Below are 70,820 nucleotides of genomic sequence, written 5' to 3'. Positions count from 1 at the left end.
ACTAATCGTGCCCCCCAGAGGGTTTGGGACTTCAGTTACATGTTGAAGACAGACAAAACATTTGGCGCTCGGGCAATTCATTGGGTGTCTCTTGATATCATCCCCACAGGGATTTGGTTGATAAGAAAGTATAGCAGCTGTATCCTCAGATCATTTCAGATGGTGACCAAGTGTTTTTGGATTGTACCTCTTAGTAAGCCACCAAGAACAGCTGAGGTGCTAGCCAAGCATAAAGGGAATCTAAAATGGGATAGTAGGTGAATGTGATGCGGTATCAATTGCAGCATTGACAGCATTGACAGCTGCTGGCAAGAGCTGTCAATTTGTCCCAATGATCCTACTCTTGTAAGTTCCTCTAGGCAACAAGACCAACCATAATGCGGTGTTCACTTATATTAAAAAGCAAGTGCATCTGAGCGATATAAGTGGCAGATTATAATGAAGACAGTGGTATATTTCTCAGATTGTTTTGTCAGGGCTAAGTCATTCACTGCCCCAGCTACCGGAAGTGTTGGCTGCTAATAGCTCATGCTGCCATCCTCTGGGACTTCCCTTGGGCCAAAGGAAAGTGCCACACCTAAGATTATAGCCAATTCCCAGCAGCCCTTCCAATGACTGGTTCATGTGAGGGGTACAAAGACCCAACCGTTGCATCAATTTAAGACACTCTTGAAGAGCCACCCCAGCTCCAGAGCTCCCCATGGAATCAAATATACTCTGTTTTTAACTTACTATAATGCAATCACTTACTCATCCCAATCCTGGTTCTCTCCTTTAGAGATGCTCCTCAATAAAGTCCATCAAGCGAAAACCTCCCTCAGACCTAAACTCACACTATCAGGTAATGAACCTCATTCTGATGAGGATCTGGCAGAGACAACGGGGAGCGTGATATGAATTGTGATGGAAGGCTGCCAGACCAGGCAAAGAAGCGGGTACAGAGGCAGCTACATTTTTAATTAATTGTTAATTTTTTCCCACATATCCCATGGCCCGCCCTTCCTCCCTCTATATTATGTTAAAAAACAAAACAAACTGGTATACTAAAAGTTTCAGGTTTCTAGTGTGAGTATGGTCAAATTGATATTACCCTAAAATAACACAGCTGATGGGCTTCCTTTGTGTCTTATATGAGAACATGAACTTACCACTGCATGAAGGACCAGAGTTGATGTCAAGAAGCTGAAGGGGAGTAGACAGCGTTGAGTGTTGTCTCTTCTTCCAGATCCACTCTTTTCCACCTTGCTCTGTGACTAGAGAGGTTAACCTGTATAGACTACTTTAATAGGCCCATTGGGGCCTATTACGTTGGTCAGCGGGAAGCCCAGGTAGAAGGTTAGAGGGATGGAGCAGAGCGAGGTCATGTGCTGTCCATATCCCTGCAGGAGAACTGGCATCTGGAAGCTACTCTTGACCTTTTCTCAGCCTTTGTAGAGCAGTTCTCTGTCTACCAGGTTGTCAGATTTCAATAATGGGCCCTTCACCTCACCTCTTCCTTGCTCTTCTTCCAGTCACCAAATACACAGTATCCCTTTTTGGTTTTCCTGCTCCCTAGTCCCATGAACATGGATTCTTCTGATTTAGTATATGTCATTGCACTGAGAGTATTATGGGAAGTTCTTACCATCCCCCAGAAGACCCCAGTCAGGGTCTGCCAGATTGCTGACCTCATGCCAACGCTCCTACTTCCTTCCTCCACTGTACTCACACTGGTCTTGCTGTAGTTACTGCCCCAGCACTGCTCTGCATCAGGCTCTCTCCACTGCCTGGACTGATACTCCCCACAGAGCCACGTGGATCACTCTCACAGTTCACTTGGGTCTCTGCTCAAATGTTTTCTGCTCTGAGAGGCTTTCCCATTGCTAAATAAATGAATGTTTCCAATTCCCACATTTCTTACCACATTTTACAGGGGATTATTTTTCTCAATAGCACTTGCTATATGACCAACTCTCTTTATTAATTTGTTTGACTAATCGTTTCCATCCCAAACCACTAGGATGTAAACACCGTGAAGGCAGACTGTTTGACTCATCACTGTAGATCTTTCGCTGCAAATTGCCTGCTACGGAAGCAGTGCTCTAAAGCATGGGGATTAAGAATAGTCACTCTGGAGAGAGACTAGACTCCCAGTTACCCCAGGCAAGTACAAACGTTTTGTGCCAATATTTCTTCATCTGTAAAATGGGAACAATGAGAGTGCCTATTTGATAGACTAGTATTGAGAGTTTAGTAAGTTAAACTATGTAAAGCATTTATGAGACTTCCTGGTATATAGGAACATATTTCATTTTTTATCATGAATTGCATAAATTTATTGTAGGATTATACCAAACAAAATTAGATACAAAGGAGTAAATATTGCATGATTCTATTTGTATGAATATCAAGGACAGGCAAAGAGCAATCTGTGATAGGCCCTGACTGGTGTGGCTCGGCCGGGCATCATCCCACAAAGCAAAAGGTCTCCTGTTCGATCCCCAGTCAGGGCACATGCCTGAGTTATGGGTTTGGTCCCTCTTCAGGATGTGCAGCTGAAGGGGCAGCTGATCAATGTTTCCCTCTCACATTGGTGTTTCTCTTCCTGTCTCCCTTCCCCTCTCTCTGGAAATAAATAAAGTCTTTGTTTTAAAGTAATCTGTGATAGGGAAAAATATGAGAACAGTGGTTCCAGCTAAGCTCAGGTTGTAGGGGAAGAAGTGAGGCAGGAGCAAGTTGTGGGGGAGAGGAGAATGTTCTATATTTTGAAAAGAGTGTAGCTTACATAAGTATATGCATCAAAATATGTTGAACTACACACTTAATATCTGTACATTGAATTGTATGTAACTTATACCTCAATTTAAAATAGATTCATTTTGATAAGGAAGCCAGAGACCAAAAACCATTTATTATATGATTCTGTTACATAATATTCTAGAAAATGCTAAAACTTCAGGGAAAGATAACAAATCAGTGGTTTCCTGGGGTGAGGAGTAAGAGAGGAGGGTGTCTACTATACAAAGTGACAGCACAAAGGAACCTGAGGTGAAGGAACTGTTTATCACGATTGTATTGAGGTTCATGTGTGTATCATATGCAATCATGACTGTTGATGGATATACAACCCTATGCGTTTGTCAAAACCTACAGAATTGTACACCACAAGGAGTGGATATTGGTGTAGGTTAAAAAATCCACCAGGCAGTAGAGGGAATGCAAAATGGAACACAGACTATACCAAATTAACCTAACTGTTTACAAATGAAGAACATAATCACATCCTACTGGTTTGGGATGGAGACTTGGAACCCAAATTTACTTTAGAAAACTGTATTTTGACAAGATGCTATAAGGCTATCTGCCAAAAGAACTGTCCAGAAATCCTGTACTCTAGTTCAAAAATGTGTTTCTCATAATGAAAGGGTTAACAATTATGAAACTACATGTATAATGGGATTCAGCAACTTAGTAAATATAATGTAGATAATGAGAGCCAGTTTTTCACTGTCAAAGAAAAATATTACAACTAGGCAAGAAAGAGGGCTAGAATGAGCACTGTAGTGCTGGATTGGAATCAGAGGTATTGGTATGAATTTAGGCTTTTTGATAGATGGATTAAGGGATAGATAGGCAGACAGGAAGAGATGTGTGTGTATGAATAGGATAATATACATTTATATTTTTTGCAAGGCTGGCCAACTCTGATGGCCTAGTAGTAATGAGAATACCTATCGTTCATCCAGATCTTGGTTTCTGATAAGATACCATTCTAAAAAAACAACAAAACAAAACCAGGGCTCTTTGGAGAAAGAAAAGATTTCAGGTCTGGGACAGTTATAACTACAGTGTGAACCTGAAATATCTTTGTAGGATCTTCTAATGGAAAATAAATATTTAGAAAAAAATAAGCTCAAAAACCAGCCTAAAATTTTTCTTTAGGTTCTTGAATAACCACTAAGCCGTGCATTTTCAGGGGAAAACTCTAGGAAGCTTAGAAAAGATCACACATACCAGGAGTTGGAGCTTAGGTTTTACACTCCCCTAGAGTGAAATAGCCTTGATAAAACAAAACCAAAGCTGGGTTTCAATCATAGCCCTAGAAATGTCACAACCTAAGAGTATCATGCAGTAAGAGTAAGGACCGCACCGTACAAAACTGAAATAGAGCTTTCCTTATAGAGTAAAACCTAGCCTTGCTGGTTCAAGGTGATCCATTTGTACCATAACTGCCTGCCATGTAACAAAACCTAACCTTTAGACTAAAGCAGCGATTTTCAACCAGGGCGCCGCAAGAATTTTTAAAACATGCAATACCTATTTAGTCAGGGGCACTGACCTCCTTTCCCTTAGATTGTCAAATAAAAAAATGACAACAACCAACACAGTAACAATAGCCATCCAGTACGAATGATTCAAATGTATACTTATTTTTTGTCTGATCTGCAAAAACTATAATTCCTAGTTGCACTGCAGAATTTTATGCGTGCCATGAGATGAAAAGGTTGAAAACCGCAGGGGTAAAGTAGCATAGTTAAGAGTCTCTACAGAGTGTTATTCACAAGATCCGGGACACGAGAAAAGATTGCTGGTGATGCAAAGCCACAGGGAAGTGTTACGGATGTGAAAGTCAACAAAAGCAGAACCAGAGGAAATCCAGGTATTGGACTTTAGCAGACAAGAGCTTCAGAATAACTGAATAATATGTTACGGAAAATGAAGAAAACATATTGTAGAAAATGGACAAACTGGAAATCTTCACAGCAACCAAAGAAAAAAGATACATTGATTTTTAAAGAAGATGAATAACTTTTCAAAAAAAAAACAAAAACTATGGATAAAGAAGACACCGAATGACATGCCAACCTAAAATTCTATGACCTAAGAAAAATAGTTGTCAAAAAGAAAAACAACGATGTTTTCCAGTGGGTTTTGTTTGTTTTTTTTTAAGCTGAAAGAATTAACCAACAGAACTGCAATTCAGGAAACACTAAACAGAGTTCTTCAGGCTGAAGAAAAATGGTTCCATTTAGAGACATACAATTTAGGAATGAAGAACAGCAGGAAGCAAAATGCCAGTCAATATAAATAAAAATTGACTATATAGAACAGCTCTGTACAGTCGTATAGCTTTTATGTAAGTCTAAACTTTTTCCAAATAAAATGGGTTTTAAAATATGTAACTTATCCCCTAAAACTATAGATGATGGAAGTCACTACAAGGGCTTCCCAGTCACCCCCGAAGGGTACAGGTTCTGGGAGGCCCAGCAAGTTCTGCTCACACCCTGCATCCCAGAGCAGACCTGGCAGAAGCCCTAGCAAAGGAACGCCAGCCTCCTCCAATGCTATAGGCAACAGGGCCTCAGTAACTGTCATCACCGAACACAAATGATGGAGTCTGAGCAAGCAAGACCGCCATCCTCCTAAAACTAAAAATCGTGGGAATTAGAGTGTCAACAGTAAAAATAAAGTTTAAAAAATAAATAAAATTAAAAATGAAAAGAAAATAAAAATGATGAAAAATGATGCAAGCAACCCGCAGTCACTTCTGCTTACAGAAATGACGACAGCCACGCAAGTGACTCCCTCAGCTGCCCCTCAGCACTAGAGAATAAGGAGCCCCAGCCCAGGGACCCACCTAGTGCAAGGGCAGATGCAGAAAGGGGTGCTTTAATCCCCCCAACACTAATAAAAAAGGGGCTCCATAGAGATCACGATACTCCCTCTGACTAGCGATAAGTGGGACCCCATGCACCTGGCCACCCCTCGTCTTCCCCCCAAATCTGAGACAATAGGACTGCCCGCTAGAAACCTGGCCCTGTCACCACGCCACTTGAAAAATGGGAACCCCAGGCAGGCAGCAGCCCTCCAGTTCCTCAGCGCCAGAGACAACAGGAACCCCAGTCTCATGCCCCCACTTACTCCCAACATGAGGGCTCCATCATACAATGGAAGCTTCAGCCAGTGATCCCTCATATTCCTCCAACATCGGAGACCATGAATGCGCCAAAAGCAATTTACAAACCTCTATGTGCTAAAGGAAGAAGCCCAGCAAACACTACCACATTCTCACCCAGCGCAATTCTCAGCGCAATTCCCATGACTAGCTGAGAGTATCCTGGTGAATCCAAGTGACCCTTGTGGACCCCAGTGGTCCTGGTAGACCCCTGGAAAGGGTCCTTGTGATTCTGGTAGATTCAAGCTTCCCTGAAGAACGCTGGTGTTCCTTGCAGATTTTGGTGTCCCTGGAGGGTCCAAGGGTCCTTGGTATAACCTGGTATCATTGGTGATTCCTGATGTTCCTGGTGTACCTGTGTATCCTGGTGGATCTGACGTCTCTGGAGGACACAGGTGTCCCTGGTTGATACCAGTGTCCCAAGTAGATCCCAAGATCATCACAACCTGGTTCCCCTGGAGGGCCCCAGTGTCCCTGGAGGATGCAAGTGTCTTTGGAATATCCCAGTTTTACTAAAGAACCATCGTGTTCGTGGTAGGTGTTGATGTCCCTGGTGGATGCCTGTATCTCTAGTGAATCCCGGGTCCATAGAGGACCCTGGTGTCCCTGGTGCCTCAGTGTGTCTGGTGGAACCATTCGTCCCTGATAGATCCAAATTTCCCTGGTGGATTCTGATTTTCATGGTATATTTAAATGTCCCTGGAGAATACCAGTGTCACTAGTAGATCCAGATGTTTTGGGCAGCCTGGTGGCCTTGGAAGACCCGTGTCCCTAAATAATACAGGTGTCCCTAGAGTTCCCCCAGTGTTCCTGGAGGATTACCGTGTCTCTTGGGGATCCTAGAGTGCCTGTTGGATACCAAGATCTGTGGGGGATCCAAGTATCCCTGGTGGCTCCCATTGTTCCTGGTGAATACAGGTCCCAGGAGAACCCCAGTGTCCCTGGTGAATCCAGGTGTCCCTGGTGGATCACCTGTAGGGTCATGTGTCCTTTGTGCATCAAACTGTTCCTGGTGGACCCCAGTGTCTGCTTGACACTGTTATATCTGGTATATTCAATTGCGTTCAGAGGAGCCCAGCGTCCCTGGTGGATTCTGGTGTTTCTGGTGGATTCCAGTGTCCCTAGAGGAGCACAGTGAGTTGTTAGACCCTCTTGTCCCTGGTATAACCAAGTGTCCCTGGAGGACCAGAGTGATTCTGGTGAATCCTAGATTCTCTCGGGGACTGCAGTATCCAGCGTGGCCCTTGGTGTACCTGGTGGATCCAGGTGTCCCATGTGAACTTTGGTTTCCCTTGTGGACCCTGGTGTCCCTGGTGGATCCAAGTATCCCCAGAAGACACTACTGTCCCTAATGGACCCGTGTCTTTGGTGACTCAAACTGTCCTTGGAAGACTCAGTATCCCTCGCAGCATGGTGGCCCTGGATGATCCCAATGTCCCCGAAGGATCTGCTTCTGGAGGTACCCAGTGTCCCTGGTGAAACCCAATGTCCCTTGTGAATTATTGTGCCCCCTATTTATCTCAGTTTCTCTAGAAAACACAGATGTCCCTGGTGGATCCAAGTGTTACTTGAGGTCCCCAGTGTCCCTGTAGCCCCTTAATGTCCCCAGAGAAATGTGGGTTCCCTGGTACATTTTGGTATCTCTGGTGAACGACAGTGTACTTTGAGGAACCCTGCGTCCCTTCTGCATTCCAGTATTTCTGGTGCATCTAAGTGTCCCTTGTGGACCCCCGTGTCCCAAGGGAACCCAAGTGGCCTCATCACTTTGAACCTGGAGGACCCTGTGTCCCTAGAGGATCCGTGTATGCCTGGAGGATCTCAATTTCCCTAAAGGACCCCTGGGCTCCCAATGGAGTCTGGCATCCCTTGAAAATTGAAAATGGTATCTGTGGCAGCATTAATTTTTCCTTGTGGATCCCAGTGTCTGGTATATCCAGGTGTTCTGGGAGGACACTGTGGTGTTCCTGTGTTGGGTGCATAAATGTTCACAGAGGTTATAGCCTCTTGCCAGTAAGCAGTGTTCCAGTTCCACGCTATGCAGGTTTAGATTTTGCTTTGTTGGGGGAGGTCTCAACACAGAAAAGACAGTGCCTGTCTGGCGGCTTTGTGAGAAGATGGCTCAGCACAAGTATAATGGTAACTGTCCCTCCAGCCCTCACCCTGAATCCACACAGTCTGCTTCTCCCTATGTCTCTGGCACCCCCCGAGCTGCTGTCCTTGCACTGGAGCCCAGCATAAGTGCTCAAGAATGTGTCTTGTGGGGACTCTTTAAAAGGACACCTGGGTTTCCAGCAACCTTCTGCCTCACCTGGATGAAGGGAATTGCTGCTGATCTTCACAGCTAGATGTTGTGGAAGTTCTTCTTCCTGGAACTGGTGCTCCAGGCTGGTGAGCAGTGTGGAGCGGGAGCCCCTAGCTTCTCAGAGGGAACTACGCAGCTGAGATACCCAATTCTCAACTGCCGCACGTGGTGGTGGGGCCAACCCACTTTGCATCTCTCTTCCTCCTCCGTCTTGACTGGGTGGTTCTCTGTATCCTTAGTTATATATAGGTCTTCTGTTCAGCTAGTCTTTAGATGGTTCTCCAGGTTGAGTGTTTTATAATTTAGCTGTAATTTTGACATAGTCATGGAAGAAGATGACCACAGCACTTACCTACTCTGCCATCTTAATGGGAACTCCTACTCCTGATTAGTGATATTGAGCATCTTTTCATGAGTCCGTTAGCCATCTGTAAGTCCTCTTTGGAGAAATGCCCATTCACATATTCTGCACATTTTTAAATCGGATTTAAATCGGAACTCTAGGTGTTTTTTGATGTTGAACTGCATGAGTTCTTTATGTTTTTTATATTAAACCCTTATAGGATATACATTTGCAAATATATTCTCCCGTTTAATAGACTTTTTGTTTTGTTGATGGTTTCCTTTGAGGTGCAAAGTCTTTGTAGTTTGATATAATCTTTTTTGTTTATTTTTGCTTTCTTGTCTTTGCCCAGGAAGACATATCCAAAAAATAAATATTGCTAAGACCAATGTCAAAAGGTTCATTGCCTCTGCTTTCTTCTAGAAGTTTTATAATCTCACATCTTACATTTAAATCTTTAATCCATTTTTAGTTTGTATTTTGTATATAACAAAATGGCCTAGTTTCACTTTTTTTGCATGTATTTACACAACAGGGTTTTTCCAACCCATTATTAAAAAAACTTTCTTTACCCTATTGGATTTTCCCACCTCCTCTCTCATAGATTAATTGACCATATAGGCGTGGAAGTTTTTTTCTCTGCTTTTTATTCTGTTCCATTGATGTACTTGTCTGTTTTTATTCCAGTAGAATGCTGTTTTGATTACTATAGCTGTGTAATATAATTTAATAGCAGGTAGTATGATAGCCCCATCTTTGTTCTTTCTGAAGATTACTTTGGCTATTCAGGGGCTTTTGCCATTCATATCAACTTTTGGATTATTTGTTCTAGTTCTATGAAAAAAGGTCATTGGTATTTTGATAGGGATTGCATTGAATCTATAGACTGCTTTGGGGATTTTAATTACGTTAATCCCTTCTATCCATAAGCATAGTATATTCTTTCATTATCTGTGTCTTCTTCAATTTCTATCCTCAAAATCTTATAATTTTCTAAGTACATGTATGTTACCTCATTGATTAAATTTATTTTAGTGATTTTATTCTTTTGATGCACTTGTAAATGGAATTATTTTATTTTTTCTGATTATTTGTATATTAAAATGCAACTCATTTCTGAATATTAATTTTGTGTTCTATTACTTTAATGAATTTATTTATCAGTTATACTAGTTTTTTGGTGGACTCTTCAGGGTTATCTAAATATATTATGATACCATCTGCAAATAAGTTTTATTCTTCCCACTCCAATTTGGACGCCTTTTCTTTTTCTCATGATTGCTGTGGCTTAGACTTCCATTATTAAGTTGAATAAAAATGGTAAAAGTGGGTATCCTTGTAATGATTCCTTGGGGGGTAAAAAAAGCTTTCAAATTTTCTATGATGGTAGCTGTCCATTTGTCAATGACCTTTATTCTGTTGATTTTTCCTCTATTCCCACTTTGCTGAGAGGTTTTTTTAAATCATAAATCAATGTTAGATTTTGTCAAATGACTCTTCTACATCTATTGATATATTACTTTTATCCTTCATTTTGCTTATGTGGTTTATCATGTTAATTGATTTGCAGATATTGAACCAACCTTGCATTCAAAGAAAAATCACACTTAATCATGGTGTATTATCTTTTCAATGTATTGCTGAATTTGGTTTGATGATATTTACTAAGGATTTTTGCATCTATGTTCATCAAGGATATTGGCCTATAAATTTTTTTTTCTTTTGTATTGTCTTTGTCTGGTTTTGGTGTCCTAACCATAGTCTTAACCCTAACCTTAGGCTTAAACTTATATCTAACATCAACCCTAATTCTAACCCTTACCCTAAAGCTAGCCTAAACCTAACTAACCCTAAAACTAATTGTCCTTAATCATAAACCTAACCCTAAACCTAACAGTAAGTTTAACCTTATACCAAACCTCAACCCTAAAACTAACCCTAACCCTAATCCTCAACCTAACCCAATACCCTATTGCCCTGGCCGGACAGGTCAGGTAGTTAGAGTGTTGTCCTGATAAGCCAAGGTTGTGGGTTCAACCCCTGGTCAGGGCATACATGTTGTTGGGTTGGCTGAAAAGTTCATTTAGTTTCTTTTGTAAAATAAGATGCATTTCTCATTTTCACCAATAACTTTATTGATTTGGATATTTTGAGTATGTTGGCTATCTCCCACATGGTATAATGTTGATTGTTCTCAATGTCTTGATTTGATTGCTACCAACTTCAACTGGTCTACCCAATCGTGGAGCATCAGCTAGAGAGAAATCTTCAGCACAAAGCTTTGGAAGCCACTTTTGACATGCTCGATCAGTCACAGTGCCTTCTCCATACACTGCACAACTCTTTTTGCATTTCCATTGCATTTTTATCTTTCTTTGAAATAAAGCATTATATGCCAAAAAATGTTGCATATTTTCTCCCATCTTCAATATTAAAATGGCTACACAAAAATTCACCAATTTTTGATGTTTTGTTAAAAATGCATGCTGATATACAGCTGTTACAATAAAATCTAACAAAATTATTTTGAATGAAATTAAAGTCAATTAAGCACTACTAGAGCCATTTTACAGAAAACAACCAAACTAACTTTTTGGCTAACCCAATACAAGAAGCAACCAATGTATGCATAAATAAGTGGAACAACAAATCCATTTTTTCTCTCCCCCCCACCCCCCCTTTCTAAAATCAATAAATTAAAAAGAAAAAACAAAACTGTGTCCAAACAAAAACTAGCATGCGATTATGCCCACCATCACTATTCATGACTAGAAACTTGAATCAGTGTCCTTCAGTAAATGAGTGCATGAGCCAAATGGAGTGCACCCGTGTGAAAGGAAGCAGAACATGCTGCCACCCCAAAATATGCCTCTTTATCATTAGGATTATTTTGAACTGATTTTCCTTTTCAAAGTGGGAGCACCAGAATCTGTTGCTCTTTTGTGAGGTAAATTTGTTTACAAGGGAAATCTCCATGTGTAAGGGTGCCTCCCTCTTTACCAGGAGGATGGCAATCTCAAGACCTACCATTGGAGAAGGACTTGACCTAAATCTGCAGACAACCATACCTTTATTTACTGTTTGCTGGACAATCTGCCTTAAGTGGCTTCCTCTCTCCCCCAACATCTTTTGTTTTTAGCTCAAGATGGTATCTAAGGTGATGACTTGGACTATTTCAGGGAGTTACTCAGTTTTCCTGGGTATCTCTCATCTATCTCTATGGGAGATACATATGTTATTAAATGTGTTTTTCTCCTGTTAATCTGTCTTTATTACAGGGAAGCCTCAACCAAAAACCTAGAAGAATAGAGGAAGATTATTTTCTTCCCTACACAAGCAATGGAACACAACTGAACAATAGAAAGGAATGAATCATCAACCTGTGGGAGAAAAACAGGTTCTGCCAAAGTAACCTCATAGGGAAATCTGATTACAAATTCCTAACTATGAAGATCATAGTGGGCAGTTATGCCTCAGGCATAAAACTTTTTTATTTTTTTATTAATTTTTAATCCTCACCTGAGGATATGTTTATTAACTTTAGAGAGAAAGGGAAAAATATCAGTTTGGGAGAGAAATATCAATCAGTTGCCTTCAGTGTATGACCCAACTGGGGATCAAAGCAGCAACCTAGGTATGTGCCCAGGAATTGAACCCGCGACCTTTTGATGTACCGGACAACGCTCCGGCCAACTGAGCCACCCAGCCAGGGCACAAGTTTTTTAGTAAAAATTTGTATCTTTGGCTTAAGCAAGCCCTGTCCCTCGTTTTTGTGCATCCGGGTTAACACACCTTTGAAATACACAAAATTGCCCTCAACTGCATGTACTCTTGTTAACTTTCCTGTAATTCAACCCCTGCCTTGCTTTCTCCCACCTTCACTTCATCTTCCGTACATTCCCTCTGAATTCCAAATGCCTGAGAAGCTGCAAAACTGTTGTTCTCAGGTGCATGTGAGGTCTTAAAGTAAACAAACCCTTACAAAGACATGGATGAATCTTACCTGTAGAGAGTTAAGTAAGAGAATCTTGTATGAAGAGGCTACACACTGTGTGACCTCACTTATGTGACATTCTAGAAAAGGCAAAACTACAGAGATGGTAAATCATGGTGTGGGGGGGTTTGAAGTGTTCCGTACGATACTTTTGTGCCTTTTTGAAAACCCACCGTTTTTTACAGCTCAAAGAGTAAATCATAATCTATTCATATTAAGTTATTTAGGATGTGGGAGTGGCAGAATAGAATACAGAACATGTCAAAGAATGTGACTCTATTAGAAATGTGTAAAAAAAAAAAACTCACTGTAGGTGGTGGGGGCAAAAGTTACTGACCTGTGTAACTGAAAATGAAGAGTCTGTGGACTAAATCAAAATGTGCCGCACATTAACAGCGGGCTCTATTTGATACAGTTATCTCCCTTGAGGGTAGTTTACTGCTCTGAAACCACTCTATATATAATGTGGAATGGAGGAATGAATTAAATAAACGGCAGGTGGTGGGAGCCAGGTTTCTCATTTGTTGGAGTGAGAAGTTACCGATGAGCAAGGGGAGCAGGTTACAGTGTCCACGTGATAGAAAATCAGGCTGCAGACAACAGTATAAATTCATCTTTAGCTTAATATGGACACAGATGATTCCACATAGAAATCTTTATGATTAGGTGTGTATACATAGGCTGGAATACACACATACATTTCCCTGCATGGTCAGCTGAGCACATTTACCTCCCACACGATGTTAGGTTTTCAATACCATTCTGTACTAAAAGGAACCAGAGCCCTTTGAAGAAATGGCTGATTAAAGACTTGGCTATTACTTTCATTAGTCTTGTTGACTTCACCAACTACTCCAACAGCTGAGCTCAGTTGAGCTTCCAACAAGGGAGGGTCTCTCCCTTTGCTGCCCCCAGAATGGCCGGAAGAACAGAGGTGCTGATAACATTTGTCGAGCAAATGCCCTATTTTACTAAAAATCCACAAATACATTACATTTTACAAAACTGCGTATATCCCGATCTCTTGGTCCCTTCCCTAAAGCAACAAACGAAAGGGTACTGAGGGAGCTCTATGCATAACGGAGGGTCTCCCATCCAAACATTAGGGCTACCCTGGCCAATCCCAGACCCCTTGTCCAGTGCACAGGAGGTTGGTTTAATAGAAACCCCTCTGTGAACCAGCCGGCGGCACCTGGAGCCTGTCCAGAGCCCTCATCGCCACCCCAGGTGAGGGCCCTGCCAGCACTGCGACCTGCAGACCCACACGCAGCCTGAGTCCCAGCTGCGGGCACAGATGGGCCCTGCCTGGGCGGCTTCCAGCCTCAGGAGTTGGAGACTGGGTACCCATAGTGGTTGCGGTCAGCCTCACCCAGGGTCAGCGTCAGGGACAGGTTGGGCTTCCGTTCCAGCTCCTCCTCTTCCAGGCAGCGCTGCGGGGGCCGGGTTTTGAAGAAGTCAGAGATATAGCGAACCTGCGTGAGGAAAGGAGGCAAAAGCTGGCTGGGCAGGAGTAGGGGTGGGACCCGGGTGGGGGTGGGGGTGGGGAATGGGAACCCTGGGAAAAGTGGGGTGAGGGTGGTAGAACCCAAGAGGGGATGGGTATTGTGGTAGGGGGCAATGAGAAAAGCAGAACCTGGGATGGGCGGACTGGGCTTTTCGGGGGAAAACAGGAGAGGACTAGGGACCAGGAAAGGGAAGAAAGGGTAAGAGTCCCAGGGCAGAAAGTTGGGGCCCAGGAGCTCACGGTGAGGCCGGCCACCAGTGCTCCCTGCAGGAGGCCCACGAGGACATCACTCCAGTGGTGCTTGTGGTCAGATACGCGGGTGTAGCCCACATAGAGGGCGAAGGCCACCAGGAAGAACTGCACCGTGGGCCGCAGCAGCCGGGCCCACTTCCAGCAGAGCCGCGCCTGCACATAGAGCTGGGGGCCGGGGGGCGGCCATGAGCCCAGGGGCCTGCCAGGCTCACCCCACGGCCAGTGCACAGAGGCAGCTCCAAGGCTGACAGTACGGAACCAGAACACCTCAGGCCTCCAGTTTTCATGAACAAACCACTTGGCCTGACCAGTCACCTCCTCTACCCACCCTGCTTTACAGAAGCAGACACTGAGGCCCGGCAGAGGGGCCACGGTTTCACACCAAGCAAGGAACAGAAGAACCAACTCACCGCCAAGAACATCATGCAGTACATCCCAAAGGAGGAGTGTCCAGAGTAGAAAGACAATCTAGGAAAGGAGAGGCGGCCAGCTTCAGGAGGGCTGTGCGGAGGACAGAGCCCAAGAGCCCGTGCTCCGAGACCAGACAGCTCACTCGGCCTCTCTTCCTTCCACAGCCCCCGGTCCCCTGTCCCCTTCCGCTGAGCTCACGCAATCCGCGGCAGAATTTTACATGGAAACATGGCTGGCATCAGACATAATGAGAGTCCCAAAAGAGAGGGCAGAGAGAAGGGGACAGAGAGAACATTTGAAGAAATAAGGGCTGAAAAGTCTCCAAAGATGATGAAAAACTTTAACCTACACATCAAAGAAGCAAAATATCTGCCAACATTTTGCATAAGAAATTACCTATTTAACAGTAAAGAAGGCAGTAATGGAGAAATTTTAAAACAGAGCAAAACAAAAATACGTACAATATGTGGATAACAAATTATAGAAGTCTTTCCTTATCAGTAATTACATTACTGTGACTGTATTAAATTCTCCAAAAGGCAGAGAGTAGAGAATGTATTCTTAAAATACCTAGTTATATGATGTACATAATGGACTCACAATAGATTCAAAGACACAAATAGGTTGACAGTACAAGAATGAAAAAAATTTCCATGCAAACAGTAATCAAAAGTCAGCCAGAATGGCTATGCTAGACTACTATCAGGCACAACAGACATTGAGACAAAAAAATGTTAGGGGAAAGAAAGGACATTACACCGTGATAAAAGGGTCAATCAATCAAGAAGATACAACAATGACAAAAATACACGCACCTAACAACAGAGCCCCAAAATACATGAAGCAAAAATTAACAGAAGCTACAATATGGGAGACCTAGAAAACATTAAAGAAGCCAGGCAAGAAAGGCCACAGAGTATATGATTCCATGTATATAATGTCCCAAATAGGTAAACCCAGAGACAGAAAATAGGGGAGTGGTTACCAACTGACCTATTATGGGGGAGGGGAGAGAGCTAATGGACATGGAGTTTCTTTTTTGTGTGATGAACATCTTCTGGAATAAGATAGTAGAGATGACTGCACAACATTGTGAATGTACTAAAAATTAATAAAGTGTACACATTAAAATGGTTGAATTAGTGAATTTATGCTATGTGAATTCTATTTCAAGTTTTTAAAAAGAAAAATAAGGAGGTCAATTAAGTGACAAGTTTCTCAGCAGAGGTGGGAGGACAGAGCGAAAGCACAAGAGTGGGGCCTGAAAACTAGGGGAGGCGGGCCGCCCCTCTGAACACCGACGGCTCCGCTCCGGGGCCGGACACCCCAGCCCCGCCTTGCCTCCCTGTCTGCAGGACCCAAGGCCACAGGCGCCTCCCTGCCGACCCCCACCCTGTCTCTCTGCCCATTGAAGCACCTCCTTACTCTCCTCCATCTGGCAAGTCGCCCTTCGATATCCAGCTTCTGAGGGCCCCCCTCTCCCCCCAGGAGTGGGAGTGTCCGTGGCTTGGGCTCCCCCAGCATCACCCAGAGCGATGCTACTCCGGCACCCACCTGGACTCCGTGACGTTGGCAGGGCTTCCCCTGCACAGCTTCTCCACCTGTACATAGACGGAGCAGTTGACACGGCTCCAGTCGGGGTCACACACTGCCAGGAAGTTGGGCCGCAGCCGACCGATCATGTACTTGGCCAGATCTGTCAGGGACTGGCTCACTGCAGCCCCAAACAAGAATGTCCCCAGCACCTTGTAGACAGCAGCCACGTAGTTGTTGAAGTCGGAGCGGGAATAGAGGCGGTCTGTGTACACCAAGTAGGCCTCCCCAGCCGAGACCTGCAAAGGGGTCAGCCCGGAAGCTTCAGGGTGAGACTGGAGCAGCAGCGGTGGGGTCCCCGCCAGGCACTGGCTTGGTCCTTCCCACTGAAAGGGGTTTAGGATTTCTGGCTTCCCTGAGGCCACTGGGGAAACAGGGAACTCCAAAGGGGGACCTCTTCCCCACAAATACCACCCAGGGCAGATGCTTGACGGTCCAGCCCTACAGGCCCCTCCTGCCTTACAAGGATGACGGTGGTGGTGATGGTGACCGCGGCCATGAGCCCGTGAGTGATCGTGTCCGGACGGTATGGGTACCGGATGGAGTCATCAGCACAGTAGAACCCTCGCTTGTACGGGGCATTCACGAGCGACAGGATGATGAAAGGCAGAGAGGCTGGGAGTAGGGGAGAGGAGCCATGTAGCCACAGGTTTCTTCCCATGCCGTAGCGACCAGCCTCCTCCTGGAGCTTGCATGCCTGCCTCAGTCTCCCTCAACACGCACCACTAAAACCGTCTCTCGGCTCCCCGTCATCCTCAGATGTCCCCCCCAGGCCCAGTGTCTAACCCCCACCCCGTATCTCCTACCCTCTTCCCTCACTCACTCCCCTCCCCCCTCCTTTCTGTTCCTTGAATAAAGCAAGACAGCACCCGCTCCAGGACCCGGCCTCAGCTTTCAGCAGGGATTGTGGAGCAGGCCACAGAGAAGGTGGCTCGGAGGTGAGGGAGTTCAGGGGAGATCTGGGGAAGAGTGCCGTGTTCTCTCTGCCCAAAACGTTTTTAACTCCCTCCAGCCTCAACTTTACTGCCCCCTCCTAACTGTCCCGCCCAAGTAATCTCTCTCCTAGAATGAAATTTCAGTTCTTCCTGCTCTTGTCCCTGCGTAATCATTGACACTTGATTGAATCCCCTCCTCCACCCATCTGTGAGCCCCTGATGGGGAGACCATGGTGCTCAAGGCTGAGTCCCCTGGAGCTTAGGCAGGCATTTAATAAGCATCTGTTAAAAGAGAGGGTTTCCTGTTTTTCCCAGCTGAGATGTTTGCATTCTCATTTGTCCCTGAGCCGGCCACACAGTGACCAAGACAGACCAGACCTGGGAGCTCAGTCTGAAGAAGACACATTCAGAAACCACAGTCATGACCAAGTTATGAAAGGTTAAGTTACCTGGGCACTGAGGCCCTGCTCAACCAAAACCCCTCCCCCCTTCCCACAGAGGACTCCCTGCTCTACGGGGAGGTGCACAGAGCCAAACTCCACCAGAGTGTCCTTTGCTCTCCCCCCCGCAGGCAGGTGACAAGAGGAAAAGGGTGTGGCTCTTCTGTGGCCTGGATTCCAGAGAAGGGGGACAGCAGGGCTAACTCCTCCCCAACAGGCCAAATTCAAGGGCCCCAGGGACCCTGCAGTGATGGTGTCGCGCACCTTTGATGCTGAATCTGGGTAAAGACTCAGTGAAGAAAACAGAGGTTGACCTCAGGCAGCCAAGAGGGGTTACAAATAAAGAATAAGGAAATGACGACTGTAATCAGGGGAGGTGGCTGCACCTTTCACCAGGGATTGTAGAGTAGGCCACAGAGAAGGTGGCTTGGAGATGAGGAAGTTCAGGGAGCTCCGGGGAAGAGTGCCAGGCACAGGGAACAGCCAGTGCAAAGGTCTGGAGGTGGGACCAGCCTGGGGAGTCGGAGCACCGACAAGGACTGGGTTGCGGGTAGGGGGATGGAGGACGATGCGAGAATGTGAGTCTTGCTGAGAGTGAGACAGGAGGCCTACAGGGTCTCTGAAGCAGAGGAATGGAGCCCATTTTTACAGGATCCCCCTGGTGCCATGAGTGGGGGCAAGGGTGGAGGCAGACAGGCCTAAAAGGAGGCTCCCAAAGCTGTGTGTGTGTGAGTGGGGGTCTTGGGTAGAAGATGCTGGGAAGTCAAGTCACACGGGATTCCTGGAAGGGGAAGTCAGGCTCCCAACTCCTGTCCCCTCCCCCTTCCACTGGAGACTCAGGCACCCCAATCGGAGCCCTGGCTTTCCTGGGATTTGGGAAGGAGAGCTCCGTGCACTAAAATCAGGGCCTCCCTCCACTTGGCCTCCCTGACCTCATGTCATCCCTCAAGGTCCTTGTCACCATTTAAAACTGAACTGTTTGTGTTGAATCTTCTAGAACGAGGAGCAGAATCTGCTGGAGCCACCAACCCCTGGCACACAGCCAGCCAGCCAGCTGCAACACGCAACTTAATCTCAACTCTGCCTCCCGCATGACCTCTCTGGGATGGAACTGGGGGTCATAAAAGCTTGTCCCTCACAGGCTGTTTGGAGAAAAAGGTTCAATTATTGGTGTTGCTTAGCGCCTAGCACACAGTAAGTGCCACACAAATATTTAAATAAATAATAACACAGGCACTCAGAATCTGGTGCCCAGGGGTCTTCTTCCTGCCACCCAGCCCATCCCAAAAGGGGTCTCATCTGGGACATGGGAGTGGGGCCTGGCCTCTGCCATCCATCAGGCCTGAACACTCCATGCCTCGGTCTCAGTCCCCTCCTCCGTGCTGGCCTGAAGGGCAAGAACCAGACTGAGGGGCAGGGGGAATTTTTGCCGCAGGGGCCCCTCCCCCCGCTGGGGGTAGAATTCCGAGGCCATTGCCCTCACAGCCACAGAGCAAACACTCAGCCATTGTTCCTGGGACCCTGGGAGAGGGGAGGGGAGGGGATGGGAGGGGCCTCGGGCTGCCCCCTCCACCAACCTGGCCCTAAAAGCCACCCAACAGGTTTGGCCAGGCCGCGGTTCACCCGCAGCCCGGGGCCCAGCTTTCTGTCTATGTTTATCCGCTTGCGCGGGTTCAAATCCCACCCACCAGCTGTGCGTCCCGGGCCAGGCCTTAGCTCTCCCCGAGTCCGCTGGGAAAGCCGAGCCAGGGCCCGGGGCGTGGAGGTCCTCCCGGCAGGGACCCGCACCGCAGCCCCTGCTCCGGCCCGCCCCGACCGGGGCCGCCGCCCGTGTGAATCACCGCCCCAGCAGGGCGCGACGGGAACGCGGGACTCGGCGGGAGTGGGGGCGCCTGCCGCCCCGGCGGCGACTTCCTGCTGTCCCGGGCGGGGCTGCCAACCCGGACGCCGTTTATGGCCCACTCCAGAGCCGAGCACGGGTAGGGTAAACTGAGGCTGGAAGGGTACACGCCCAGGAAGGTGAGCAGAGGGGTCCTCCCCCGAGACACCTGAGAACGGTCTCCCCACACTCCCGGGGTCCCACGGTTCTTACCGACCAGCACGCACAGCACGTCGAGCAGCACGAAGACCCACCTCCGCTCCATGCCGCCCCCGCCCCCGCCCCGGGCAGCGCCCGCGACCCCCGACGCCCGTCCCGGCGCGTCCCGTCGCGTCCAGGCCCGGCCACAAAGTCACATGGCCGCCTAGCCTGGCCCAGCGAGGGAGGGGAGGGGAGCGGAGCGGAGCGACGGGCGGGGCGGGGCAGCCCCAGGGGAGGGGGCGGACTCTGCCCCTGCCCCGCCCGCGGCGCTCGGGAAGGAGCCGGGTAAAGTGCGTGCGACCGGCGACTGGACACCCAGGAAGCTTGGGGACTGAAGGTGGGGTCTCTGAGTTGGTAGGAATCATCAGCGCCCAGCCCCCGCCACCACCAAGCCGGGAGGCTACAGCTCAGGGACAGCGAGTCCTGGGTCAACCAGAGCGTCCGTGCTTCGGCGAATGCCCCGGTCTCACGGATACAGCCGGCTGAGTCCGGGGAACGTGGGGCGAGGTGACAAGGAAAGAATGAGTGAGGGGTGAATGGGCAGCCCCAGCAGAACCGCGGGGTGTAGAGGAGCTCGGCCTGCGCAGGATATGACCCCCAGGCCACTCTCCAAGCGTAGGTCTCCCCACTGGAGGCTGGCATTCATGCCATGTACATCTCAATATCCTGAATCAGTAAATGCCTAAAAAATTGACGGATTATTGAAGCTTAACTGCAGAGGTTTTTCTGAGGCCCTGCCACCCCCGGCAGTTTAGACGATCAGATCCCTCAACACCCACGGTGGAGGCTGTGCCAGGCACTGTTTGCTATGTAGCACTGACTGTCCCCATTGGAAAGACATAGGAACTAGCTCAACACCTGGAAATGGTTAGTTTGGCTCAGTGCCCTACACCCAGGTCCCAGGGAGGGAGGCACCTAAGGGCCAAGAACACCCACGCCTGGGAAACTGAGACCCGAGGGGCTCATTACATCCACTTTCACTGTCCACACACCCACACTGGATCCTTTTTGGCTGGATCCACTCCCAGAAAGCCCTGCCTTGATCTGGCAGGACACTTGACAGGCAAGAGGTTCTGTCACCCTCAAGGTCACACAATGGGAAGGGGGCTGGGATTGGAACCCAGGTGGCATGGCTCCAAGGTCCCATGCCCCTGGCTTCTAAACCACACTCACCACCCCATCTCCTCCAATGATCCTGCAGAGGATATTCTCCACCCTTTTTACACATGAAGGGGGAGCCAGGTTCACAGAGGGGCCGCCCCTCGCCCCAAGTCAAGCAGCTGGGACTTGAACTTAGAAGCCCCCTGGATCTTGCTTCTTGGGAAGATGAAAAGACCTCTGCACCTTGGTCATTGTCCAGGTGAGGTTGGGGGGGCGACTGTCTCTGGGTCAAGTCCCCTGCGCACCGGATCGACTTTCCTTAAGCAGGCCACCTGAAACACTCCTCCACTACCCCCACACACACTCAAAATAACTCAGCCCAGCCCCAAGACATGACAAGGTCCTGCTTGGAAACTTCTGGACCGGATTTTCCATCTGCGGTGTGGCAGAGACGGTGTGGGAGGCATGTCACCAGCAACCAACCCCCCCTTTCCAACCGCACTTCCCGAGAAGTTTGAATCGCCCCCAGACTTCCTCTAAAGCGGCCCGAATTATCAGATTTAATTGCCCGGAGGGTATTCCTGGCATCTGGGAAGATGGACTGTTGGAGATTCCAATTTCAGGCTCAGCTGGTTCCAGCGCGTACTCCTCTCCTCCTGGCGTAACCCCGCCCCGCGTATGCTCGGGCTCTGCTCATCGGCTGCGCCTGCTGCCACTCACAGGGTGGGGCGGACCCCAAGGAAAGACCGGTGCCGGGCTCTAATTCTTTCGTTCATTCTTTCAACACAAACTGAATTAGGGGTGTTGTGAGAATTACCTGATAAAATACTGAAGCCTGGCAAAAATATCACATAAATGATAGCTGGCACCATTATTATTATTGCACTTTTTCACTTTAACCTCAGTCTAATGGGGTGACTACCACTGTCAGAGTTGACAGCCCACCAACACTTTTAGTGAATGTAGAGAAGATGCAACATTGTGTTGGAATCAAGGAGGTCCTGGGTTGTGTGAGGACAGGGGTAAACTGGGAGGCACCGCCCCAAATGGGGCATGTTGGTGGAGACAGCCTGAGTGGGTGCTGCAAGGTCAGACCCAGGAGGGTCTCCAAGGGCGAGGCTCCTGTAGGCAGAGGCCTTGGGTGGGAAGGAGCGTGTCCTGGTCCCTGTTGAGCCAGGAGAGTGGCTGGAGGGAGGCCATGAGGCTGGAGCTGATGTGGCTATTGGCCCCTCCCCACTGACCTCAATCTCTTTCTGTTCTTAAAATATCCGAGCAGGGTCAGGATTAAAATACAGGGACTAGGATTATTGTTAGGATTGGGGTCAGGGCTTCTACACCTGCTGGCTGGGGTCTCTCACATGACAGTTTTCACACCTGGTCTGTTACAGAGAAACTGAACCAGCGAGGCCAGCTCAGGGGACAGAGCCTGGGCTGGGAGCCAGGACTGGATGGCTTCTCCCTCACCTGCAGATGACAAAGCTGGAAGGAGAGTGAAGGTACTGGGGCCTTACCCATTTACCCTAGAGATCCCACCAACTTTGTGGTGCCTGGCCCCTCCCAAGCAGTGACATTCAAGGCTCAGATAGTTACCAATTCACATCACCCTGTTGCCTTGGCAGAACCTGAGGACTCCAGGTTTGTTATCCAAGAGGAATATAGCAAAGAAAAAAAAAGCCTGGCACGTTGGCAGGAAGGTACCTGGCACACAGTAGGTGCCACCTGAGTGCAGCCAGCACTCCCACTTCTTTCTATACTCTTGGGGCTCAGACCACACTGGGAGCTGTCTCCCGGACTGGGCGCTTTGCCCGCTGCTGAGGGTCCTGCAGTCAAGACTGCACCACTGGGTGGCTGGGATGGGTGCATTTGGGCAGGTAAGGAAAGTGGGTAGCACTACTGGGAGGTTAATTGAGAACACAGTGGGTGGGGGGCTGGGTGCCCAGAGCCACCTGCGAGTCAGAATCCCAGACCAGCATTCAGCTACAGGCTCCGCTGTCCGAGTGCTGTGCCACCTGAACCAGGGGCAGGGCAATCTTCCCAGTTTGAGCATGGACCAAGTCGGCATCCTGGGAACCTTCGGTCTTGGATGGAGTCACCAGCTCACACGGATGACCCCAACTGCAGTGCCCTCCCTGCCCTACACCCACCCAAGCCTGCCACCTCCCCTAAGCTCTGGCGCCACCTTGGCCTGTGTGTCAGCTTACTGTCGTCTTCTCCCCAGAGTCAGCTCCAGGAGGGCTGGGACCCCACATATTAGGTGCTCGATCAATGGTTGCTGAATGAAGAGTGACGTAGTGAATACGTACAGTGCTGGGCCCTGCGGTCACTAGAGTGACTGCGGCTCCAGGGGCTCAGTTTGGGCTGGAGCTTCACGGGACGAGGCCACAAGCGGCTCATTTCTTTTACCAGAGCGATCTTCAAGGACAGCCCAGCCCTGAGCCACACTCCCACCTTGCCTGACTACTGCTTGGGGTGGAGTGGTGCTTTGAAGTATTTTCTTCCAAGCCTCCATCGCCGAGCCCCAGGATCAGGCAGAATCCAGCCTGCTCCAGGGTGGTGAAAGCCACAGCACGGCCCTGGCCTCCAGGCACTCACGGGGCGCTACTGCGCCCGGCACCCCCCACCTCAGTGTGCTCCTCACAGCAGCCCAGGAACAGTGCTGCCACAGGGCGCTACGGAGGTCAAAGACAGCAGAGGACAAGGTGAAAACCATGGAGAATCTCTGCAGAGAAATGGGGGGCAGGGGCGACAGAAAACAGTGGAGATATGGGATGGGCTGAATGGCAGTCTGGAGCTAGGAAAAGACCAGGGACCGCAAAGACTGGTTGGTTGGTCAATAGCAACTATCCAAATAGAAATAGAATAAAACAAGGAAATCTGTAGAACAATGCCCAATGCCCTCCTGTGTAACTGGAGGCCCAGAAGGAGAGAGAAGGGGGTAGCAGTCGACACACCTGAAGAACAGCCAAGAATCCCCACACTAATACAAGGCAGCCCTAAGGCCCAAGAAGCTCCATGTGGAAACCTACACCTCGCACATCACACTCAAAAGCTGGTGTACAGGTGAAAAGGAAATCACAGAGAAAGAGATGTTTCCTCATTTAGGAAAGCACAAGAATGACCGATTTCTCATTAGATACCAGGAGTCAAAGGGACATCTTTAAAATGCTGATCCTGCCCTGACCGGTGTGGCTCGGTTAAGCTGGGTGTTGTTCCACACGGCAAAAGGCTGCCAGTTCGATCCAGTCCGGGCACATGTCCAGGCTGCAGGCCAGGTCCCCGATTGGAGTGCATGAGAGGGGCAACTGATCAGTTTCTCACACCCGTGTTTCTCTCCCTTTCTCCCTCCCTTCCCCCCTCTCTAAAAATAAATAAAATCTTAAAATACTGATCCTACCAAAAAAAGGAAAAAATGTTTCAAAAACAGAGGAATCCTTGAGGATCTTCTTGGCCTGTGTGAAGAAACGAGGGCTCATCTCTAAAGGCTACAGAAGATGACGAGATGCCCCCGCGAGCTTGTGAGAACAGGCGGCAGCCACGCCGAGGGCAGCACCCAGGGCTGGCGAGGCCCAGGAGCCGCAGGGGCTCTCCTTTCCCGCGGGGGCGTCGGGCTGGTGCAGCCTTTTGGAGGACCGTTTGGTGGTTTCTGACAAAACTAAACACACTCTAAGTTGCAGCTCCTGGGTATTTACCCAAGAGTTGAAAACTTGTGTCCATTGCATCCAAACAAAAACCTGCTTAGGTGTTCACAGCAGCTTCATCTGTAAGTGCCCAAACCTGAAAGCAACTGAGAATTCCTTCAGCAGGTGAGGGGACGATAAACCATCGTCCATCTGATGGTACATTGCTCAGCAATAAAAAGAACGAGCTATGGAGCCATGAGATGTGGAGGGACCTTAGGCACACATCACCAAGTGAAAGAAGCCAGTCTGAAAAAGCTACACATCAAACTGTTCAAAACCAGGGGAAAAACCACTGTACTGTACACCTGAAACCAACACAAAATAATATTCATTGTGAACTACAGCTGAAAAGTTAAATTTTAAAAAACCAGGGGAAAAGATACGAACTTTAGCAGAGTAAAAACACAAAGGATGGCAGCTTTTCTAGAAGCAGAGCAAACAAGAATATTGTAGAGCAAGAGCTCTAAAAATGCTTCAAGGAAATAGACACAAAACCCCAGTGAAAATCACTCTGCTGTCCCTGGCATCCCGCCCCCAAGTGCCCCGGCTCTCAGTGCTGGCACAACCCGCTCGGAGGGACTAAGCCCCAAATTCCAGAAGACACCTGACTTTCCCACGCACCTGAGCACAACCGGGCCGACCCATCTGCCCTGGACCTCCACTCCCTTGGTCCAGGCCCATCCCTCCCGGGCATGTCCCCTGCCCCCGTCCCACCTGTTTGCACCACCACTAGGGGAGCTTTGAGGACCCTCTCTTGATCCAGCCCCTGCTTAGCCCTCCAGGGGCTTCAGGACAAAACCCACCGGCTGCCTGCCTCGCCCCTCTGCTCCTCTCCCTCCCGCCCTCCACCTCCTTCGTGGGACGCGGGCCCCTGCCCAACTCTGTGCTGGCAGCGGCCGTGGCCTGATTCCCACAGCCCTCACCCAAACGGGGGGATTCGCCTTCAGGTTCCAGGCCAAATGTCCCCTCCACTTAACTGACCACCTCCCTCCTGTCAGCGACTAAATGACAAGGATGACCCGTGGTTTCCTGGCACCTCCTCACGCCCTGCCCGATCCACCACGAGGCACCCACAGGGCTTCAAATCAAGTTTAATAAATAAAACAGCAAGGGGTTCAAGGCAGTTATCACTTCACAGTGTGGTCCTTGGTGGGGTGACAGGAAAGGCCGAGTCCAACTCTGCAGATGGGCTCACGCCAAAACTCTCCTGGTGACACCCAGGGGCTGGGGAGAGCTGCCCTGTCCCCCTGGAGGACCCCACTCCAATTTGTAAACAGAAACATAAATAAAACAAAGGAGGTGGGGGAAAGAAGGACCAGGACCCCACACCATCTTGCTGGGGAGCTTCAACAGAAATACAACCTGCAGGGTCAGAACAGGCTGGAACCCGGCCCCTCAGCATTGCAGGCAACAGGGGGTGTCAGTCACCTGTCTCTTGGAACCCACGCCCGCACAAGGCTGCTGAGGAGGCCCTGGGGCGGATAGAGAGAGGAGGCAGATGGGCATAAAGTGCGGCTTTTCCTGAAGTGGACAGAGTGGGTGAGGTCAAGGGTGGGGCGGGGCCAACGTCGAGGTATATGGCTCTGTGCCCCGTGGGGTTTGGCACCGAGTAGCAGCTGCCCACCGACCCCCGGGCTGGGGCAGCCCATGGCCCTGCTAGGTGCGGGGAGACAGAGCCGAGCAGAGTGCTGGGGGCTCCCTGGGCGGAGACTGCTGGTGGGGGGGGAGGGCTCATCCTGCCCTGTCTCCCCGTGACAGGCAGGGATGCCTTTCCTCGCCTCTGCTGGCTAGAGGGGACCCGGCCCTCTGCACCCAGCTGCCCAACGGGTCCCACGGTGAGTGGCAGCCTGGAGTCGGGCGGTGGTGCCAGGCGCTGAGGGTGCCGGTCGGTGTGTGGGGAGGGGCAGGGCTAACAGCCCCGCCACTGCTCACCCCAGTCCTTGAAGGTTCTGAAGCAGAGAAGGCGTTACCCGAGGCCCACGAGGAAAAGGGTCGGGAAGACTGACAGAGGCAGGCCCCACAGTGGCCCCAAGTCCAGTCCAGGCCACACACGCCCGCCCGTGGCCAGGAGTCAACAGGTCATCACGTTACAGCTGCAGTGAGGGGAGAGACCGAGAGAGAGACCGAAAGAGGGTCAGTCCAGGCCCGCAGAGCGCGCGGCCTGAGCGCTGTGGGCCGAGCACGTGGCTCCCAACCTCGCCTCCCCCAGCAGACCGTGCTTTCACGTGTGCCTGGGGTGGGCTGGTGGCTGGGGTGGGGGTGAGAGGAGACTAGCACTGGCCCCACTTGTACCTTTTTGGATTTTGAACCATATGAATGTATTACCTAGTCAAAAAAATAAATAAGCCAAATTAAAAGTAGAAAATAAAACTAAAGAAACAAACAGCCTTCTCCATGGGGGCCGTCCGCCCTCAGGCCCTCAGGCCAGACCCCTCCCGCCCCCCTCAGCTCAGCCTGAGGCTGGGGGCCGCCAGGGAGGGGGCTGCACTCACTGTGACAGGGGCTCCGAGTGCAGCCCAGGGCCCGGGCACGCTGGGTGGGCAGCCAGGAAAGGATTCACGTCCCCAATGCCAATGAGTCCAAACTCAGTGACCGACAAGGCCACCTGTGCAGGGGCCACAGCCTCCTCAGGCTCTCCGTCCATATCCACGTGGCTGGAGACCAGGGGCAGCTCTTCAGGGAGGGCCCCGGGCAGGGCCAAGTCCACAGCCAGTCTCGGGCTGGCGCCGGGCTCTGGAGCAGCTGCAGCGGCGGGGCAGAAGGCCGGCTCGGCCAGGGCTGAGGGCCGCTGGGGCAGGGGCACAGCGGGGGGAGCGTCCAGCTGCTGGAACAGACAGGGCCCTGGCTCCGAGGACGGGAGGCCGTCGGAGCCCTCCTCGGGCTCACCGAGACTGCCGGCCATGCTGTCCACGCTCAGCGGCTCTGCGGGGAGAGCACGGCTGAGGCCAGGCCCCTCCCCGCAGCAGCCCGCGCCCAGCCCTCCCAGGACCCACAACAACCCTGGCTAAGGTGCACTTGCTCAAAATCTCACTTTTGCAGTGACACTGTAACCTATGCAGGCTCTGGCCAAGCCTGTCAGGGACAGCGAAGTATACAGGCCCCTCCTCACAAGTGTTTTCACACAAATACAGAAAATACACATGAACACGAAGAAACTAGTTACACTGAACTGTGTGACTAGGCCTGCCTTGAAAGGTTGTGACTCCTGTTCCTCAAAACAGAACACAACCGATTCAAAACAAAATAATACTTCAGTGCACTGCAAAGTCAGGGTAAACGTGGAATTTGTGGAGCTCTGTACATGGGTGCGTGACAGGCAACTTAGAATGGGTAGATGTGGATGCCCTTCCAGACAACCCACAAAACCAACCGGATTCTGGAACGGGGGGATAGTATAAACCTGAGTCCAACAGACCTAGGGAACAAAGGTCCTTGTCCTTCCCTCTGCGGTGACCTTCAGAAACGGAAGTCATGAACCAGGCCTTGTTTTGCTCTGGTGTGTGGCCCAGGACACTGAGGAGGGCTCAGACACCCCCAGACCTCCCACACGGCAGCTGGGGCTAAGCAATCACCACCTGGGCCCAAAAAGATGCCCCCCAACCCAGGCCTGGGGAGAAGCTCCCCGACCGGGGACCCAGAGAAGAATCCCCAACCTGGAGATAGGAAAGGAACCTACTCAACCTGGGGCTCAGAGAGAAGCCCCCTGACCTGGGGCCAGAAAGGGGTCCCCCAAACACCTGGCACCCAGGGAGGAGCCCCCTCTCCTCCCAGGGCGCAGAGAAGTGCCGCCTACTTTGGGCTGCAGGGCGCACACAGGTCCCTTCCACATGGAAAGTCGACAAGCCCCTATGACATCTCACATGTGTGACCCCTCACGGGGTGGAGTGATGATGGCTTCCAGACCTCTGCTCCTTAGTGTCCACTGGCACAGGTCAGGGTGCTAGTTACAAGGGGGCCTTCCAAGGGTAGGGGCCCACCCCACATTCTTACCTATGTGCATCCGTGCCAGGGGGTCCTGCTCAGGGCCTAGGCCATCAGTGGCAGGGGGCAAGGGTGGTGAGGAGCGGGGACGGGCGAGGCCATCGGGGTCACTACTATCTAGGTCCTGGTCTGTATCCCTGAGAAAAGAGGGCGACATGGAGACAGGTGCCTTGGGCGGGAGGTGCTTCCGGGACCCCCAGTGCTCCCCTGCCCCCAGACCCTGCTGGAAGCCCACTGCACATACGTGGTTCCTGTTGGGCCGTACTTCCTCCGTCCCAGCCGTGTCTGCTGGGAGAAGTAGTCATAGCGCTCAGACTTCTTCCATAGGTAGTAGTACTCTACACATTCGCCCACAGACCTTGTACGCACCTGGGGGACAGTACAGTGTCATCTGGGCCCCACATGCCCAGCCACCTCCACTTCCCAGGACAGTGGCAACAGGTCACAGCAACCATAGCTCTCCAAGACCCTGCCCACACCCCGTGTCCTCTCACCTCCAGCCCCCGTCGAAGGCTCACAGGCCACCCCATGTCTAGGGCTCACCCCTTTGCCCTGAACATGATGGCATCCCGATCTCAGAGAGATCCACCACCTGCTGGCATAGGACCCCATTCTTCTTCATTTGGGGCCCACATGCCCAGTGTCCACTGCCGTCACCCCGGACCTCACCAAGCTCCCAAGGACCGCAGTGTCCACATCATGCCCCATTCATCCCAGGCCCAGTAGCAGGGGGGCTGGGTAGTGCAGACACCAGGGACGGAGCCCCCACCCAGAGAAGGCAGACTGCAGCCTGGCCAAGCATGTTTTCCCACGGAACATCGTTAACACCCCCAGGAAGAGCTGTCTAGGAGCACATGATTTGCCGTTAAGAACACACTGGGGCTTCATGAACCCCTGACTCAGATCACATACGCAAGCACCCTCGAAAGGTAAGGGCAACACACTGTGAACAAAGGTCCAGGATGGAGCTAGACGCCACCTGGCAAAACCTCTTAGGGCATCATCTTCACTTTGGAGAAGTCCCCACAGCAAGGCCAAGACTGTGTTGTAGCTACAATGCGAGAGAACCACTGCTGGTCCCCAGGATGAGGGACAGACACCAGAGCCCAGGGGGTCCTGGGAACTAGGGGGGCATGCAGGGCACACGCAAGCTGTCTTCTCTCCCCAAAGATCCTGTTCAACATCAGGGGTCTGACTAGGAATGAGAGTGTCACAGTTCCCTGGGGCCAGGGTAAGTGCAAACTTAAAATGCACATGGCGACCAGGGCCGGGCACCTAGAAGATAACACATGAGGTTCTGCTCACAGAAGCAGCCTCAGCTGCAGTGGAAACGCAGTGAACAGCGTGCCGCCTCAAGCCACGGGAGCTGACCCACCTAGAGGATCTAGTGCTGCCTGGAACAACACGGGGAAGGTTAGCTGAGTACAGTCCTGTCCCTACAGTGGCCCAGCATAGGTGTCTCATTAACTCCAACCTCCCGAGAGAGGACAGATGCCCCGAACACGAGTAAGGTTTCACCAGGCCCTGCTTTTCCACATGCTGTGTCACCATGAATAGTAGAAGGGGCAAGGGCTGCTTCCCTAGAAGGGCAGTAAAACCACTGGGAGCAGGGATGAGGAGGGGGAGCTGCGATGAGAAAGAAAAAGGGAAATTCAAGCTCTGAAACAGAGTCATGGGAGCACATCTAGCCAGATGTCCAGAGAGAGGGACCTAGGTCTGAGAAAGACAGGGACTCAGGTCCAGGGGAGGACAGGGGGGAACTCAGGCCTAAGGACAGAGGAATTCAGGTCCAGGAGAAGGAAGACAAGACTCAGGTCTAAGGGAGGGCAGGGACGTGGCACTCACCAGCCCCTCCAGTCATGCGCCTCTACCACAGGTAGCACGAGAGACCTATTTCCTTGGTTTGACTGAACTAGGAGACCCTTGATCCCCATGACTAAGGGCTGAGGGTCGATGGTGAATACAGGCACGACTACTAAAATTCACCTGTAGGCCAATTATTTCCCACATCGGAGCCTTCTTTGGGGGAAGAAAGTGGCCTGGCCGAGGAGACTAGAATGAAACAACAGGCATGCGAGAGTGAGAGGCAGAACCGGAGGTTCAGCCCTGGGCTCAGAGGAGCCTCAGGAGCCCGGCGAGGGGAGTGGGGACCCGACGCTATGGGGTGTAGGGTGCCATGCGCCCAGGCTCCCCAGACCTTCCCAGCCCCAAGGAGGCCATGGTGCAGCCCAGTGGGAGCAGAGGGGCCAGGTCCTCACCTTGTTGGCCTGGATCAGGTGGAAGTTCTTCCCGTGCACTCGGAAGCCATGCTCAAAATTCCTGCACTCCTCCTCACTCCAAGCACAGAGCCCGTCTGCAACCAGGAGGGGGCAGTGGCATCAGCAGTGCCCGGACCAGGACAGCCAGCGAGGGTGGGACAGGCAGACGGGGAGCTCACCTCGGATCACCTTCACGTTGAACCGCAGTCTCCGCAGAGCCTCCTCCACATTGAAACTGCATTTCACCAGCTCATACAGCGCCTGGGGGAGCAAAAGCCTCTTCCCACCTGCTCACCAGCAGCAACAGCAGGAGTGTTTTACTTCATCATCAGGGCAGGGAGATGGAGGGCATTTACCCCACCTTCAGGATGGGGATGGGGGGGCATCACACCACCATCAGGGTACAGATATGGGGAGTGTTTACATCATCACCGGGTCAGTGACATGGCGGTGTTCACACCACTGTCGGGGGGGGGGGGGGTCAGGGGCATTTACCCCACTGAGGTGGGGATGTTCTGGGCATTTATATCGCCATCGGGGCAGGGATACTGGGGATGTTCACACCACCACTGGGGCAGGAATATCGAGAGCATTTATACCACCACTGGGGTGCAGATCTAAGGGTGCGTTTAACTATCAAGGTGCGGACATGGGAGACATGTATATCACCCTTGGGACAGGGATACGGGGGTGTTTACGTCACCATTAGGGGTGGGGGGCATGAGGCTGTTCATACCACCACCGGGGGTATCAGTGTGCACTTACCCCGCCATTGGGGCAGGGCTAGGGGAAGTTCACACCACTGCTGAGGGGTGAGATATGGGAGGTGTTTACACCAGCAGGGTGGGGATTTGGGGGTATCCACGCCACCCAGCGTGCTGCCTACCTGCTCACTATCTTTCACTGTTTCTCCCTCCGGGAGCTGAGACCCAGCCGTCTCGTGCCATCTCCGCTTAACTGCCCGGTACAGGAACTCCTCCACCTCCCTCTCAGGGAGGATGTTGGGGTCCCACAGCAGCTGGTCTTCGTTCTCGTAGACTGTTCAGAGGACAGCCAGGGTCAGCAGCGGGCATGCGGTCCACACTCACACCTCAAAGAGTGCACACTCCCTCCCCCACAGGCACCCGCCAGGCCGGCCATGACAGCTCCTCCAAAGAACGGCTACCTCCTGGGGAGGCAGCAACTAGCCTGGTAGAGGAAGGGGGACTTCCGAGCATGGCCTTTGGAGAGGGAGTTGTAGGTAATGGGTTCAGGGAGGATAAACCCGTTTGCAGTTTATAAGCCTTGAAAAAGAGTCCCAAGGAAGCAGAGCAAAGAGGCCAGACCTGGTGATGGCAGTGAGACCTGGGCCCCAGGGTCTAGCTAAGGCCGAAACCACTCTAACCAGAGCACCACCCAAGCCATATATGAGCGTACTCTGCCCAGGGAAGGGGAGTCCTGCCCTGCGGCAGCAGGATGGCAGCCTCCAGCTGCGGAGGGATGTGATGAGGAAGACACAGAAGGGAGAGCCCAGGGTCAGGTCTGGGAAGCCCCCAGTGCCAGCACCTCTTAACCAGGGAGAAGTCACAGGGCCTGAAACTCAAACAATACAAACCAACACAGCGCAGTAGCCAGAAAGTGAAAAACACACATAGGAAAACAGCTCCTACACTGGAATCTCTCTGGTTAGAAAGTTGCCTGGGAACAAACAACTCTTGGGTTGGTGCTGAGAACCACGGAGGCTGTGTCCTCTCCTGGCACAAAAGACCCTGCGGGTCTGGAGCTACCTCCTACCACCTCCATATTGACGCAAGTCCCAGCCTAGACCAGAGTGATTAGCCTGAGAGGACAAGGGGCCCCTCTCTGGAAAACACAAACGGCATCCTATAACCTTAGCCCTCCATCAACCTAGAGTATGAACTTGAGAAAAACTGTGGTACAACAGAAGTAAATCCACAAATGGCTGAAAATCAGATTTAGCAGACAGGACTTCAAAGAAACGCATGAATTTTCCAAGACTCGAAAATACAAATTGTGAATTTATGAACCCACTGAACAGCTAGCTCTATAGTAGCCTAGACATAGCAGAAGACATGATTAGAAAAATCAGTAAGAATTCAATAAAAACCAAAGAGAAGGAATCAAACTGAATTTAAAGACAACATAGGGGATGAGAAAGACAGTCACATATATAATTGAGTGATGGAAGAAATGAGCAAAGAATGGGGCAGAAGGAAATCTGAAGAGACAATGGCCAAGAAGTCTCCAAACTGATGCATGACACCGAACTACACATCCAAGAAATTCAGGACAGACACAAAGAAAACCACATCTGGGCAAATCTGGACAAAACACTAGAAGACAAAAGAAAAATGTCATCAGCCTGCAGGGAAAACAGTGAACAAGAATTTCAGGAGAAACAGTTAAGACAGACATCTGACTTTTTCACAGAAACAGATGCCCAAGACAATGGAATGGAACAGTTCACATGTGAGAAGATAAAAGCTGGCGAGTCTAGAAATCTAGACACATAAAAATACTCTTCAAAAGTAAAATCAAGGTTAGGACTTTCCAGACAAACAAAAGCTGAAAGAATGAATCAGCATCACAAGAAATACTAAAGAGCAAGTTCTTTAAGTGGAGGGAAATGATCCCAGACGGAAGCTGGGGGGAGTGGACAGCGCTGCCCAGGCAGCTGTGAATGAGGCTGAGGACCGTCTGCCGTGGAAGCCACAACACTGTCACTGCAGCACTTGTAGTCCCTGCAGCAGCAGCACAATGGACAGGAGAGGCGAGGGACTAGGGAGCACTTATCTAAAGCAGCTATTTCTGACCTTTTTCACCTCATGGCACACATAAACTAATTACCAAAATTCTGCAGCACACCAAAAAATATATTTCTTACCAATCTGACAAAAACAGAATAGGTATTATTTTGAATCATTTACACCAGATGGCTACTGTTGTGTTGGCTGACTTTTCTTTTTTTAATCCTCACTCGAGGATACGTATTTATTGATTTTGAGGAGAGAAGCAGCAAGAGAGAAACACAGCAACACGAGAAACGCTGATCGGTTGCCTCCTGTATGCACCCAGACCAAGGCCCTACTGGAGAGCACACCACAAACCTGGGTGCACAGCACGACATTCCAATCAACTGAGCCACCTGGCCAGGACAACTGTCATTTTTTTTTATTTGATAATCTGAGGGAAAAGAGGTCAGTGTCCCTCATTAAATAGGTACTGCATGTTTTAAAATTTCTTATGGCACACTGGTTGAAAAATCACTGATCTAAACTAGGATAATCACTGAAGAGGTAATATAAAAATTAACTTATGATCTCAAAGAGGAAGAAAAAAATAGAATTAAAACTACTTAATCAGAAAGAAGACAAGGCGTGTGGCCTGTGAGCCAGCGTGGCTCAGTTGGTTGGAGCATCGTCCTGTAAACTGAAAGGTCATGCGTTTGGTCCCATTTGGGGCGCACACAAGAGACAACCAATCGATACTTCTCCCTCACATCAATATTTCCTCTTCTCTCTCCCTCCCTTCTTCTCTCTCTAAAATCAATAAGCATGTCGTTGGATGAGAATAAAAAAAAAATTTTTTCAGTAGACAAGAGAAAGTAAAGGAAAAAAGAACAGATGAAACAAGGAGAAAACAAACAGAAGACTTATCCCAACTGTTCCCACAATTATATGAAAGGTAGTCTAAAATGTAACTAGGCTAAATACTCTCTGTTAAAAGGCACAAGAGTATCAGGCTGGATAAAAAATTAGATCCAAAAATATGCCATTTACAGAAAATATACTTGAAATACAAAAACACAGAAAGCAGCAGTTACAAAATACACTAAGTACTGGTCATAAAACAAAGCTAATTTCAGAGGACTAGAATCACAGAGTATCTTCTCTGGAATTCAACTAGAAATCAGTTAATAGTAGGATAACTAGGAATTCCCCCACGTTTGGAAATTAAGCAGAACATTTCCAAGTCAGAGAAGTCATAGCAATGTGAACGAAAAAGTAACAAACCAAAATGAAATAAACTAGGAGGAAAGAAATAAAGATAATAGTAAAAATCAATTAAATCACAATCAGACAACAGAGAAAAATCAACAAGCCAAAAGTTAGTTCCTTGTAAAGGGTAATACAACAAACAAACTCCTAACAGAGCTGATCAAGAAGGAATAAAAAGGAGAAAATGCAAAATATCAATATCGGGACTCAAAAAGGGGACATCACTCTAGATCCTACAGACATTAAGATTAAAGGATATTATGATCTTTTTTACAATAAAGTTGCAACTTACTTATGTGATAAATACCCAAAAAATGCAGCTTATCAAAATAAACAGAAACTCTAGATAGAACTATATTATTAAATATACGAAACTTATCATTAAAAATCTTCCAAAAACATGAAACCAAAGTAAATCCCAGGCCCAGACAGCTTCACTGGGGAATTTTTCCAAACATATAAACAAGGAACAGTAACACTCTCACACAAATTCTCCCAGATGTTAGTAAAAGGTACTTGCCAGCACACTTGGTGACACAGCAGCATACATGACCCCAACGCCTGGCAAGGACAATCTCAAAGTAAAAATGACAGGCAGTGTCGTGGCAACACACAGCTAATTTATAAACTTAATGGGATGTGCAATGATACTTAAGGCTGGAGGACCTGCAGCCCCGCAGACACTGTGGAAGCAGAAGCCCAGAAACAGCGCACGCACCACCAACAGCTGGTTTTGGACCCAGGAGCCATGGCGATTCAGTGGAGAAAAAATGACCTTTCCAGTATGTGGTGCCAGAGCAAGTGAATACTCACACAGGACACAAACGGAACCAGGCCCCAACCTCCAACCATGAGACAAAAATCAAATTAAGGTACATCGCAGCCTTAAATGTAACAGGGAAAATAAAGGAGAGGATCTTCCAGACCTGAAGAGACTCCCTTCAACAGCCTACACAGTGGGTTAAAATACAGATTAATAAGCTGGACTTTGGGAGAAAACGTGTGACTTTGGGAGAACACGTGCAGGGCACAGAGCCCACACAGGACTTGTATATAGACCACAGGCGGGACCCCACAAATAAGAAAGGGAAAGACAACCCAATTTAAAAATGGGGAGCCCTGACCAGGTGGCTCAGTTGGTTGGAGCACCATCTGTCCACTAAAAGGCCGCAGGTTCAAGTCCCCATCAGCACGCATGCCCAGGTTGGTTTGATCCCCAGTCAGGGTGTGTACAGGAGGTAACTGATCGATGTTTCTTTCTCACATCTCTGTCTGTCTGTCTGTCTCTCCCCCGACCCCCACCTCAAAGCAATGAAAAAATGTCCTGTTTTTAAATCCTGGTGAGGATTCATAAAAGGGGAGGGCTTTGAGCAGGCACTTCACAAGAGATATACAAATGGCCAGCACACATACCAGTACTCATCAGAGAAATGTAAATGAAAGCCATCATGAGCCATCACTCAGCCCAACCGTAGGGCTCAAGTCATTAAGGCAGACGATATCAAGTGCTGATGAGGAGATAGAGCGCTGGAGCCCCGCACGCTGCTGGTAGAACCCCCTTCGGCAATTCCACAGACCTAACATAGGCCACGATACGCCTCCCAGCCATCTACCCAGGAACAAATGTGTGTGTCTACTAAGACACACCTGAGGACATTCATAATCACAACTGCAGATGACTGCAGTATTGACCAATTTAAGTACACCCATAAAGGGAACATGACACAACAGTATACAAGATGCACATGCCACATGCATGCATCTAATCTCAGCGTAACATGAATGAGAGGCCAACTCCCATCTCCAAAGGACCAAAGACCTGCTCCATGCAGGGCAGGCTTGGGGGAGAGGACAAGGGTAGGGGGACAGACTTCATGGCTGGGCTCCAGCCTCTCTGAGGGTGTAGCTGAGGTGTGTGCACAGATGCCTCTCTGGGAGAGGGTTCCGGGAGTGTCCCTTATGCCCAGCTTCACTTCACTTTCCAGTCTCCCACCCTTTGCCCAATCTGCTTACAGAAGAGCAAGCACATTCCATCACACTTGTGTCCCAGCCTCTGGCCCCGGGATGCCTTACTCTTTACTGAGGGTCCCTGTCTTCCTTATCTGTGCTACCCCATCCCCAATTCCGGCTGCAGGATCATCTGGGAAAAGCCTCCTGAGCCAAAAGTACCAGCCCAGGGCCTGCAGACGCTTTGGGGTAAGAAAAATGAGACTCAATAGGCAGATGACTTCACATCCTGTTTTCTTCACCTCTAAATGGAGATAACAATTCCTGTTTCAAAGAACAGAGGCCACTACACATTGCAGTGGGATCAACACACAAACACCAAGGCCGGTTGGGAAGTACCCTGAAGGGCAGAGCAGGGAGGACACAGACAAGGTAAGGAAGAGGACTGTGGGCTAAGGGGGAAGAATGTGAATGCCCAGAGGACAAGGGCAGAGCGCTCGGCAGGAGTCCAGTCTCCCTGCGTCCTCCCGCCGACGGAGCGCTCTGCAAACCTGCGGCCCATAGCTGGTGCAGGGCGGGCACCTGACCCAAGCTGGGTCCTTCAGGTTCCCTCTGAGGATTTGGGAACTGGTTCTGGGTGGATGTGCAGCAAGTTCCTTCTTGACCGGAGTGAAGTTTTCACATCTTCTTCTCCCTGTCCCCACCATGATCCAGGCCCCACTTACTCTTCTCACCATGGCGGTTCAAGTGCAGGTTGCTGAGGTCAGCTTGGAACTGAGGCCCAACCATGATCTCCTGCAAAGACAAAGGCTCAGGAAAGTCAGGGCAGATGCGAGGCCCTGCTACTGCCCGGAGCCCAGGGCTGTGTCAATCTGTGCTCCATTACTCCAGGCGCCAAGTCCAATGGCCTGAGAACAGGAGGCAGAGACCTGGGTATGTGTGGGTATGTGAGCAGCTACATGTCTCCAACTACCTGTCTGTCTGTTCTGTATAGCCAGTCATGTGACAAGGGCGTAAGGCCTGAGGACCCTGGTGTCCTGATGCCCAGCCCAGGGCCCCCGGAGCGGAACCTTGAGGCCACATCCCTCGGCTGGCCGATGCCACAGCAGCAAGGGCCCAAGGTCCCAACACCATAGTCAAGTCCCAGTGCAGCCCACCTCTCAGAAGCTATGCACGTGTCTCTGCAGAGGCCATGCTGAAAGTACTGCGGGGTCAAGGCCACGCACCTTCTTACATTTGTTGGCAGGAAGAGGGTCTTCCTCGGTGTCAGACGAGGTGGAAGAGCCCAACTCTTTGTCTGTGCCAGCCAGGAAGCGGGCTTTGGGAAAAGGGGAGCAGGTGAGACACATCTGTGGCAACGGATCCCCAGGCCAGCAGATCCCAGGGTCTTCACTGCTGCAGCCGCCACCCCACTCTACACCCACCTGACCCCCACACCATGCCACTCCCGGCAAGAAGCGTGTCTCAGGCGCCGGCCAGATGATGGGTTCGCAATGGACAAACAAGGAGCGACTCGCTCACCACCGGCCATGAGCCCCTACCACCTCATGCTGCCAGGACACTTCCCCCACACCTGACAGGCTTTTGGCTATAGGAACAACCAAAATATTCCCTCCTCATGGAAACCAAAGCCACTCAGTCTCAGCTCACAGGCGAGACGGGAACCACAAAGAGGCTCAGATCGAGAACAGGGCGTGTTCCCTGCTTATGAGCCCCAGGGGAGGACCCTGGAGCACCAGACATCTGCGCGCAAGTTCTCTGCCCCCAGTAGCCCAGGCCCCCTCTGTCTGCATCATTAGAGCCTTGCTCAACCCAGCCCAAGTCGAGGAGCAGGCAGGACACCTACGTCCGCTCTGGCTAGGGAAAAGGTCGGAGGTCTCGTGGGAGGTCACGGAGGGAGTGAGGTCATCAGCAGAGGACTGTGTCTCTTCCTCTTCTTCCCCTGAAAGCAAATCCTTCGCTATTTGTTCCTTTTAACAAAAAGTAAAGAACATTTTTGCAGTTTGTTTTAACAAGCTTAAGATAACACTAATAATAACAACATTGACACGAACTTGATGGACCTCCCTCTGGGAGCAGCGAGGGCTCAAGCATGGTTACGTGTGGTCCCCAATCCCACACCCCTGCACCCTGGAAAGGGACATCGCCTATGCCTGGCTGGGGACAGTTAAAGCCCCTGGTCACTGCTCTCTCTCCGTGTGCACTTGGTTTTCAGCTTTGGCAATAAAGCCCTCCTCCCGGCACCACCCCTGACCCGGTCAGGACCCGGAGCGTCAGGACCTCACTGGTTCTCCTCCTTCCCAGCTTGTTTCTCCAAGCCAGTGTCCATTCTGCCTTCCTTCGGCCAGCGGTCAGGGTCTCTCCGTCCCAGCCCCCTCCCCGTGGCCACTCTAACCCCGGGTGGGCAGCCACAGCCGACTATAACAGCTATGACTCGGGAACAGGGAGCAGGGCCCTCTAAGAAGCCATCCAGGCCTCACGCTTGTTGACAGCACCTCTGCTTTTCCAAGACCTCGTGCTTGCCCTCCCTAAGCCCTCCCACCATTCCCAGGGAGAGACCCCGCTCACCTTGTCCAGAGTCATGTCCGGGAGGTTGGCTGTGGCATCGCTGCCCTCACTCTCCCGCTCCGAGATGGGGTCTGATGTCTCATAGCCATAGAGGGCAAGCAGCTCATCAAGGGGCATGTCACTGCTCTGAGGGAGGACAGGGCTGTCAGAGGGGCTGCTGTAGGGGTTCTGCTCTCCCTCCTTCTGTTGGAGCCCTACTGGCCACCACAACCAGGGCCAGTTTGTCACATTCATAGCAAGTCACCCCAGCCCAACCCCAAGCCCAGTCCTTCACCCAAGACTCCCTTATGAGCCCCAGGAGAGGTACAGATGAGACACCAGAGCCCAGAGAGGTTAGTATGTGCCCAAGGTCACCAGCCTTGAGGGGTGGAGCCAGGACTGGCCTCTCGGTCCACACAGCACTGCCCAGAATAGCTTCCCTGCTCAAGCAGGTGCAGGTTTGACTCCAGGAAAGCAAGGATGGCACGCTATCTGGAAATCTATCACAATTTATGACATCAATGTATCAGGAGAGCAAAGACCTATGGATGGATAAATGTGGAAAAGGCATCTGGTATAATCCAATGCCCACCTCTGATTTTACAAAGCCCTCAGTACACTAAGGAAAGAGATGGATGCTCTGTCGTTGTAAAAGAGAGCCTGTCAGCACTGGCTGGTCAACAGTGTATGGCCCGAGGAACCCCATCCCACTCATAACAGAAAGGCAGCATTGGGAACACCAGAGCTACTCACACTGTTTTGACACTTCGAGTCCATCCAATAGGACAAGAAATGGAAATAAGACATTTAATTACTGGTAAGGAAGAGGAAAAAAACTATCACCACCTTCCTCTCCAATATTGCTTTCAAATCACTGTTTCTCACCATCCATCCTATAAGCCTCCACTCCTCTGAGGCCGGTGCCTTCTGACCACACTCTGCCCTGATCCCAGAGGTCCCCGTCAGCCTCCAGCCTCTGAAGCAAGCGTTCTCCTTCCCTCAGGAGTCAGCATCTGCCCCCCCACCCCCGCTACTCCTGCCCTCATGCTGGGACTTCCATCACTGCACAAGACCACCTAGCCTCCTCCCAGCCCTTCCTCTCAGGGGGCACTCCTCCCCTCTGCCAAGCAAGTTCTCTCAGGACACAGGATGGAGAACATTCATTTTGCCCATCACAGTTTCTAATTACGCATTTGTTGGAGGGGTTGACACAGGGGCCCAAAGATGCCTGAGTTCCCTGGGACCTTCACAACACTGTGATGCCATCATTGTCTCCCACAACGCTGGCACTTGCACTGATGGAGCAGTCAATGGTCTGTGGACAACACCCTCTGTTGGAGGCAGGAGCACAAAGTGCTTAAGTCCCCAATGCATGTTCCTTGCAGTCACACTCAGTTTTAAAAAGATGTCAGTCTCACTTGAGAATATCCTGTATAAGATTATTGATTTTGTTAACTTTCATCCTGAGCAGATGTCATTTTAATTTTCTGTGTGAGGAAATAGGAAGCATGCAGGAAGTACTTGCCACATCCCAAAGTGAGGTGGTAACTGTTAAGAAACGCACTTCTAAGAGTGAAGTTGTGAGGTGAGCAAGCTGCCTTCATCACGCAGCACTATCTTTACTTAAATAAAAGGTTGGGTAACCCTGGCCAAGTGGCTTAATTGGTTAGAGCGTCGTCCCCATATGCCAAGGTTGCAGGTTCGATCCCCAGTCAAGACACAAAACAACAGCAACTAATGAATGCATAACTAATTGGAAGAGCAAAAAATCAATGTTTCTCTCTCTCTCCCCCCCACCCCAAAACCAGCACTTTTTTTTTTTAAATGGCAAGCAGAAGGTAACCAGGCAGGCAGTTGTCTCAGACACAAAATAGGTGGTTAGTTACTTTCAAAGAAATGACTGTGGTTGCTGTGAGAGTGAAATGAGCTTTTAAGCAAAAAATTCTAATTTTGGAAAACATGAATCTGACAATGTGAACCTGATAATACAAAATGGAAGGCTTTCTGCTCTTACACAGGATATTATATAGTCTTTCTTTCTCTTGGTTTTTATCTAGATTTAGGTATTTAGCGACTAATTACCTGATTTAGGTTGGAGAGTTTTGATAAAGTTATAAATTCATGTTGCAATTTTTTACACTGTTTTTTCTTTTTTAAAGAGAAGACATTTGTTTTGGTTATAAGAACAAATTGGCACCAAGCGATCCATGGCCCCAAGCTAAAATGCCCTGTAGTCAATATCTTAAAAAAAAAAATCCTAGTACTTAAAACCTCGTAAGATCAGTGTTGATACTGTCTGTTATAGACTAAATATTTATGTGCCCCCCTGCCCAATTAATATGTTGGGTCCCTAAATCCCCAGCCTGACTGCCTTCATTTGGAAATGAACCTTTACGGAAATATTTAAAAGTTAAATGGTTCATGAAGGTGCAGCCCTGATCTCTGATTCGATGAGGGAGCTCTCTCCCCTTCATGTGAGCACCCCATAAAAATGCAGCATCTGCACACCAGAAAGGGACCTCCCCATAAGCAGTCCTATAAGACTTGGATCTTGGACTTTTGGCCTCCAGAACTATGACAAAATAGATGTCTGGTGTGTAAGCACTCCGCATCTGTGATACTGACAAATGTTTGTTTTTAGATTTTATATTGTGAACACTTGTCAACACGTAGAAGATCTACATGTCAGGGAACGAGGATTTTGCAAACATGTTACCAGTGCAGAGGTGACAAGATCACACCTGAGTTAAGATCCCCACCAAGTTCAAGACCATTAGATTGCAACGTAACCTAGTACAGGAAGCTCACTAGATATGGCTATAGAATCTACTCTGCAATCATCCTTTACAAAATAACTAGTTACTGAAATTTGGTCCAGCATTAAAGAATAACTGCAATTATCTGAAAAGGTTGTTAAATACTCCACCCTTTTTTCAGGAACAGATCTGATGAGGCCAGATTCACACTTCAACCAGGACACATCACAACAGACTCACATCTCCCTAAGACACCAGCTGGGTTCTCTTAGCTGTTCCTGCATACAGAGATTTACAAAAATATAAAACTATTCCACTCTTACCCTGACCAGTGTGGCGCAGTTGGTTGGGCACTGTCCCACAAAGCGAAAGGGTACTGGTTTGATTCCCACTCAGGTCACAGGCAACCAAATGATGTTTCTATCACTTCTCTCACACATCAATGTTTCTTTCCCTCTCTTTCTCCCTCCCTTCCCCTTCTCTAAAAATAAATTAATTAAAAAAAAACAAAACCTATTCCACTCTTCCCTAATATTTTTGTTTTGTTTTGAAGTTATATAAAAATCTATTATTTCCATTAACAATGGGCTTACTGTGTATACACGGCATCAATAAAGCTGCTAGAGATCCTTAATAACTTTTAAGAGGACAAGTGGGTCCTGAGGCCAGAAAGTTTGAGAATGGTAGGCTGAATTTCTAGCCGCCCCTCTGGTCTAAAGCTCTAGAGCCCCTTGAAGGCATGTCCAGGTCTGGCCTGTGCCCTATGACGTCAGCTCCTACCTGGCATAGAGCCTGGAGCTTTACAAACAGATGTGCAAGCTGAACTTATTGTAGAATCTGAGCGATTTGAAAACCAATTTAGCCAAAAGAAAAACTGTGGAATTTGCCCAGCAGCGCTCTACCCACATGGGGTGATGGGCTCAGCTCACAAGTACCTGGGAGATGAAGTCCTTGTCCAGCTCCTCCTCAGGCTGCTCCGGCCGTCTCGCGGCCCCTTCGCACTCCTCCCGGATGCCGTAGTTCTGTGACAGGATCTCTGCGAGGTTGAACTGCTGGTCTGCAGAGCCCATGGACACACCTATAGAGGGGATACCACCTGCGTGAGCTCCTCACCCCACCAGTCCCATCACTGCACTAAGACTGAAGATGGCTAAGGAAGAGAAAGCAGCAGTGGCTCAACTGCCACCAGGGACAAAGCCCACAGCATATGGCCACGTGTGTGTGTGTGTACATGCATATATGAAAGGTTGTGTATGTGCATACAGATGTATGCATACAGCTGTGAGGCTGTGCATACACACATGTGGGCAGCCACATATGGCCGCATAAGGCTGTGTACATGTGTGTGCACGTGTGTGCACGTGGCTGTGCTTGTATGTGTGTGCATGCATACGTGCATGTGCACCTGAATACGTTTACCTAAATTTAGTGTGCAGCTGTATGTGCACAAGTGTGTATAAGTGTGCGCATTATGAGGCTCTGTGTGTGTGTGTGTGTGTGTGTGTGTGTGTGTGTGTGTGAGGCTGCATGTCAGTACATCCTGGTGGTTAGCAACATCTGTCCACCATGTGAGAACTCCCAACAGAAGGGCTCCTGACAGAAGAGCACACCTGGCTAACTGCATGCAAAATCTGGGCATTTCAGGGATGTGTTTTCCCGGAGAACTGTTTGTTCTCCCTGACCACAGATGCCTGCAGGGAAGGGTCTGGGGAGAGAACAAGTGGACAGGGAAGAGATGAGTCCCAGATGAGTCAGTGTGAACACAGCACAGGGACTCAACAGAGCTGGCTGCACACCTGGTCCCTGGTGCCTGCAGAGCTGGAGCAATGCCCTCAGCTCCAGAAACCCAGGGGCGATGCCGTACACCCACCTCCATGAGTCACTGCAGGCACAGTGCAGGGAGAAGGCCAATGAACAGCACATAGTAGGCCCAACAAATGCCAGTCCTTTCTTCTCCCTCAGCAGGGCCACAGCAGTGCCCCATGTACAGCCAGATGGGTAGTAGATGTTACCAGATTTTAGGTTTTACCAAAAGAGTAAGGATGTGCTCACTGCTCTCTCTCCATGACTGGTCTTCAGTAAGTGGAAAAATTTTTTAGGATTGATTGATTGATTGATTGATTGGTTTTTAGAGAGAGGGGAAGGGAGGGAGAAAGAGAGGAAGTGAAACATCGAAGTGAAACATCAATCAGTTGCCTCTCATATGCACCCCTGGACTGGGGACCAGCCTCACAACCAGGCATGTGCCCCGACCAGGAATTGAACTGGCAACTTTTTGTTTTGCAGAATGGTGACCAACAAAATAAGCCAAGCTGGCCAGGGCAGTAAGTTGAATTTTAAAAGAAACAAACAAAAAAATATATAGGTCTCCATCAACCCAAGCTAGGAAGCCGTGAAGGCCAAGGCTGGTCCTCCACATGGGTCCAAAGTACCTAGCAGTAGTAGGAGGAAGTGCAGCGGCCAGGCGGAAAGGGGCACGCGGCCAGCTCCGGGAAGGCGCAGGGCACCTAGGAATGGTGCCCACAGAGCAACCATTCCACCTCCCACAGCCCCTGTTTTTTCTTCAGCCTCAGCACAGGCACTAGCAGGAACCCCAGCCCCACCCCTGGTGAGGCGCTCTGGTCCTCCCCTGGAACGAGAAACAAAGAGTCCTGGCCACTCTGCCTGCACCCCTCTCCCTGACATCTGGGGGTTCAGAACACCACCTCTGTCTCGCCAGACAGAGCAAGGGTCTATCTCTTACAACCGCAGTGGCCCTGACAACCCTGGGCAGGAGGAAGGTAGGACAACAGAGGCACCTGCTGTTGTTGGCAATCCAGGCTCCGCAGTGCACAGACTATGGGTGAGACAGGAGGCCACTTGAGGGCTCTGCCTCTCCAGCGAGGAGGCCTGAAAAGGAAGAGATGCAGGGTTAGCTCAGCCAGCCCAGAACCCACCGAGAGCAAGCACTGGCCAGGTGGCCTAAGAGAGCGGACTCATCTGGACTCCACGGGTAACGCATGCAAGCTGCCACCAAGGTTTGAGGAAGGACCACCAGGCGTGCAGCTGGTAGAAAAGTTACTCCCCTGCTCCTAAGTCAAGCACCCAGACAACGCAGTGATGCAGGCTTACACAGCAGCTCCAAGAACCTTGGAGCCTTGATGTCCTCATCTTCAAGTGCAAAAACAGCACCCACAGAGACTGTGATGAGCCTGGCATAGCCAGGTGACAACTGCAGTTATCACCCACCCAGGACATGGGGACCAGGTAACCCAGGCCCATACACAGCTCTATTGCACACACCCAGTAAGTATTCACTGACAGCCATGTCTGACATAACAGCCCATTTCGCAAGGGTCCCAGCCTTCAAAAGAAAAAATAGCCACTTCGCAGAAATATGGCAATTCCTCCAAAAGTAAATGGAGCTATCAAATAACCCAGCATTTAATTCTACTCCTAGGTACATACCCGAGAGAACTGAAAATATACATCCACACTAAACACACATGTTCACAGCAGCAGGATTCACTAAGATCAAAAGGTAAAACAACTCAAGAGTCCTTCAGCAGATGAATGAATAATTAAGATGCTGTCTATCCATACACTGGAATATTACTCAGCCATGAAAAGAAGTGAGCACTGACACATGGATAAACCTTGAAAATCGTGTCTGTTCAGCATAGCACTGGAGGTTCTAGTTAGGGAAAGAAAATGGAATAAAAGAAATAAAAAATGCAAAGGAAAAAGTGAAACTCTTTCTGTAGATGAAATAATCTTGCACAGAAGATACTTAAAAACCCACTAAAATATATTTGAACTAGCCCTGACCAGTGTGGCTCAGTTGGTTAGAGCATCAGCCTGTAACCAAAAAGGTTGCAGGTTCAATTCCTGGTCAGGGCATATACCTAGGGTTGCAGGTTCAATCTCTGGTCTGGGCTCACGCAATCCCTGGTACGGGTGCACACAATCCCTCGTCAGCATGCGGGTACAGGAGGCAACAATCAATGCGTCTCTCTCACATCAATGTTTTTCTCTCTCCCTTCCTCTCTCTCTAAAAAGCAGTTAAAAAAATGTCCTTGGGTGAGGGAAAAAAATATATATATATTTATAGATACATATCTGAACTAATAAGTGAGTTCAGCGTGATAGCAGAACACAAGATCAACATATAAAAATCAACTTCATTTCCATATACTAGTAATTAACAACCCAAAAAGGAAATTAAGAAAACAATTCCAGGGGGATGAAGATGGAGGCATAGGTAAACATGCCTCACCTTCTCACACAAATTACAACTAGACTACTAAACAAGTATCACCCAGAAACTGTCAGAAAATAGATCTGTATGGAAGTCCGACAACCAAGTATTCAAAGCCACATTCATCCAGATGAGTAGGAGGGGCAGAGAGGCGCGGAAAGGCACAGAGACACCAAACAGGCAGTACCTCATCCACATGTGGTAGATAAAAATCAGCAGGGATACCTCAGGAGTGACAGACCCCAGCCTAAGACCAGACCACTCAGCCCAGGGTTCCAGCGCCAGGAACATAAGTCCCCATAACTTCTGGCTATAAAAATCAGTGTGGGGGGTGGTAGGGGCAGTGGAAGAAACTGCAGGATTTTCAAGAGACTCCTCTTAAAGGGCCCATAACAGACTTAGGATTCACAAAGACCCACCCACTTTGGGATTCAGCACCAGGGCACCCGCATACACCTGGAAGGGTACCAGTGGCAGATGGGGAGAAAGTCAAGTGACTGGCAAGGCAAGTGCTGGGAGACAGCTTCCACCTGGGTAAAATTCTAGAGGCCAGGCAGTAGCATCTTCCCCTTTGTGATTCCTCCCGCACACAGAACCACAGAGCGGTGACACGGGCGGCTCCACCCTGGCAATACCTAAGGCTCTGGCCCCATACAACTTACAGGTGTGCTTTTCTATAACAGGCCACACTACTAAAACAGGTAGTCAAAGCAGCTCTACCTGATACACAAAAACAAACACAGAGGCTGCCGAAATGAGACAAAGAAATATGACCCAGATGAAAGAAGAAAACAAAACTCCAGAAAATGAGCCCAGGCTAGTGTGGCCCAGTGGACTGAACGCCAGCCTACGAACCAAAGGGTCACTGGTTTGATTCCCAGTCAGAGCATACGCCTGGGTTGCAGGCCAGGTCCCAGGGCAGTGGGGTATGGCGCGCAAGCTGAAACCACACACTGATGTTTCTCTCCCTCTCTTTCTCCTTCCCTTCCTCTCTAAAAATGGATAAATAAAAATCTTAAAAACAAAAAAACCCTCCAGAAAATGAACTAAACAAAATGGATATAGGCCACCTATCAGATGCAGAGTTCATAACACTGGTTATCAGGTGCTCCAGGAATTCACTGGGCACTTCAACAGCATAAAAAAGACCCAGGCAGAAATGAAGATTACATTAAGTGAAATTAAAAAAATCTACAGGGAGAGGATGAAGCAGAGAAATTAACGATTTGGAACACAAAGAAGAAAAAAGCATTCAATCAGAACAGCAAGAAGAAAAAGAGAATTGAAAAAAACAAGGAGAGGCTAAGGAGTCTCTGGGACATCTTTAAACATACCAACATTCGAATCACAGGGGTGCCTGAAGAAGAGGAAAAGCCAGAAATTGAAAACTTACTGGAAAAAATAATGAAAGAGAACTTCCCTAATCTGGTGAAGGAAATAGACATACAAGTCCAAGAAGCACAGAGAGTCCCAAGCAAGATGGACCCAAAAAGGAACCACACCAAGACACGTGATAACTAAAATGCCAAAGGTTAAAGATAAAGAAAGAATCTTAAAAGCAGCAACATAAAAGCAGGTAATTACCTACAAAGAAGTTCCCATTAGACCGTCAGCTGATTTCTCAAAAGAAACTTCGCAGGCTAGCAGGGACTGGCAGGAAGTATTCAAAGTGATGAAAAGCAAGAACCTACAACCTAGTTAACTCTATCCAGCAAAGCTCTCATTTAGAATTGAAAGGCAGATAAAGTGCTTCCCAGACAAGTAAAACTAAAGGAGTTCATCATCACCAAGCCATTATTATTATAAAATGTTAAGGGAATCATATACAAGAAAGAAGATCAAAACAATGAACATTAAAATGGCAATAAATTCAGCTATCAATAACTGAATCCAAATAAAAAACTAAGTAAACAAGCTTAGGAATAGGAACAGAATCTAGATACGGAGATCATTTGGAGAGTTACCAGTTGGGAGGGGCAAGGGGGAGAATGGGGAAAAGTTGCAGGGATTAAGAAACACAAATTGGTAGATACAAAATACACAGGGGGATGTTAAGAACAGTACAGGAAATGGAGTAGCCAAAGAATGTATATGAATGACTCATGGACATGAACTAAGGGGGGGATTGCTGGAAGGAATGCAGGTACTAGGCAGAGGAGGGCAAAGGGGGAAAATCTGGGACAACTGTAATAGCATAATCAATAAAATATATTTTTTTAAAAAAAGAAAACAACTCCATTTATAGTTGCATCAAAAAGAATAAAATATTCAGGAATATAGCAAAAAAGTTCAAAACATACTGTAAAAAGCGCAAAACAGGATAAAATAATTAATTAATTAAAAATAACAAGGGCAAATGATGTTGAAAGGAATTACAGACCTAAATAAGTGTAAAGACATCCTATATTCATGGCTTAGCAGATTTAATACTGTTAAGATGCTGATACTCCTCAGCTGACCTACAGCTTCAGAGCTGTGCCTATCAGAATCTCAGCTGGCTTCGGTGTAGACACTGACAAACAGGGTCCAAAAATATTAATATGAAAACTCAAGGGGCCCGGAATAGCGAAAATAATTTTCCATGAGATTACTTCCTGGCTTCAAAATTACTACAAAGTTACAGTAATCTAAACGGTGTGGTACTGGCATAAGGTTAGGTATTTAAATCAAACAAACAAAATTGAGAATCCAAAAATAAACCCACACATTTACGATCAATTGAATTTTGACAAAGGTGACAAAAAACCTCAATGGGGAATGAATAGTCTTTTCAACAGTGATGTTAGGATAACTGGATAGCCACATGCAAAAGAACAAAATTGAACATCTATCTCATACCATATATAAAAATTAACTTAAAAATGATCAAAGACCTTAAATATAAGAGCTAAAGCTATAAAACCCTTAGGAGGGACATAGGGATAAATCTTTGTTACACTGGACTAAGCAATGGTTTCTCAAGAAGACACCAAAAGCACAAGCAACAAAAAGGAGAAATAGATAAACTGGACTTCATCAAAATGAAAAAAAAATTTTGTGCCTCAAAGGACAACATCAAGTGAAAAGACAACTCACAGAATGGGAAAAGATATTTGCAAATCATATAGATGAAAAAAGACTTGCATCTAGAATACATAAAGAATTAATACGATGTATTAATAAGAAGATAATCCAATTTCAAAATAGGCAAAGGGTCTGAATAGACATTTCTCCAGAGATGCACAATTGGCCAGCCAATAAGCACATGAAAAAATGCTCAGTATCAAGTGAAATCAAATCAAAAACACAAATAAGATACCACTTTGTAAACACAGAATGACTATGACCAAAAAGACATAACAAGTGTGTCAGGAAGAACACAGATGATCCAGGTGGGATGTAAGATAAGATAGAGCAGCCATTTTGGGCAACAGTCGTTCCTCCAAAAGTTATCATAGCGTTACCATGTGACCTGGCAATTTCACTCCTAGGTACACACATAAGGGGTTCAGAGTATGCTCCCCCAAAATACACCACTGAGGCACAGGGATTATTTCAAGCAGAAGGTAACTGAGAAAACCCAACACAGGTTAACCTCTCTGCCCCTATCTGCCTGAAAGTAAAGCATAAACTCCTGTGAGGGTGCCCCCAAACCAGGAAGGAACCCCCCTTACCACTGGAGGCAAGATGGCACCAAGAGTCTGCAAGCACAGACCTTATTAATTCGCCTAATCCCTCACTAGTTCCCCAATGTTTACCTTCCCACAATTTGATGCCCTTAGAAACTCAGTCCTTTCCCTCTGTCATCATTCCTCTAAAATGTATTGCTGTGTTCAGGCGCTCCTGGAGACCAAATCCTCACCACCCGAGTTACTCATCACCTAGTCAGCCCGTGTGATGTGCGCTGCTTGTTTCACTCTTGTTAGTTAGCCTGCCTTCTGTCAGTCTAAATCACAGGGCCCCAGCAGAGAACTTAGGAGCACAGAGGGAAAAGTTAGGCTCCTCCTTCCCTGTGATATCCAAGAGAAAAGAACACGCACATCTACACTGAAACCTGCACATGAATATTCACAGCAGGATTCTTCACAACAGCCAAAAGTGGAAAGAACCCTAATGCCCATCAGCTGATGAACAAACCAAAACAAAATATTACTTAGCTGTGAAAAAGAACAAGGCGCGGACACATGCCACAACAGGAAAGGACTTTGAACACGTGATGGTCAGTGAGAGAAGCCAGACACAGAATGCCACAAAGCGTGTCATTACATTTATGTGAAATGTCCAGATCAGGCAAATCCACAGAGACAGAGAGTGCGTTCATGGGTGCCAGGGACTGAAGAAGGAGGATGGGGAGTGACGACCAAGGAGTACAAGGCTTCTTTAGGGGTAATGAAAATACTCTAAAACCGACTGGTGACAGCTGCACAACTCTGTGAATACGAGTATACTAAAAGCCACTGGATTCTGCACATTAAAACAAGTGAATCATGAACAAGTAAAGCAGTTTGCAAAAAAAAAAAAAAAAAAAAAGTAAAATATTTACTAAAATAAATTTTAAAAATTTAGGAAAAAAAGTTTAGCAAAAACTTCCATGCTGATTTCCTCACTGGGTCCTCAAGAAAACCTCAAAAGGTTGTGTAAACACACTCTTCATAAGAGGAAGAAGGGAACAGAAGCTTAGAGAAGCCAAGTCACTTACTCAAGCTCACACAGCAAATAAGTGGTACAACTAGAAACACACTCAGGCTCTGTGACTCAAAACCCCCCTACAGATCCACAGGTACAGGGCAACTCATCCGGTGCTCTGGCTCGAGTCTGTGGCCTCCCAGAAGCCTCACCAGGTGGCCATCAGCCTGCTGGCCACCATGCAGGGACACACTCAGTGCACAGCCATGGGGCCAGCACCCTAAGTGTCCTCTGAAACCACCCTGGCCCTCCCCAGGACCTCCTGACTGCTCAGGTACACCAGCCTCCCGGGCTCCCTTCCCACCTCGGCCAGGACTGGCTTTCTGTGTCCTACTACCAAGAGCCCTGACTGAGGGAAGAAACCAAAAGAGGACAGCGTATGGATGGTTCTTTTCCCAGAAATAAGGGAGAACAGCTCTGTTCTAATGCTACTTCCACCTCAAGTGCATGGCCCCCAGGAAGGGGCTGAGGAGAACCTGGCCCATATCCGACTTGCCATCTGACACAGGAGCTCAGGCAGAGGAGCAGAGAAAGCAGCTGCAGTGACAGAGGAGCAACAAGGAGGTAGCCTCTCCCAGGAGGCTCTGAGCAGCATGCTTCCAAGAGTCTTCATGGCTTCAGATCCCCAAGTTCGTTTCCAAGTGACTCCAAGTTCCTCAAAACTTACTGAGGAATACAGACTTCATGGATTTCTTCTCTCCCTGCCCTGATTTCCAGTTCAAGCTCAACCTCAATGGTGGGATTCCCACAGGCTGCATCCCTTGGTTCACAACAGCCAAAATGCCAGGAGTCACTGTTCCATTTCTCAAGATGGAAAAAGAAAGAAGATGGCAAGCTGGCTAAGAGAATTCTGTGTAAAAACAGTGAGGGGAAGAAGAGAAGGAAGGAAGACAGCATTCCAGAGACGTGATCCCAAACAAGTGCCTGGTGTCCAGAAGAGGTCTTTTACACATGGAGGAGGTACAAGCTCTTCAGCAGCGAGACTGCCCAGTCCAGTCTCACAGGGAGGAGGAGGGCCTTGACCTCTCAGGGGCAGAAGAGTCCTTCTTCCAGGGCTGCATCTAATTGCTACTTTACCCCCTTCCATGTTTAACACCCCCTCCCCGCAAGTGATATGCCTGGCTCCCTTCAAGAGATAGGGTTCTACACTCCCTCCTTGTCCATCTGGCTGGGCCTGTGACTTTGGTGGGAGGGATTCTAAGTGATTTCTAGGCTAGGTCATAAAACACAATTCAGATTCCAGCTGGTTATCTTTTGAGACAGTCACCGATGGCCGCAGCTGCCATGTTGTGAGGAAGCCCAAGCCACAACAGGCCACATATAGGTGCCCCAGCCAGCAGCAAGCACCAGCAGCCACACCTGAGCAAGGAAGCTTTCCTCCAGCCCCAGATACCACTCAACTGCATTTGCATGACTGTCCCTGACTAAAAACTGCCTGGATAAGCTCAGTCAACCCTCAGAACTATGAAAGATAATAAAATAATCGTTTTGAAACACTGAGTTTCCAGGTGACACTGGAACACCCTTCACCCACCCCAGCGGAAGTGGTCACTCCCACCGGGCTGCTCCAGCACTGCACTACTCCATTTGACCGGCACTGACTGAGTGCTTCCTCTGGGCCAGGTGAGGCAGTAGGCACTGGGTGCATAGCAGTCAGTCCAGAAACAGGTTCTGCCCATCTCCACTCACATGAGTTACCAGTCAAGTTCGTGACACAGGTATCAAACAGGTGGATATGTACAGGACTGAGGGAGAAAACAGCGTGAGGGGCCTGTTCAATTGGGGTCAGGAAAAACCCCTGAGGGCATCTCTAGGCAGGGCCTGTAGAGCACTGGAACAGCATGGTGGCGCGGAGGCCTTCCAGGGAATACAGCACACAAGAAAAAGGAAGCCCAGGGGGCTGGTGTGGGTGACAGGCAGATCTGAGGAGAGCCACACCACCAGGCAGAGATCACAGGGAGGAGACAGACTATATCCAAAGGGCAACGAAAGCCGTTGGGGGTTCTAAGCGCAAGACAAAGACCATGTACTTAGGTATTTGTGAGGAAATCACGACACAGCACCCCTATCTATTCTCAAGTACCCCCTCTCCTCTCACAGTGCCGATCTGGTGCTGATGGCTACTTTAGTGATGACAAAAAGTAGGCAGCTAATCCTGATCAAGCACTTACTGCTAGGTAACAAATCACCATTTTCATTCATTCGACAGCTGGTTATCTGATTTTCTAAGGTTCAGTTTCTCTCTGCAAACAAGCCTCTGAGCCCAGATCTCATGTGACCTCTTGCTCCCATCTCTTCCCATTTCAGAGATGAGGAAACTGAGGCTCTGAGATGTTCAGCCCAAAGTCACACAAAATTAGAGGCTCTAGAGCCACAAGTCTCCTGGGCAGATGCTGGCTGTGGCTCATCATACCTGACATTTGCACACTTGTTGGTCCTGTACTGACCAACAGCCTCCAAGGCCCTTAAGGACAGTCACTGTTGGGTTTCTACTCACAGCCAGACCCTCAGGGCCTCCCATGGAACCAGGCACATAGGGGACCTCACTTGCAGATTTTCTCAAGAAATCAACTCCAATTGACTCAAAAGGGCACCACCCCAAACTGTCGACAGGGTTAACAGGAGCACCCAGGGCACCAGGCTGCTGTGAGGTTCCAGCAGCTCAGCATTGGGCAAGGCAAAGTCAACAGCCAAACCCGGCAGCAATCATGGACAGCTGGCTACGGAGTCTGGCCCTGCCTTCCGTGACACATAACTACCTTCCAGGATAACAGTGCTGCCCAAACGACACCTGGTGCCCAGGGAGAACACCAACATGCCCCTGAGCCAAGAGCACAGACCCCTGCTCGGCCATCAGGAGACCTGGCTTTTGCCTCCAAACTATAAGGCCAGCCATTGCCCCCGAGATGCCTCAGTTTCCCTAAATGCCCTGTAAAAAAAAAACAAAAAAAAAACGAGAATTAACTCCCTAAGTACCCTTTGGATCCAAGCACCCAGCAAAAGGCCCAAACTGGATGGTGAGTTCTAGTTTTGCACCCAGATGCCCACACCCTCTTTGACCTAAATGCAGAGTTGCTGCCCCTGAGAAAGCCACTGATGGGTGATAATGGCCAGTCCCGCCCTCCACAACACCTACCCATGTTCTGCTAAGACAAACACTCAATGTGGTTCCATCACCAGGCCGAATATCCCACACACCTGCTGCACCTCACTGAGGGAGCATCTCACAGTGGCACCACCCACCCATTTGATGAGGACCACTTGCAGAGTCCATGGACCTGTTTGGCAGTGGCCTTATCTTCTGCGTCCCCAGACTGAATCCTCATGCACTAAGAGTCATATTTACTGAGCCCCTAGCAGGTGCATTACCTCATTTCACCCTCACTAGAGCCCTAAAAGGTGATAGCAGGTGCTACTCTATATTCCAAAGTCGAGAACCCCCAAAAGTGAAAGTTTTTCATTCCTGGTTTGACCTGACAAGAAGCTATTAGGTGTCTTTTCTTAACCCAGATGGTGCTAGGTGAGTCTGATCAAGCATCACAGTTCCAAACCCCACAGATCCTCAAATCGGAAAATCTTTGAATCCCAAAATATACCAGGCCTCGAGGATATCGGGTAAGGGGTCTTGGGCCTGCCTTACCGACAGAAGAGACTCCAAGAAGTAACTTCGAGGCCCCAGTAAAGGCTGTTCTAACTCTGCCTGCCCTGAGGAACCCCAATGCACCCCACACCTCGTGCCGAGTTCAAATCCCGCCCGGCATCTGGCGGGAAGGCTAATCCAGAGTGCCCGGCACCTGAAGGCTAAAGAGAGGGATGCGGCGCTGGGTCTCACGCTGGATCTGGGCGGGGTGAGCGCGCCGCGCTGCGACCGGGCGACCATAGAGCGCTCTGCAAAGTTGGTCAAGGATGTGGAGGGGCAGCAAGAGCACCGCCGGGCCGGGGAAGGACGAGGAGCCACAAGAGCGCCCCCAACCCCGCGTCAGCCCGCCCCCTGCCCCCTCCCCACTCCGCGGCCCCCACCGGTGCCACCGCCCCCGCACATGCGCACTGTAGCCCGCGATGTGGCAGCCGGGGAACGGGGGGGCCAGGGCCGGGGGCGGCTGCCGACGGAGCCCCGCGCCCCTCAGGTTCCGACGGGCGAGGCTTTCTGGACACGGCCTCGGGTCCTCGGGGCGGGGCAGTCTCCGCTCCCGGAGCCCCGACGTGGCCGAGGTATGGCGGCAGGGAACGCCAGTGCGCGGGGGTGGGGGGCCGGCTCCCCCAGCCCGCTCACTCACCTCCGCCATGGCCGTGTGTGTGCGCGGGAGGCGGTGGCCGCGCCGGGATCCCCGGATGCGGGGCTGCGGGCTCATTGGCTGCAGAGCCGTGAAAGGCGGGGTCTGAGGAGGGCGTGGCCTTGGAGGGCGGGGCGCAGGCGGGGCGTAGTAGGTGCGCGGACTGGGATGCGCGGGGTGATGGAGGGGGCGGGGCGGGTTCGGGGAGCAAGGGTTCGAGGGTCTTGGCAGTACCCTTACCTTGTTCTTGGCTTTAGCCTCAATGAGGGATGCTACTAATAAAGATACTGATTCTTGATAACCACACCTGCGTGGGGAGCTTTTGTCCCATTTCCTCCTTCCAATAGGTTGGCTAAATATTATTAGTACCACGGTATTACTGGTGAGGAAACTAAGGCCTAGAATGACCGGCTTCCCAATGCGTAAGAGCCAGACCGAAGTCCGGGCAGTGTTTGAACTTCAGTTTTGCCCCAGTGATGATCCATCCAGTGTGCCAAAGAGCCAACTGCGATGCTTGCGAGATGCAACTTATCACGAGCTTTGAGCAGCATGGCGACCCTGTACCAAGGAGCCGGAGTGCTGACTGGGCAGCTGGAGAGGTGGATTCAAACCTCTGGCATATGGATCTGAATTCATTAAATACTTACGGACTGCTTGCACATTGTAAACCTGTGGTAGGCGCTGAGGGAAAGTTTGAACAGGACAGACCTAACAGAGGTTCGCTGTATTTTAAATTTCAGACTGACAAGTGTGAGCTTCATGGAGAAGTTTTATAGAGAGCAAGAAAGGAAGCCGGGAGGCAGTGAGTGGGCAGAGATATCCAGCAAGACGCAAGTGGTGGCAGGGAATAGAGAAGTGGAGAGAACTGGGAAGGTACAACCCACAAAACCCCTGATGGAATGAAGAGGGAGAGGGCATGAAGGTGAGCTCCCAGATTTCTGACTTGGACAAATGAGTGCATAGTGGTTCCTACTGAGATCATGAAGAATGGAATTGGGCAGGTGGGGGACTCAAGAACCCCATTCCTTTCCAAGATGTCAGCAAGCAGATTACTGCTGGGGTCATGGTGACAAGGTGCTCCTCTTAGACCAGCGGAGGGAGGGGAGATCACAGAGTAGGGGCCCTGGTTTTATTATGGGATCACTCTGAGTCTAAGGTGCTTGTGGACACCCAGCATATAATTGGATAAGCAATTCTGGACATAAGACATTCGGGGAAAATTACGAAGTTGTGAGAAGCCGAAGTGTGACATCGGAGAAACTCAAGACAGTAGGGGAAAGTGATTTGAGAAATAAAGGGCTGTACAAATCACAGGTGGATGTGAACATAAATATTATTATTTTCCTCCTATCACCTTTTGGCCTTCCAGCTTGCCCTTCCTCCTCCAGGCCAAAATTCTTAGAGCCAGCCACACATACAAGGTTAGGATGCACTTGGGTGTTTACTGGGAATGGGGCCTTAGAGGCCAGGCCTGGGTCACTCACACTTTTTTGGTAATGCTTTTTGGGGTGGCAAGCTCGTACAGGCGAGGGGATGCCCGTGCCACCAGGGAAGCTGGGGAAATGTAATAGGGGTTGTAGTCCTCATTGAGGTCCTTGCGCACTTTGGGCTTGGCCAGGGAGATAATCCGGGGACTGGCCACTGCCTTCTTGGTGACATCCAGCACCTCCCAGCGTGGATTTCGGTCAGGAACACACTTCTCTGACTGGACCTTGGGCACTAGAGAAATCAGGAAAGAATGACAGCATCAGACACCAAAGCGTTGGATGTGCAGCCACTCCCCTTATGGAGATCAACCTGCTAGGTCAAAGTTCCCAAGTTCAATGGCCTCTGTGGTGACGTAGGAATGAAAAAACACATGTCCCATCCACACACTGGAATGCTACTCAGCCATGAAAAGGAGCGAAGCACTAACAAAGGCTGCAATATAGATGAACTTTGAACACGTGAAGCGCAATGACAGAAGCCAGACACAAGAGGTCACACAGTGTGTGATTCCATTCATGTGAAATACCCAGAGCAGGCAAATCCATAAAGACAGGAAGTGCGTTAGTGGGTGCCAGGGGCTGATAACAGGATGGAGAAGGACTGCTTATAGTCAGGGGGTTTCTCTTTGGGGTGATGAAAATGTTCTACAATCCACTGTGGTGATGGGTACACAACTCTGTGAATATACTAAAAAGAAATGAATTGTACATTTTATTTTTTTATGGAGGTATAATGAATTGTACACTTTAAAAGGGTAAATTGTGAAAAATTAAAAGGGTGAATTGTAAATGAAAAAAAATATTTTAAATGCCCAGACAGGGGGACTCACAAGGGCTAGCCAAAAGTGTCCGGTGGCCAGGGTTGGGGGGAGTTCAGCAGGCCCTTTCATGCTCTCTCCTCCCTATTCTGATGCCATGGTGGGGAGAAGCGGTGAGCAATGACTGTGGGAATCATCTCCCCTTGGCTGGTCCTGCAGGCCTGCTGGGTCTACCCAGGGGCAGCTCCCTGGGTGCACAGGCCCTTTCTGTATTCAGCCTCCCAACTCGTCCTTCTGGGCTCCTGCCCTCCCTGTCCAACGTGACTGCAGCCTCAGCCAGGGCCTCTCAGAAGGGCAGCAACATGGCTCCTACCAGCCACATTTGGGAGCACCTGATACAGGCTGGAGTTTACTTCTATTTAATTTTAATAGAATCAATTAATTTATTTAGAGCAACTGATTGATTGATTTTAATTTTTTTGAAGTAACCATACATGGCCAGTGGCTGCTGTCATGGACAGAGAGATCTCAGGAGCAGAGACCTGTAGCTCAGCCGGACTCCCTTCCTGCCACCTCTCTGCCACCCCTTCCTGTCCAGCGAGCTGCAGTACATAGCGTGCTTAGGGACTTGAAGGAAGGTAGGAGGTTGCCACTGGTCACTGCCTTCGCCTTCATTGTCTGGGAGCTTCAGGATCCTCAGCTTTCAGGGGTGCTACAGCCTCGTTTCTAAACCCCTTTGTTTAGAGCCTCTGTGCAAATAGGAGAGGCCACCCCTCCCCCCTCCTCAGCAGACAGACCCTGGCTTGGAGGAGGAGCCCTTGATGAAAGAGAGTGGGGTTCCTTCCTCCAGGCAGGCACAAGCCCACACAGGCCGACTGCTGGACAAGGCCATAGGACCTGTACCAGAGCTTTGCCACCAGGCAGATGACCATTCCTTCCAAAGGGAAGGGGACCTTAGTGGTCTCCCCGGGGGGCTGGGAAGACCATGCCCAAAACCCAGCCTTTTCTGAACTCCTCTGTGAGAATTCTGGAGCTTTCCACTGTTGTAATATCTGGGCTTTTAAACTCTGTTGACTGAGTCCACTGCCACACAGCACACATGTGGACACACAGGGAGCATGGACTCATACTCACCCACCATGGTTCATGCTCGTCATTTGCCGTCATTTTACTTTTTAAAATGTTGATCATACCCATGAGTGGGTAGGAATCTGCTGTTTGAAAAGCACAACCTGACACCATTCTTATGCACATACATGAATGTGTATTTATAGGTACATCTGAAACATGGAGGAATATGTACACAGGTGTGTATGTACAAATGTGTATATATTTATATTCCAGGTACCCATGAGAGAGAGAGAAACAGCATGGTCTAAGGCAGCAGTGCATATGTATGCGTATGTTTTTGTTCATTCAACCAATCATTTAATAAGTATTAAGGAAATGGATAAATGAATAAATTAAACAAACAAAAGATCATGTAAACAAAGTTAAAAGAAAAGAGAGGGGCAGGAGAGAAGCTATTTTGCAATGTTCTCAACAAAGTGTTAGTGATGATATTATATTAAAAAAGTGCTCCAAATCAATAGCCAAAAACACAGGAAATAGGTAACCGGCGAAATGATAGAGCAGAGTAAACCAGAATGACCAATTACCCTCCCTGGTGGCTATGTGCCAAGAGCGGGGAACACACAGGATGTCCAAGCCTCTGACATCGGAGGGCTGGCATGGAACAGACAACGAAGGACAAATAGACACACAAATATATAATAAATATATATGTTAGAATGCAGCAGATACTGCAGAGAAAGAGCGCAGAGAGCAGCCCAGGTGCACACAGGTGTCCAGAGGTGGGCACAGCTTGTGGGTTAAGCAGGGAGCTCAGAGGGGCCTCACCAAGAGGACAAATTGGAGCTCCACCCTATGGGAGGCAGAACAGTGAGCCATGCAGGTGTCAGTGTTCCAGGCAGCAAGAGTGCACCCAGGTTCGGGAGGCAGCAGGGCAGAAGGGAACAGATTCCAAGGGCCTGTGAGGCGCACAGAGTGAGGCTGGAGCCCTGGACGGGTCATGAGCAAGGAAGGGTGGAATAACTTAAATTCAGCAAGACCTCTGCAGCTGCCACTTGGGGAATGAACAAGGGTGACACCAGCAATAAGGGTGGAGGCAACTGCTCTGGTCCAGGGACAGATGACGGGGCATGAGGGCGGGATCCTGATGTACTCAGAAGGCCAAGCCCACAGGAGTTCTCAGTACATTGGACGTGGGGTGTGAAGGGAGGGGACAAGCAGGGGGAGCACTTGGAAGGTGCATACTCACAGGCACACACACAGCCACACGCAATTGTGGCTCTGTGTGTGACCCCATGGTATACCCAGAATGAAACACACTGAACTGCATCATCTTTCGGTGGGATTCCTCTCTCCTTTAGGCTCTTAGGCATTTTCCCAATTCTCTACAGTTAGTACACATCACTATTGTCATGAGGGGACCAGGTATGTCATTTGTTTTAAAGTACAGAGGGGAATCAGGCCAACACCATCTCAAAGCTGCCCTTCACCTCAGCTTGGCTCCCTTGTCACTGGCCCTGTCCCCACAACTTTCTTTTCTGTACCCACTTGTCCTTCTAGTAGACCCACTCAGACAGCACTCAGCTTCAGGACCATGGTCCGCTCTAACTTCTGCCTCTTTTCCCCAGGGAGCCCGCACAGTGCAATTTGTCCACAGCAACCTGACAACTGGTCTTCAGCTAAGGGAGGAGATTAAAGAAAAGGGAAGCACAAATCTGGCAGAAGCAGACCAGAAGTCCATGTCTTCTGACTGTTCCCTGCCCCTGCCTCTGTCCAGTGGAGACAAACACAAGGACCTACTTACTGGCCAAGTGAAGGAGCCGGTTATAGTCTGACACATGTGGCTTGGGTTTTGGCACAGGGTCCCACTCTTTCAGCAGGGTGGCTGGACTCCTGGGCTTTGCCAGCTGGAGGATCCTCGAACTGGGGACGGCCATCTGGGCTGCCCTGGACACCTGGGACACCTGGAAACAGAATGAGATGCGAAAGAGTAAAACAGTCCATAGCTCCTCAGAGGTCTCTGGATCAAAAGGACCTCATAAGCAACACTAAGAGATAGATGACCGAATGAAAAGAAGTTAGTTTGCAATGTGTTCAGCAAAAGGCTTAGTAGCTATCATATGTAAAGAGCACCTCTAAATCAATAGGCAAAAAGACCCAAAGCGGGCAAGGGTAACCATTCAGGACAATAAACCTAAATGGTCAAGAATCCTCTCTGTTGACTAGAAAAATGTAAATTAAAACAACAAAATATCACTGCATGCAAACACATATGGCAAAAATTTAAGTCTGACATTGTCAAGCCCTGGCTAGACTGTAGGGGTAGAGATATCCCATGCGTGGCTCGTGGTAAGTAAATTAGTACAAGCACTTTGGAGAGCAGTTTGTCCATCTCAGATGAAGCTGAGCACATGCACATTTGCTGACCGCCATATAGAGAAACCGCCATACAGAGAGGGCACGAGGATGTGAGCGCAGTGGTATTCACTGAAGCTGGAAACAACCTAGTTGTCTGTAGAAGGGGACTGGGTAAACTAAATGTGGTGCATTCATAGGACAGAATGTGGCCCAGCAGTTAAAATGTTGCTTTTCTACAAATCAGCATGAAATGCTCTAAAAAACAAATATTGAGAAGAAAAACGAGAATTAAGATGTCACATATGTATGTTAAAAATACAATGATTATGGTCTGTGTATGTAATAAAATATAAAATGAAAATAATACAGCTGGCCAAAGACACACGTTTATGGCTCTGGCGTCTGTTCCCACTTGTCGGTCTTGGCCCCTGATCCCAGTCCACGGAGTCGGGGCAGTGCCCTGACCATGGAGGTGAGGGTCCCGGGAGGGTGAAGCACCTACCTCAGACATGTTTATGCTCCAAATGTTATTCCGGACCCGTGGGGTGGCCAGTTCCCTCAGGCGACTAGATGCTTGGTACTCCAAGGTAGACCGAGGAATGGGCAGAATGGGGGTAGTCCTAGGGGACATCCACATTTGAGACACTAGTTCAGCCAACGGGGGGCATGTCTATACATTTCTCTCTGTGTGCGTGTGCGTGTGTGTGTGTGTGTGCGTGTGTGTGTGTGTGTCTTCTCCTTCTCGGCTCCTCTTTGATTCTTGGGATAAGGGAGAACCTGGGAAAGTGGAGGGTTTGGAAAACACCTCCAAGAAGAGATTTAAGAAAGAATCCCTAACAGGAGCCTTTGTGTGTTCTCAAGGCTGGGGCTATGCTGTCCGGAGGTCACCCCTCTCCTAGGGCTTTCTCTTCACACCCCCATCATCAGGGCATGAGTCCAGATTTGGACACTAGGGGTAACAGTTTGTGCCCAGCAGTTGTCACAGAAAGCTGGGAAAGTGATCTTCCACTGGGTTTTGTTGAGCCCACGCCTCCTAAAATCAGGTCTCAGCTATGCCTCTGTTCCATAAATAAAGCTGTGTTTCACTGATCTAAGGCACACTTCTCATATTATCACATCTCTGAGGTCAGGATGCAGCTTATAAAGACTGCCAGCTGGACATCAGAAACTCCACGGTTGTCCTCATCAGTACATGGACGTAGCTGTTCTCACTGAAATAACCTCAGTCAAGCTATGTGTGTTCTTGGGTTTACAGATGTTAAGTCTAATTGCAGTTTAAATTACCTTCAGATTACACTATGATTCAACATTAAAATTAAAAGCTATTTTCACAAAAACAGGCTTAAACCGTGTGTGGAACATGTCAGCATCTCTGAATCAAAAAATGATTCAGACTTCCGGTCGAGGCGGCGACATAGGTAAAAGCGGTGCTCACCTCCTCCCACAACAACATCAAAATTACAACTAAATTACAGGACCACCACCATTCACAACCACCTGAAATCTGCTGAGTGAAAGTCCTACAATTAGGGAATTAAAGGAGCCACATCGAGATTAGTAAGAGGGGCAGAAACGTGGAACAGGTTGGTCCCACACCTGCTGTAGCAGATAAAAGTTAGGAAGGATATCTTGGCTACAGAGGTCCCTCCTGAATAATAAAAGGTCCCCAGCCAAGCATTCCAATGCCAGGAAGAGAAATCTCCATAACTTCTGGATGTAAAAACTAGCAGGGATTGAGACTGAGAGAGATGGAGGACTCCTAGAGTCCCAGGCATTCCTCTTAAAGGGCCCATTCACGGACTTACTGAGACTCACTCCCTCTGAGTTCCTGCTCTGGAGCAGCAGCTTGAAAGACACCAGAGACATATGGGGAGGGACTGAACTGTCTGGCATCAGGGTGAGAACGGCGGGGGGCAGCTTTCTCCCAGACAGAAGTGCTGGCAGAGGACATTGTTCCTTTGATGAGCCCTCTTCCCACAGAACCAGCAGGTGGTGCCAAATCTGAGATTCTGTCAACCTGGCTCACACTGTTTTCCCCAACCTGGTGATTCCTTGAGGTCCCACCAAACCCATCTTTTGGGCCCATCGAAGCTATTTCTGTGGCTTTTTCATGTAGATGGGCTATCTTGGCTCACGCTTCAGATTTTCCTAAAATCTCTCACACAAGCAGCATCTGGCCTCAGCAAGCCCCATACATCACGCTAAGAGGACCCAGGCTTGGCACTAGCAGCGTCTGGCCTTGGCTCGCAGCTTGGCCTCACCTAGGCACCTTCAAGCCCAGCACAAGTAGCAGCCATCCTCAGAACACAGGTGGTAACTGACCTTGGCCCAGGGCACCCAGTGGACAGTGTCAGACCACATTGAAGCACCAGCACCCAACATCATTCACAGGCAGGCCCCTGCACAGTATATCCTCTATGGGGGCTAGAGACTGATCGGCTTGGGGAGAAACCTCTCCCATTGATGTGCCAACAGCAATCAAGGCTCGACAACAAGAAGTGGGTGTACACAGCCCACACGGGACGAAGGATGCACCTCAAGTACCCAGCTTAGGTGATCAGAGAGGCTGTGCCACTGGACCCTACAGAGCACCTACTACATTAGGCCATGCATTAAGATGGGTAATTAAAATTTATTTCTAAATAACTCTAAAGATCTTTTTTTCCTTTTTATTGAATTTATTGGGGTGAGCCTGTTTAACAAAATTCTACAGGTTTCAGGTGCACAATTCTATTAACACATCGTCTGTACACTGTATTGTGTGTTCACCACCCCAAGCCGAGTCTCTGTCCATCACCATTTATCCCCCTAACCCTCCCCAACTCCTCCCAGCAATCACCACACTGTTATCTCTGTCCCTGAGTTTCTTCTCTCTTTTGTTCTTTTTTGCTCAAACTCTCCACACCCCAAACAACCCCCGCTTTTGACAAGCATGAAAGTTCTAAGTGAAAACAAAGAATTGTTTCATTAGTTGTACGTAAAATAATAATGTCTTACAATTGCTAGCTTTCAGAGCCAAAGAAATCCATAATGAGGATAAGTGACATTAGCACTTACTCTGGCAGGCACTGTGCTAAGTGTGATCTCCAGGCCCACCTGTTTCGCAGGCGGGAACGGAGAGCCCAAGCAAGGGTCAAGAGCCCGCCTCGGGCACCACCCAGTTTGGACTCAGGTTATCTAGTCCCAGGAGCTGAGTCCTCCCCATGCTGTACCCTTTCAAGGGAAGGGAAAGGTTTCCTGCCAAACTCTGCCCTCAGAGCGCTCGCCCAACACTTCTCCCCTTACCTATTGTTGTTGTAATACTCCAAGTAGAACCTTCTAGGTCGGGCCAGTTCCTCCACTCGGCGGGACACTGCTACACAAATGGGAAACAGCCCCAGCTTGAAACATGTCCGCCCCCAGGGCTTTTCTTCCTACTGAATTCCGCTTTCCCTGGGCTAGAGCCAGAGGCACGGTGTGAGAAACAATGGGCCCAGGCAGCTCAGCACCAGACACCTTGCAGAGGGGTGACTTTTGCTGTCTCCATTCTGGGAACAATAGGCTCAGAGGCCTGAAGCCCCTGACTCAAGCACCCGAGGATGGGAGCGGCGAGGCTGGGACAGGAGCTCAGACCTGTCAGTTCCTCGGCAGGGCTCATGTGGCTCCAACAACCCCCTGGCTGGGAAAGTGGATTTTGGTCGGAAGTTTGTATAGACCTAGGGTTTCCAGGGGCTTAGTTTCACCCCGCCCTTTACTTCTCTACAGTAATGAGGTTTCTTGAAGTGTTTTATTTGAAGGAATCCATTGCTCTCAAAAAGGGTAGAAACCATTGTGAAAAGGAAGGAAAAAAACTTGTGGTAAAGTTAATGCTAACCCCATTTCGGCTGTGGTGCAAACTGGGATTTCCTCTGGAGAATTTGCCCCACACGCCTCAGCCCAGGACCAGCCTCGGGCTGGCTCTGTCTCCTCAGGGGGTAGAGTCCAGAGATGAGCCCCCGAGCACGGTAGTGGACAGACGCCCCCTGGGACATAGAAGAAGGGGAGGAGCTACGGGGACTCCCAGGGGCGTTAGGGCTAGGGGAGTCCCCGAGGTCTCCCCAGTTGGAGCAGGGCACAGGCTGGGGTGAGATGGGGGCGACCCAATACCAGGAGGTCAGGAGCGGCATGTCAGACAGACTGGCCAGGAGCCATGGCTGGGACAAGGGCCACCTCCGGCCACGCCCTGAGCCAGGCAGCCACTAACAGAGAAGTGGAGGTAGAGGGTGGGTTCAACCTACCAGGTATCGTGACAGCAAGAGTGGTGTCTTCCAGAAACCTCTCTGTCCAGTACACGGATGGCCTAGAATGCACCCAGGCGTGGCTCAGGGTGAGGGAAGCCGAGGCAGAGGCTTCCTGCGCCCTGCTCTGAAACAGAACTCAGGGCCCCCCATAAACACAGGCACATGCGCAGACAGAAAGACGATGGAGCAGAGGCAGGGTAGCTGGAGGAAGACGGGGTGGAGCAACCAGTGGGAAGGAGAGAATGCAGAGGCACAAGAGAAGAGCAGGTCAGAGAGGCACCGGGAGAAAAATCTTAGAGTCGCGGGGAAACGTAGATTACTTTGAGCAAGGCTGATGTTCAGAGAAGTGGGGAGCTGGGAAAAAAGGCATAACTAAGGAAAGGGCCCTGGGGCCTGGCTGTTCCCCCCAACATGGGCAGGAGATGGAGAGAGGAGACACCCTGGGACTTACCAGTAGACACAGAACTCCAAGGTCCTCATGCATGGGGAGATCCAGGCATAGCCCTTACAGCAGCACCTCATCCTGCGATGAGACAGCCCAGCCCCTACCTTGCTCTGCAGCTCCCACTTGCTCAAATGCCTCTCTCTCCTGGGCCGGCACCCAGAGGCCATCACCGGCCACCGCACCCCCCAAGTCCCCCCTCCTGGCACCGTGACCCTTCCCCCCAAGTTTACCATGCGCGTAAACAGACGAGACCCCCACGGGCTGCTCTCCTCCTCCCAGACCCCGCGCCTGCCTCCAGCAAGACTGCCCGCACCCCTCACCTGTCTTTCAAGACTTGCCAGTTGGTCTTGGGTTTTGCCAGTTCAAAAAGCCTCCTCCTCTTCTTCTTCCCTTTTACCATGGGGGTGCTGGGGAACCTCTGGGTGACGGACAGCCGGCTTTGGGAGAGTTGGGTGGTGAGGCTGGTGTTGCTGGCGTTCCCAGCCCCCCAAATCTCCTCGCCCTGTGCAGGGGCCTCTCTGGGGCTGAATACTGGCGTCAAAAGATGTGGACTGCAATGTTTGCTCCAGCAGCAGCTGGATGTGTGACCCCGGCCAGGTGACCCTGTACCCTGCTCTGCAAAATGGAAGAGACCTGCCCCCGCCTCACAGGATGGTCGTAGTAATTACAGAACATGTTTTGTCATCTCATGTGTATCCAGGCCCCCGAGGGGGACCTCAGACTATGGGAGGAACAGAGCCTTCTCCCTACTTCCTGCAGCCATGGACTCAAATGTCCTCCCTGGGCCCCATCCCTGCCCTGCACCCCTTCCTCCACAACAGCGCGGCCATATCACAGGTCATGTCAGCAGGCGTCTGCCTGCGCTGTGCGAAATCATGCCCACAACGAGGGCAGCCGGAGGAGGGAAGGCAGCAGCCAGCTCCTGCTGACGCTCTCAGTGCCTTCTTGCCTGGACGCTCACCATCCAGAAAAGCCCAGAAGGTGGCCCAGTGGAGGAAGGGAGGGGTGCACACGCTAAATCTGCCAGAGGCACCTGGCCCTTTCCAGGACACCAGCTGCCGAAAATCACTCCCACAAATGCAGATTCACCACCTTTCAGTTCACCCAGGCACGTCCTCCCGGCCATCTTAAACATTGCTGGCCATGGGTAGTAGTAGGAATGCTTGCAGCTTCTGAACTGGGTGATTTTCCCCATTTCTTTTTTTCTCTAAGTGAGGGCCACCTCTCTTGACTTCTCAACTCTGGCATCTGAACTTTGTCCAACTCTAAAACTTGGCGCTTTTGTAGAGTTTTCCACTATAACCTACCTGCAACCTGGATATGTTTGCTGACTTTGCCTCAGAGGACAGGAAGGGTGCTGTGCCCACCCCGTCTGACACCCTCACCCTAGAATGAGTCCTTGGACCCCAGAGGGAACCACGCCAGCAGCAACAACACAAAGGCCACAGAAGCAAGGGGAAGGCATGGGGATACTACTCCTTCCCCTGCGCATGGGCCCCACCCAGCCTGTGTGGGCCCCCCCCCCACGCCTACCTCATCTCAGGCACAGCGTCCTCCTCCTCCTCCTCCTCCTCCTCGTCTTTCTTCAGAATGCTCTCCGGCTCTGGGAGGGCCTCTCCTGGGTCCTGATCATCCAGGAATTCTTCCTCGGCCACCTCCTCAGGGGGAATTTCCTCTTCTTGGTCTTCGAACCCCAGCTCCTCATTGTTTAAGTTCTGGTCTTTGGGGTCCTTGGACCCTAGGCTCTCATACACAGTGCCCTGGAGGCCCAGAGCGTCATCATGTTGCCCTCTTTCTGACCTGCCCTCAGACTCCGAGGTGTAGTGGTTATAGAGCAAGCTTTGCCCATCGTCCTCCATGACCGGAGCCCTTCCCCAGCCCTTCGGCCTTGCTCCCAACACACCCAATGAGCCTGTGGTCACCGGGCAACAGGAGAATGGCCTGCCCACATTCTCAGCATCCACATTCCACTCTACAGTGCCCATCACTTGAGTGCTGCTGAAGCTCCTCTCGTAGCCCCTCCACGAGGTCCTGTAGGGCCGACTCACTCCTCCAACCTCAGCCTCATGTGTCCTCTCCTGTCACTCTGCCTCCCTGCTCCATGAACACGCCGGGCATGTCCCCCTCTGCAGAGCCTTTGCACTTGCTGGTCCCTCTGCCTGCAACCCTTTGCCCACACATGTCTCGAGGCCAGCTCCTACTCAGGAAGGCAGCAGCAATCCTGGGTCTCTCTGCACCCCAACATCTTGTTTGATTTCTCTGTGGCATTCAGTATCACCTGAAGTGACATTATGGACTTATTTGTTTTCTACACTGTCTTGTAGAAAGTCACCTCTCCAGACCAGGGCCTGAGGGTGTCCCATTCTGCATGTCCTCGTACCTAGAACGGCAACCACCCACAGAAGGCTCTCAGGAAAGACTGTTGAATGAACAGTTAAATTAGGAGCAGGGCTCCGTGCTGGAGCAGACCCGACTTCACCCTACATTGCTTCTTAGTAAGAGACCCCCTCTGTGCTCAGATAGAGGAGGCTGGTGGTCATAGCACACACCAGGGGTTCTGTCCCCTTCCCAGAGTTGTTTGAGGAATAAGATCTGGCCGGGCAGGGGGCGGGGGGGAATTGCAAGGACACCAAAGGAAGAAGCCCATCTCTTCTTCTTGGTTATTTTTGAGACTGTCTATAATGTCTAGAGCTCAGGCAGCTATATTGTGACCATGAGACCTGCTATTCTGAGGATGATAAGCTGAAGATGGGTCTTTGGTGGCATTGCTGAACCTATGAATGTGGCAATCCTGGAGACCCCTCTGTGTGGGGGCTCCCCAGACAATGAGCGAAGAGGCCACCTTCAGCATCCCAGCCTCAACAGACACCACCAGGAACGAGAGCTAACATGCTGAGTCCGGCCCAGGATTCAGGATCAGGGGAAGTAGTGCACCTTTTTGATTTTAAGCCACTCATTTGGGGCTGTCTGCTATGCAACAATCCTACCCTGAGTGAGTTTGTCAAAGCATCCAGGTAGTGCTGCAGGCTCCCTGGCAGGTTCCTGCCTCCAGAGAGTGAACACCTGGCACCTGCTATACTGGCCTCCTGTTGGTCTGTTCAAACCCCACATCCCCACCAGTCTCATCTCTCATCACTTTGCAGTGAGCCCACCTCTCAAATTTCAGGTGGCTGAGTCCTCCAAGGTTCGCCTTAAACAGCACCTCCTCCAAACACCCTTCCCTAACCACTTGCTCAAAGTAGATTAAGCGTTTGCCTCGCTGAATCTACGGAGACTTTTTGACGGTGTTTCACAGCATTTATCATGATCTTACTCTATGTTGCATTTGTAACTGTCTTTTTACTGCATTAGAGTACGGGCTTTAGTTGGGCGGGGACCGTGCTTGTCTCGCTCCTGCCTAGCATCCCTGCATTCAGAATAGGTCCGCCCCTTTCCAGTTTTTCCGTAAGCGCCTTGAATAATTTTATCCGCTGCCGACGCCTGGGAGGAACAGCAGTACCGCAGGGCGGCCGAAAGAGGTCGCCCCTCTCAAGGGCATCTAGGCCATTTTGCCGGTGCTCTGTGACATCGATTTGAAACCTCCTCACAGGCCATCCTTGGAGATGGATTTCAGTATTGTCATCTCCATGTCGCCCAGAGAGGCCAAGTCACTGTCCAAGATTGCACAGCACGGAGCGCCAGGCTGCCTCTGGCCAGGGCCTCCAGCATTTGCGAATTTCAGTACTTGCAAAATTCAGTAATGATGGGAAAGGCCCTTGACCAAAAGGCATTTCTGTGTGGGTGTGGCAAAAGCTAAGGGATCCAGTGCCCTTCCTGCCTCTGGGAAAGAGATGTTCAGCGGAGGCAGAAACAAGGACTCAGTACCAAACCCTCCAGGGCTGAATTTCAAGCACAGTCCTGCTCCTATGGAGATGCAAAGAGTGAAGGTGTAAAGTTTCCCTGCCCTGGCTCTCCGCCTGAAACCAACTTAGTTCTCCCACAATGCAAGAGGTATCCTGGCCAGTGTGGCTCAGTTGGTTGGAGCCTCGTCTCTTGGCAGAAGCACTGAGGTTTGATTCCTGGTCAGGGCAGGTACCTAGGTTGCGGGTTCGATCCCCTGTCCCCTGGTCTGGGCGCATGCCATCCTGGCCCTGGTGAGTGCAATCCCCGGTTCTGGTGCCTACAGGAGACAACCAATAGATGCTTCTCTCTTGCATCATGTTTCCCTCCCTCCCTTCCTTTCTCCCTCTAAAAGCAATGAAAAAAAAAGTCCTCGGGTGAGGGGAAAAAAATGCAAGAGGTGAGTCCACATGGGGGTCGTGGTAAAGGGGCCTGGGGACCCATCATCTACCCCCCACTCAGGTGGTAAAGACACAGAAGGACCCAGCAGGCCTGTGGGGCCTGAAATGGGGGTGGGTGGTGCTTTGCTTCTCAGAAGAGCACTGGGGGTGGCGTGGGGCCCTCCATCTGCTGCGTGTTCTTCAATGTATAGCAGGGTTTCTCCATATGGGCACCGTGGAGAGTTGGGTGGTTCTCTGTGGAGGGCCCTGCTGGGCACTATGGAGGGTCCAGCAACATCCCTGGCCCCACGCACTTGATATCAGGAGCATCCCCAGTCGTGACAACCGCGGACGCCCCGACATCTCCCCGTGTCTCTGAGTGAGAACAGCTTACATAGGTAAGGCCTTGCACGGTGCGTCCAATTAGTAACAGTGGCATGAAATGCACACCATCTGCTCGGGTCTAAAATAGCAAGCCTCTCACTCATATTTAAGGAACTTCAGCTCTGAAAAGGGCACTACACTTGTGATCGATTTCTTGGGCCCTGATGAGGAAACTATTTTTCTCCCACAGAGGCAAGTGGTTTCACGGTTGCAGCAAAGACCCAGGAGGATTTCTTCCTCACAAAAGTCTGGATACCTGCAGTCCATGCCTGCCCGGCTCGAGGCAGAGGGGAGGAGAGGCTGGGCCCCGTCCTCTTGGAACTTTTTTCTTTTTCGGTCTCCCAATACCATGTGCCCTAAGCATAGGACTTTCCACAATAGACAACTGCCATGTAGCAGCCCAAAAGCCCCAGACTCCTTTGTCTCCCCTCCCCACTCCCCACAAGGATAACCACTATCCTGACTTTTCAGAGTACTGATTAATTTTGGCTGACTTTCACTTTATATAAATGGAATTTTTTGGTATTTATGTTCTTCTACATTTAGTTTCTTTAGTTCAAAACTAC

The 70,820-nt window shown here is 49.8% G+C and overlaps 3 protein-coding genes across 3 annotated transcripts; all 3 read right to left on the bottom strand.

The window, feature by feature from the left end:
• Positions 1 to 13,283: 13,283 nt before the first annotated feature.
• On the bottom strand, positions 13,284 to 19,853 carry PLPP2 (phospholipid phosphatase 2). Its single transcript, XM_054575907.1, has 6 exons — positions 19,802 to 19,853; positions 16,798 to 16,949; positions 16,296 to 16,573; positions 14,741 to 14,798; positions 14,319 to 14,495; positions 13,284 to 14,046 (listed from the first exon to the last, which is right to left on the bottom strand). Exons 1-6 carry the CDS (start codon positions 19,851 to 19,853, stop codon positions 13,897 to 13,899), a joined length of 867 nt encoding a protein of 288 aa, XP_054431882.1. The 3' UTR covers positions 13,284 to 13,896.
• Positions 19,854 to 25,649: 5,796 nt separating this feature from the next.
• On the bottom strand, positions 25,650 to 55,290 carry MIER2 (MIER family member 2). Its single transcript, XM_054575998.1, has 14 exons — positions 55,237 to 55,290; positions 44,856 to 44,946; positions 42,993 to 43,135; positions 39,323 to 39,448; positions 38,601 to 38,724; positions 37,981 to 38,072; positions 37,480 to 37,549; positions 31,696 to 31,847; positions 30,989 to 31,070; positions 30,810 to 30,904; positions 28,796 to 28,920; positions 28,561 to 28,688; positions 27,063 to 27,492; positions 25,650 to 26,663 (listed from the first exon to the last, which is right to left on the bottom strand). The coding sequence occupies exons 1-14, from the start codon at positions 55,243 to 55,245 to the stop codon at positions 26,642 to 26,644; spliced, it is 1,689 nt and encodes a 562-aa protein (XP_054431973.1). The 5' UTR covers positions 55,246 to 55,290; the 3' UTR covers positions 25,650 to 26,641.
• Positions 55,291 to 56,691: 1,401 nt separating this feature from the next.
• Positions 56,692 to 67,470, bottom strand: SPMAP2 (sperm microtubule associated protein 2). The gene is given in 9 exon segments (XM_054575967.1): positions 56,692 to 56,771; positions 56,806 to 56,952; positions 60,354 to 60,513; positions 61,410 to 61,527; positions 64,193 to 64,262; positions 65,164 to 65,225; positions 65,618 to 65,689; positions 65,932 to 66,048; positions 67,145 to 67,470. Coding segments are annotated over 9 exon segments (1,152 nt in total).
• Positions 67,471 to 70,820: the final 3,350 nt, after the last annotated feature.

This window comes from Pteronotus mesoamericanus, unplaced genomic scaffold, assembly GCF_021234165.1.
Source record: "Pteronotus mesoamericanus isolate MK-2021 breed Mesoamerican mustached bat unplaced genomic scaffold, CSHL_Meso_final contig_32, whole genome shotgun sequence".
Classification (NCBI taxonomy): Eukaryota; Metazoa; Chordata; class Mammalia; order Chiroptera; family Mormoopidae; genus Pteronotus; species Pteronotus mesoamericanus.
Note: the sequence above shows the minus strand (reverse complement) of the source record. Positions and strands in the feature narration are given on the sequence as shown.

What these genes read in the sequence shown, in the direction of transcription:
- PLPP2 (XM_054575907.1), bottom strand. Translation starts at nt 19,853, where the DNA reads ATGGAGCGGAGGTGGGTCTTCGTGCTGCTCGACGTGCTGTGCGTGCTG. An exon ending in CGTGCTGTGCGTGCTGGTCG is followed by an intron (nt 16,950 to 19,801) that starts GTAAGAACCGTG and finishes CCCTACTCCCAG; the next exon opens with CCTCTCTGCCTTTCATCATC. An exon ending in ACTGCATGATGTTCTTGGCG is followed by an intron (nt 14,496 to 14,740) that starts GTGAGTTGGTTC and finishes CCCGGCCCCCAG; the next exon opens with CTCTATGTGCAGGCGCGGCT.
- MIER2 (XM_054575998.1), bottom strand. An exon ending in TACGGCCCAACAGGAACCAC is followed by an intron (nt 28,689 to 28,795) that starts GTATGTGCAGTG and finishes CTCTTTTCTCAG; the next exon opens with GGATACAGACCAGGACCTAG. An exon ending in CCTGGCACGGATGCACATAG is followed by an intron (nt 27,493 to 28,560) that starts GTAAGAATGTGG and finishes CTCTCCCCGCAG; the next exon opens with AGCCGCTGAGCGTGGACAGC.